The 72089-nt window shown below is 34.9% G+C and overlaps 3 protein-coding genes and 1 long non-coding RNA gene across 4 annotated transcripts; 3 read left to right on the top strand and 1 right to left on the bottom strand.

Annotated features, from left to right (window-relative positions):
• Positions 1-17110: 17110 nt before the first annotated feature.
• Positions 17111-25037, bottom strand: LOC112018062 (cuscuta receptor 1). Its single transcript, XM_065777951.1, has 4 exons — positions 25022-25037; positions 22775-24789; positions 17372-17600; positions 17111-17283 (listed from the first exon to the last, which is right to left on the bottom strand). The coding sequence occupies exons 1-4, from the start codon at positions 25035-25037 to the stop codon at positions 17111-17113; spliced, it is 2433 nt and encodes an 810-aa protein (XP_065634023.1).
• Positions 25038-29412: 4375 nt separating this feature from the next.
• On the top strand, positions 29413-30759 carry LOC136069419 (uncharacterized). Its single transcript, XR_010630659.1, has 3 exons — positions 29413-29632; positions 30057-30128; positions 30632-30759. It is a non-coding gene; the product is annotated as an uncharacterized LOC136069419 (long non-coding RNA).
• A 552-nt stretch (positions 30760-31311) lies between these two features.
• On the top strand, positions 31312-35630 carry LOC136069429 (cuscuta receptor 1-like). The gene is made up of 2 exons (XM_065777950.1): positions 31312-32606; positions 35600-35630. Exons 1-2 carry the CDS (start codon positions 31312-31314, stop codon positions 35628-35630), a joined length of 1326 nt encoding a protein of 441 aa, XP_065634022.1.
• A 22004-nt stretch (positions 35631-57634) lies between these two features.
• LOC112016520 (protein FAR1-RELATED SEQUENCE 5-like) lies at positions 57635-58228 on the top strand. Its single transcript, XM_024049076.1, has one exon. The coding sequence runs from the start codon at positions 57635-57637 to the stop codon at positions 58226-58228; it is 594 nt and encodes a 197-aa protein (XP_023904844.1).
• Positions 58229-72089: the final 13861 nt, after the last annotated feature.

The following is a 72089-nucleotide window of genomic DNA, read 5'->3' as shown; positions in this document are numbered from 1 at the left end:
GAGTCGCCAGAATGCCCTGTTTGGATGAAAATTGACTTTTTGCATTCCTCATACACATTACTATAAATACCCTTATACCCACGAAATGTAGAGAGTTTCTAGAGAGAAAAACAAGATTGACTCATTCACAATCTTTTTCATTTAATTCTCCAAATTTCTCTACTCTCACCTTCTCCTTTGACATATCCTTAAGAGCTACATTTGCCAAATCCTTATCTCACCATACCTATATCAGTAAGGAGGTGTTTTGGTGCTTGGGAAGCAGTTCAGAGAGGACCAATTCATTTGGTTGATGCAATGGGCTTATTGCTGGATCTAGTAAGCTAAAGAAGATAAGGTTTAGTGTAACCCTGTTTGAGCAAGAAGCTTGAAGGGCTTAGGTGCACTGGGTAGATTAGGCTTGGAGGGTCTTCTATTATTCATGTATCCTAACTATATTCTTTAGTGGATCATTTACCGCTTGGAGGGCAGCGAAGAGGTTTTTCGCCAAGTACTTCGGTTTCCTCTTTGATAACACATCGCTGTGTTATATTTGTGTTTGCATCTCTCTTTCCTTTCTCTTTACTTTTTAATTGCTGATATGTTTGTAATTAATTATGGTTTAGAGTGTGTTACCAATTTGGATATAGCTTATATTTCATATTCCGCACATATACTGTTTGTTTATAAGCTTGTGTTGGTATTTTTGTAATTGGGGGTCTAAACATTCATTAGTGTTTTATACGCTATTTGAACTTTCAAATTCTCTTATAGTGGATTTGTTTTACTATGAGGATAGTTAGGTCAAATCCTCTCTAAGGTTTTACCTTGAGACGGTTGATTTCATTGGTTTTCTTGAGTGAATATATCATTATGTTCTTTATTTTTCAGTTTCTGTGCATGATATGATCTCTTCTTATTTAACCTAGATCTCATAATTAACCTAGATAATTACTTGGCTAATATATTAGGTTAAACAATCTGTTTTAAGGGGTCTAAACAAACAAACATCTATTTAAACTATTAATAACTAAGTGATGATGAAACTTGCACATTTATTTCATGTGTATTTTTTTAAAAAAAAAAAATTTATAACTAATTTCAAGTCTGTGCTGGCAAAGATTAAGAACCCCCATGTATATAAAGCCATGCCAGGAATGAATACAAGCATTCAGATAAAAGAATTCTTCTTTTTCTTCTTTTTATTTATGATTTCGGTTTAAAAAAATTTGCTTCTCCAAGCATGCCAAACATAAATACAAGCATTCAAAGAAAAGAATTCTTCTTCTTCTTTTTATTTATAATTTTGGTTTTAAAAAACTGCTCTTCCACGCATAAATAGCTAGAGGTTAATATACTACAATAAAAAATTAAAATTATATGGATTATAACAAAAAGATCCCAAAAAAAGAAAAGAATTATTCCAAATAGAAAATTATGTGTAAATTAAAACATACTAATCCATGCCAATGCGGAAACTAATGCACTATCTACTCTATCTTTACCGCATAAAATTAATGTTTTCATCCCAAAAAAATAAAGGTCTAATCAAAATATGAATGCAGATCGGTGTTTTTGAGCGATTACCTCAATGTGGAAAATTAAGGCACTGACTGACTCATATTAACTATTTAGGTTGTTGTTTGCAAGTTGAAGGAAATAATAAGGATGTTGGCCCCTACTCAGTGTTTGTCTTTGCAAAAATTAGAGTCCTTAATTTGAAAGTTTATTTACGTTTCAATTTTCGAACATGGTCACTTTCAAGCTCTTGTAATATTACACACTAATGATAGTATATTCTAATAATATTTTCAAACTCTTAAAGATTTTAATTTAAGTAAGAAAACACATTCTATTGGCACTAGGGGATTGAGAGGTTCAACTTCTTAGGTTATCTGGTACACTTGTTCCTCAATTTATAGTTCAACTTCTAGGTTTTAACAATTCTATTACTAAGAGGAAACTGTTTGAGAGGTAAAATTTCAAGTCAATTATGTCAATTAGGTACCGCACTGCTTTGACCACACTAATTCTTTTGGTTTTCTTTATTCAGTTGATATTTCAATGATGCCTTAAGAATATAGAATTTTCCAGAAAAAAATAATAATGTACCTTTTTTTGGGATTTTGTTATTTTGACAGCACCCTTAGCAGAGTTGGACATGCATATGTATATGGAATACCAGTTGAAAATAATTTCGTTACAAAATATAGGCGTAACTCTTACAAGGGAGAAATTCTTGATTACATATCTCATTTGGATATCTCTTGCAACAACTGAACAGGTGAAATATATTGTGTGGATGATAGGCTAGTTTTCAAGAAATCGAAGAGCTTTACAAGATTTATACAATGATACAATATCAATCAAAGTAAAGCATTTGAGTTGAACAAATAAATTAATCGAAGAAGAAGATGAAAACAGAGAGTGAGAAAGTGAGAGGAAGAGAAACTATGAGCTTTAGAAGCAAAATTAATTACACTGTGATTGATTATTTATATGAGTTTTTTTTTTTTTTTTTTAATACAAGATAGAAATTTTATTCTAGATTAATCTAAGCGTATATGTGTGTGAAACTCTCTCCTGGAGACTTAAACTCCGGCCCTTGACTCTCCATACCCACAAGATATTTGTGAAGTGATTATTGCACCAAGAGTGTGCAGTGATATTTATATGAGGCTTGGATGACTACAGATTGGTTTTAACCCTAAACTGATTCTATTACAGTCCAATGGCAATAATTGAAACCGTTATGCTTTGTTAATAAGATCGATTATAAAATGGTGTCACATTGGGCTGCAAGCTTTAATAGGCTAATGTGTAACAGAGTCACGTTAGTTTCAAAGATCTATAATTAGATTTTAGAAAAGGCAAACAAATGACGAATAAAAAAGACTCAGTCATAGAAACCACAAAAAACAAAGATCGCAATCCAATCAGATTGCGAGACCTGTAAGGAAGAAACCGTATTCTGAATTATAAAATTATAGTAAGGACTCCTTCACAATTAGGGATAGTTCAACAGTTAAATGGATGAACTGTAAAACTATTCAATTACATAGTAAAAAACTAACAGTTCTTTGGAAAATTTACCGAATCGTACCATTTTTTCTTTAATGGTCTGATTTTTTTTTATATTAAGTTATTTTAATCAAATAATCATATTTTAAACTTGAAATAAATATTTTTAGTCATTTTTATGATTTACAACACCATGAACTAATTGTTTCATCACAATTGTTATTTTGATTATCCTTATAATTTATCTTTAACATGTTATATTTGACAATTAATTTTGAATATCTCTTTCTTTTAATATATATATATATATATTTGTATGAATTATATCAAAATATAATTGCATGTTGGTTCTATTATTGGTAGCAGGAAAATGTTTGTCTCCAATTACAAATAAGATGACATGTGTTCCATTACATATGATGCACATAACTCATTTAGTTCGTTGGGTTAAGTGAGTCAAGCACTAATATTATCGTCTTATTGGTAGTTGGAGCCCAAAGTTCCTAACATGTTTTGAGCCAAATTTTGTCTTGTCACAGTTGACTCTATCGTCTATTTCCCTTGAATTGTAGCTATGGTACCAATAATGATTATGATGAAGATAATATGATGGGATAAATAAATATCAACAGGCCCTCTTGGTAAAAAGACATTACTCTTAAATAGATAGTTGCTTGAACCTGAAAATTCAAATATGTCTACAACATAAACAAACAATTTTAACCCGCAATCATTCATTCACAATTAGTTTGTTAGACATACGCATCACAACTTTTAATGTCTTAAATATGCAGGTAGACATTTTGTAAAATCATTAACTACAATTTGAAAAATCAAATATCTCCTTGTCAGATTTCTATTTATAATTTAGTTAACAAAATTGATGGCTCGTTCGTGGGCCTTCCCTTTCACACCATAGGCTTACATTGTTTCTGTCGGAGTATTTTTATAAATTTATTAAATGGCTTTTTAATAAATGAAAATTTGTTGTAAATATGGTTTCACCTAATGGACTCAGATCTTCTAGAGTTCCTAGGTTACTCTACCATATAAAGTTCTTTTAATCCTAATATTTTGTTTTGAAACAAATGGTTTAGATTATACTACGTCTATAATGCATTAACAAAAACCTTAAAATAAACTCCACGTCAGCTATTGAAATGGACCTGTCAAAATTAAATGTATTTTTTTTTAAATTTTTCTTTTTCTAAAAGATCTGAACCTTAATTTCAACTCGGATGGCACCTAACATGTTCCGATGAGATCTTGGCACTGAAACGATAGAGAACTTTGCAGTGGTTATTAGCGGAAATTAAAAAAAAAAAAAAAAAAAAAAAAAAAAAAGAAAGACTGATTTCGTAGAAGCGTGGGTGCTTGTGTGGTGCAAATCTAAGAGAGAAGGAGTCTATGGATTCAGAGCTTTCACATGGTTGTGTCAGTAAATTACTACTAAATGTAGCAATAGATTTAGGGTTAAATCTTATTGTAAAAACTTAAATTCTCTTATAGTGGATTTGTTTTACTTTGAGGATAGTAAGGTCAAATCCTTCCCAGGTTTTTACCTTGAGACGGTTCGTTTCATTGGTTTTCCTGGGTAATTATATCATTGTGTTCTTTATCTTTCCACTGCTGTGCATGATATGATCTCACCATGAACTAATTGTTTCATATTGTTATTTTCATTATCCTTATTATTTATCTTTAACATGTTATATTTGACAATTAAATTTGAATATATCTCTTTCTCAAAAAAAAAAAAAAAAATTTGAATATATCTTTCTTTTAATATATATATATATTTGTATGAATTATATCAAAATATAATTGCATGTTGGTTCTATTATTGGCATCAGGAAAATATTTGTCTCCAATTACGGATAAGAAGATAACACGTATTCCATTATGTATAATGCACATAACTCATTTGGTTCATTGGGTTAAGTGAGTCAAGCACTAATATTATCGTCCTATTGGTAGTTGGAGCTCAAAGTTCCTTACATGTTTTGAGCCAAATTTTGTCCTACCACAATTGACTCTATCGTCTATTTCCCTCGAAATGTAGCTATGATACCAATAATGATTATGATGAAGATAATATGATGGGATAAATAAATATCAACAGGCCCTGTTAGTAAAAAGACTTGTTACTCGTAAATAGATGTTTATGGAAATCATAGTTGCTTGAATCTGAAAATTTAGATATGTCTACAACATAAACAAACAGTTTTAACACACAATCATACATTCACAATTATTTTGTTAGACATATGCATCACAACTTTTAATGTCTTAAATGTGCAGGTAGACATTTTGTAAAATCATTAACTACAATTTGAAAAATCAAATATCTTCTTGTCAGATTTCTATTTATAATTTAAGTAACAAAATTGATGGCTAGTTCATGGGCCTTCCCTTTCACACCATAGACTTACATCGTTTCTGTTGGAGTACTTTTATAAATTTATTAAATGGCTTTTTAATAAATGAAAATTTGTTGTAAATATGGTTTAAAATCATTAACTACAATTTGGAAAATCAAATATCTCCTTGTCAGATTTCTATTTATAATTGAAGTAACAAAATTGATGGCTAGTTCATGGGCCTTCCCTTTCACACCATAGGCTTACATCGTTTCTGTTGGAGTACTTTTATAAATTTATTAAATGGCTTTTTAATAAATGAAAATTTGTTGTAAAAATGGTTTCACCGTTTCACCTGGTAGACTCAGATATTCTAGAGTCCCTAGGCTACTTTACCACGTAGAGTTCTTTTAATCTTAACATTTCATTTTGAAATACATGGGTTAGATTATACAACGTCTATAATGCATTAACAAAAACCTTAAAATAAACTCCACGTCAGCTATTGAAATGGACCTGCCAAAATTTAAATGTATTTTATTTTAAGAAAAAAAATTTTAAAAAAGATCTGAGCCCTAATTTCAACACGGATGACACCTAACTTGTTTCAGTGAGATCTTGGCGCTAGAATGATAGAGAACTTTGCAGTGGTTGTCAGCGGAAATTAAAACAAAAAATATATATACATATATATATATATATATATATATATATATAAAGAAGACTGATTTGGTAGAAGCATGGGTGCTTGTGTGGTGCAAATCCAAAAGAGAAGGAATCAGTGAATTCAGAGCTTTTACTTGGTCGTGTCAATAAATTACTACTAAAGGTAACAATAGATTTGTTTTATTGTAAAAACTTCAGTTCTCTTATAGCGGATTTGTTTTACCTTAATGATAGTTAGGTCAAATCCTTTCCAAGTTTTTACCTTGAGACGGTTCGTTTCATTGGTCTTCCTAGGTGATTATATCGTTTTGTTCTTTATTTTTCCGTTGCTATGCATGATATGATCTCACCTTGAACTAATTGTTACATATTGTTATTTTGATTATCCTTATTATTTATCTTTAACATGTTATATTTGACAATTAAATTTGAATATCTCTTTCTTTATATATATATATATATATATTTGTATGAATTATATCAAAATATAATTGCATGTTGGTTCTATTATTGGTATCAGGAAAATATTTGTCTCCAATTACGAAACCTTAAAATTTTAATTCTACCATATAGAGTTCTTTTAATCCTAAAATTTTCATTTTAAGATAAATGGTTTAGATTATACCACATCATAATATATTAAAACAAAAACCTTAAAATAAACTCCACGTCTGCTATTGAAATGGACATGTCAAAATTTATATGTATTTTATTTTTTAAGAAAAAAAAACCAAAACAAATGATCTAAACCCTAATTTCAACATGACACGGATGGCACCTAACTTGTTCTGGTGAGATCTTGGCGCTGGAACGATAGAGAACTTTGCAGTGGTTACTAGTGGAAATTAAAAAAAAAATAATAATAATAATGATTTGGCGGAAGTAGAACTATTACTTAATTTACCTCTCCTCAAGCAAAATCGTCCATCATGTTCCACAAAATACATCTAAAGATAGTACACTAATTTTTTTTTTAATTATTTTATGTTACTTCACTTCTCATTCATATTTGTTGAGATTCAGTCCTTTTTCATTGAATTATTACTCGAGACTTGAAAAATGCAATTCAAAGTACACTAAACGGCATGTCTCCATCAAGTTTAAATTACGCCAATTCATGTGAATGTGGAAATTTAGAAATTTTAGTATTTACCTTTAATAATGCATTGGTTGCTTTTAGCAAGGAAATGAAAATGATATAAGCTCTAATCAATCCATATCATGTCAATGTGGAATTAGAGTCCTAACGTTATATTCATGCATCAAATGCTAAGTCTAGTCTTGCATTTACCTTTTAAGTCTTTCATGCACATTAGCTCTCCAAAATGCAATTATTCCATTGTGGGATAGGAGATAGGAGATTTTTACTCTGTACATCTCTATTGGAAACAACATGTCAATTGTTTTAAAATGATGGATTAAATGATTAAATTGACAATTTTTTAATAGGTTAAGTTCTTGAGATAGTTGATAATTTATCAAATTGAGCGACAAGACTCTTGATAAGGTACAGCCCAAGATAGAAGATTAAAAGAACAAGAAGTGACTTATGCTTCAGCATCTTCTAAAATTCTTATGAAATTATATTATAATGTTTTACAAAGATCACCCCATTATACATTATAATTTATCAAATTTTGGAACTGTTGATAATTTATCAAATTAAGCGACAAAACTCTTGATGAGGTACTGTCCATGATAGAAGATTAAAAGAACAAGAAGTGACTTATGCTTCAACATCCTCTAAAATTCTTATGAAATTAAATCATAACGTTTTACAAAGATCATTCCATTATACAATGTATAAGGACACATTATCCAAGATGCGATGGCGCTGTTTCTCTCATATTTTACTTCAAGGAAATAATGTTGTAGCTCACACTCTTGCAAGACTAGCCTAGTTTTCTTCTATTTTAACAGTTTGAATGGAAGAAATTCCACTAGACAATGAAATGGTAGTTCTTGTTGATTTGGTAGTTTAAGCTTTAACAAAAGGTTTGAATATTTATTTTCAAAAAGAATAATGCTAAAGATACAAATTATTTTACAAAAAATTATATTAATGGTGGGCATAGATGAAAACCAATAAGAAATTGGTCACATCAACATTTTGTAAAATGTTGTAAAATAGTTTGTAGTTGTAGCATTACTCTCTTAAAAATATTCTTAATAATGATCTAACCTTTAAAAACTTAATAATTTATTATTAAATTAGTAATTTAGATTTTCAAATATCATTAGCTTTTAAGTAAATCTTATTAATCTTGTTATATATAGTGTTGTACGGCACCAGACCCCCAGGACCATCTGGACCTTGGGCCCAAACTCCGTTTAATGGCCCATGGTTTCTAATTCCCCTGTCAGAAGCTGGGCTTAAGGCCCACTAGGGACACAGATGCATGCCCTATGACCTCATGTTTAGCCTAGAACTTGTTGGCCGATTGTTGAAATATTCGCTCATTACTCCATGACGAGGGAACCTGCTCGGCAAGTCTCATTTCCAACAAAGAACAACTGTTCGATAAAACCGTATCTCAAATGCCCGGTAACGCCCTGAGTGATATCGCCGTTGAGCATCCTCCCCCAACAGGAACTAGTTCTAAAGCCACTCCCACCAAACTTCTACCTAAGGATAACAGTATTGGACCCTTCAAACCACTAACTACAAAAGTAATCATAGCACCCCACTAATCATAAGGCTATAAATAAGAGAAGCTAGAGAAGAAGAGGGGGTTGTTGAGAGGGTTCTAAAGAAAGTTGAGAGTAGAAAGTGAGTCATAAGAGAGAGAGGGAAACAATATTGAGGTTGGGGAGGTTTAGTTGGGTCTCTTGACAAGAATCGCCCAAGGTAGGAAACTCAAAACCCACATTACAAATATTTTGTGAGCCTATGAGTGAGTTAGTTCGATAAGCTCGTTCTAGGTGCCCACAAATTGGTGCTGTCTGTGGGGATCTCCTACAACGCTGTGGTTTTATCGAGACTCAATCTTGGGAGGATGTCTAATAAACGTTCGAAGAGTAATGCTGCGAGTGGTTCCGTGGGGTCTTCTCAAGGATCTTCCTGGCGAGAGAGGAGGCAAAAATGGCGTGAAGATAGGGAACACGAACAAGAAGGAGAGCATTCCGACCTCGAGGAGGGGTCATACCAAACACAACGGACAGTATTGGGTGCCTCGAGGCATAGACAATTTGACCAGAGAGATGAGGAGCTTGAACGGCTACGTAGATTGGTGAGAGATCTGAAGCTAGGGATAGACGCCAGAGAAGGGACCGAGACAACTGAGAGAGAAGATCTGATACAGGGGGAGATCGCTATAGGATAGGGTCCAATCAATTTGGTTCCCGTCGAAGCCGGGACCATTCACATTCGCAGGGATCTGGCCATTGCAGGGACCGTTCGCATTCACGAGAATATGCAGACCGGGTTTCAGATTTCCCCGAAGAGCGGCGGCCCCATAATGCCGCCATGGATGCCAATGAGTCTTGCCTTACGCAGAGCTACTCGGTCACCATTCTTGGATGATATTGAAAGAGCCCAAATGCCGAGTAGATTTACACGCCTACAATTCAATATCTACGACGGGAAAACGGACCCGGTTGAGCACGTCAGCCATTATATCCACATGATGTCTCTGCATTCTCACAATGATGCACTGATGTGCAAGGTATTTCCCTCGAGCCTCAGCCCGACTGATCTGAGCTGGTTTAATGGGTTGTGCAAGGGTTCTATCCACACTTTCGCCGAGTTGATCCAAGAGTTTAGTGTCTGATTTGTAACTTGTAGTCGGGTGCCACAACCATTGGATGCTTTACTGTCTATGAAGATGAAGGTTGGGGAAACCCTTCGAAGTTACGCCAGTCAGTATTGGGAGTTTTATAACAAAATAGATGGGGGCAACGAGAAAATTGCAGTGAGCACCTCCAAAATGGGGTTGCCCAAGGATTCTGAACTATGGGAGTCGCTGACGAAGAAGCCTCTTGAGGACATGAGGCAACTCATGAGGTGCATAGAGGGGTACAAGCGCCTGGAGGATGATAGGTTGTAGAGTAAGGGTAAGGCGCCATTGATAAATCGTCCTCAGTAGGGCGGTTTTCAGCCGAGGTATCAGAAGGATTTAAAGATACAAGAGTTGGAGTGGCAGTCGGGGGAGGTGAACGTGGCATTTAAGGAACCAATACACAAAATTATAGAACGAATTAAAAACGAGCCGTACTTCAGGTGGACGAACAAGATGGGGGGTGATCTATCTCGGAGAAATCAGAATCTGTATTGCACCTATCACAAAGATAAAGGGCATACCACCGAGCAATGCCGAGTATTTAAAAACCATCTAGGGCAGTTGGGAAAAGCAGGACATTTGAAGGAGTTCGTAGTGAATCTTGGCGACCGGGGCACCAGGCAAGGTGCTTAGTAGAGGGGAAACCCTCTTCCACCATCGTTGGGAGTGATTGAAGTGATCAATGCCGCCCCAAGGGGTACAGCTGTGATAAAAAAGGGGGTTGTGGACGACTAAATTTCTCGGTTCGAAATAAGTCAAACAAGTAAAATAGTGTCACAAATGCGAATTTGTATTGATGAATGTGTGGTACAATTCTCTGTAATTACAAAAGAGTTATCCTCTGATTCGATCTCCTTGAAAGATTTGTTAATTGGATTTGTGGTAATGTGATTTTCACTTGAACACAAAGTATCCTTCAATTTGGTTGAAGGATGGATCGAAGATTGTTAAAACAAAATTACAATGAATCTCTGGCTATGAGCTTGTTAGAAATCCTTCGTTCTTCACGTTCTTCGTGTTCTTCGTGTGTTCTTGGTGCGTTCTTCATCTTCGAAGGTTTGTGGTGGAAGTTCTTCGGGGCTTTAGAGGCTTGAATCCGTAGAGCTTCGCTGATTTGTGGTTTGTGATGTTTCTGGAGGCTTTTGAGCTTGATTCCAGTGAACTTTGAGATCTAGGAATATGATTTGGATGATTCCTCTTCGAATGTTCTTGGTATTCGAAGGATTGTGGTGGAAGTTCTTCGGGGCTTTAGAGGCTTGAATCCGTAGAGCTTCGCTGATTTGTGGTTTGTGATGTTTCTGGAGGCTTTTGAGCTTGATTCCAATGAACTTTGAGATCTAGGAATATGATTTGGATGATTCCTCTTCGAATGTTCTTGGTATTCGAAGGATTGTGGTGGAAGTTCTTCGGGGCTTTAGAGGCTTGATCCGTAGAGCTTCACTAATTTGTGATTCGTTGATGTTTCTGGAGGCTTTTGAGCTTGATTCCAGCAAACTTTTGGATCTAGGTGGATGATTTGGATAATTTCTTTTCGAATGTTCTTCGTATTCGAAGTTGAAGTTCTTGAAGTTCTTGGAGGCTTTAGAGCTTGATTCCGGCAGAGCTTCTGGACTTCTGAGTGCTTCCAATGGCCTGGTCCTCCCTAAATGGCTTAGGAAGGCTTCTATTTATAGGAGTTTTGGGGTAGGTAAGTGACACATGGCGGAGCTTGATTGGTGACACATGGCAGAGTTTGATTGGTCCGCTTATGTCATCGCTTGCACGTGCTGACTGATTGTGTCATTGCTTACACGTGCGAGACTGCTTATGTCATCGCTTACACGTGCGATGATGTGTGATTGGTCTTTGCATGACACTTGGCAAATTTCTATTGGTTTCTGAATAGCAATAGTAAAACCTAGCAGTAGCATGTGGCGCTTTGTAATTGGCCGTATTTTGTGGACTTGATAGTGTGACGTGTCAGCTTGTGATAGGTTGGGAATTTTCCCTGTCTACAGGGGTGTTGACTGTTGTGCTCGTAGAAGATCTCCTGGACAAGAGACCATTGGAAAAGAAAGCAAAGTTTGTTCGGGAGACTCTGGCTTTTGATGACGACGACTTAGAACAATTCAGCCGTATGACGACGCATTGGTTGTCGCGGCCCGGGTAAGCAGTTTCATGGTGGAAAGGGTGATGATAGACCAGGGGAGCGGGGCTGACATAATGTATCCAGACCTATTCAAAGGGCTTAGGTTAAAGAAGCAGGATCTGTCAAAGAACGACACACCAATGGTTGGATTTGATGGTAGGGTGGTGATCCCCGAGAGACAAATTTCCCTTCTCGTGAACATGGAGGGTAAAGAAGTGGTGGTAACGTTCATAGTAGTCAATACTTTTTCACCATACACGGCGATTCTCGGTAGGCCGTGGATCCATGCAATGGGGGCTGTTTGGTCCACCTTACATGTGAAGGTCAAATTCGCCATCGAGTAGGGTGTTGCAGTAGTGAGGGGAAGCCAGCAAGCGGCTAGGCAATGCTTAGTGGCTGCAGTAGGCCAGAAGAATAAGCAGGATAAGCAGAAAGAAACTGACGAGGAAGCCTCTTCATAGCAATTACAGGGTCCCTGAGTGGGAATAGAGGCTAGTTGTGCCAAGGAGTTAATTAGAGTAAGGATATTGTTGAACTCTGACCAGTATTTTCAGGTAGGAACAAGCATGGAGGACAAGGACAAGGTAGAAACGTTGTTATTTTTTATACAAAATGTAGATGTGTTCGCATGGAGCTTAATGTAGACCCGTTGTTTCCATTGAAGAAGCAGAGGCCGAGAAGGTTGGCTAGGGAACACGTGGAGGCAGTAAGGCAGGAGGTTGGGAAGTTAAAGGAGGTTGGGGCGATAAGGGAAATTTTCTTCTCTGAGTGGTTAGCGAATACCGTGGTGATAAAAAAGAAGAGTGGAAAATGGAGAGTTTGCATAGATTTCACAAACTTGAACCAAGTATGCCCAAAGGACCCATTCCTTCTGCCAAAAATAGATCAATTAGTAGATGCAACCTATAGGCACCCGAGGATGAGTTTTCTAGATGTCTTTCAGGGTTATCATCAGATTGCTTTGGCTATCGAGGACTAGGAAAAGACGACATTCATCTCGCTAAATGCAAATTATCATTACACCGTGATTCCCTTCGGATTGAAGAATGCCAGGGCAACATATCAATGAATGATGACCAGAATGTTTCGGGACAAGATCGGGCGAACAGTTGAGGTGTACATCGACGACATGGTGGTGAAAAGCAAACAAGAAACACGGCATTTAGAGGATCTGTGGGGGGTGTTTGAGGTGCTTCGGCAACACAAGCTGCGCCTAAATGCGGACAAGTGTGCCTTCAGAGTGGGGGCTGGCAAGTTTCTAGGTTAGTTGATCTCCTACCATGGGATCGAGGTCAAGCCAATCATATCGATGCAGTACAGCATCTTAAGTTGCCGAACAATCCAAAGGAGGTACAGATCTTGACCAGAATGTTGGCTGCCCTTAATTAGTTCATTTCTAAATTCGCCAATCACTGTCGTCCATTCTACCAACTGCTGAAGAAATGGAGGGGATTCCAATGGAATGAGGAGTGTGAAAAGGCTTTCCAAGACTTGAAGGGATACTTGACGCAAGCATCCCTGTTAGCAGCCCCAAAGCCCGGGGAGGACTTGTTTATGTATCTCTCGGTGTCTGACCATGCCGTGAGTGCTGTGCTTTTAAGGGACTAGGGGATACAGCAGCCCGTGTATTACATTAGCAAGACCAAGGTCAATGCCAAGACAAGGTGCTTGCCCCTGGAGAAGTTGGTACTAGCGTTAGTGCATGCTACGAGGAAGTTACCCCAATATTTTCAAGCTCCTACTATCTACGTTTTGACCGAGCATCCCCTGCAGTCATTATTGAAGAGATCAAATTTCATGGGCTGGATAGCTAAATGGGGAACCCAGCTAGGGTCCTTTGATATAAGATACAAGCCAAGGAGCTCGGTGAAGGGCCAAATCCTTGCTGACTTTGTTGCAGAGTTTTCGCCAAAGAACGAGGGGGAAATGGTCTGCCATGTAGAATGTCGCTCATGGAGGGTATTTGAGGACGGTGCATCAAGCGCTGTGGGGACTGGAGCCAAGATTGTCATCATTACTCCAAAATGAGTATGATTGGAGCACTCTTTTAGATTGGGGTTTAGAGCCTTCAACAATGAAGCCGAGTATGAGGCCTTGCTTGTTGGATTGAGAACCGTCTTAGGTATAGGTGCTCACGATGTTGAAATTTATTCGGATTCCCGACTGGTCGTGAACCAAGTGCAAGTCAGTTTTGAGGCCCGGGATTCCTGAATGAAAGCTTATTTATAAGTGGTAAAGCAAGTTATGAACAAGTTTTGTATAGCAAAGGTGGCCCAAGTATCCCGGGCACAGAATCGACATGCTGATTCACTGGCTACGTTGGCATCATCAATGATTGGGGAGGTGCCTCGATTGATTAAGGTAGAACTTATTGAAGAACTGAGTATTAATGCAACAACTAGTGTTGATAATGCCGGGGTTGAGGTGGCCATGATTTCAAAAAGCCGATACATGTTGGATGGACCCGATCATTGTGTTCTTAGCCAAAGATCGAGTTCCAGATGATGAAAAGGAGGCTAGCAAGGTTTGTTGAATGGCTGCTCATTACTGGTTGTCAGCAGATCGCAAGTTATATCGAAGGTCTTTCGGGGGGCCATATCTTCTGTGTTTGTATCCTGAGAAGGTGGGTGAGCTCTTCGCCGAGCTGCATGATGGAGTTTGTGGCAATCATGTAGGGGGACGTTCGTTGGCACACCAAGCAATGACTCAGGGATTTTGGTGGCCTCAAATGCAAAAAAATGCCGCTGAGTATGTATGTAAGTGCGAACAATGCCAAAAGCATGCCCCTTTGATCCATCAACAAGCAGGTCTTCTAAATCTGGTGAGTAGTCCATGGCCCTTTGCACAATGGGGGCTGGATATTTTTGGCCCATTCCCCCATGCAAAGGGCAATACGAGGTTTGTATTAGTGGCTGTTAATTATTTCACCAAGTGGGCAAAAGCAGAGGCTTTAGCTAATATTCGAGACGTGGACATCAAAAAGTTTGTGTGGAAGAATATAGTCACGAGGTTTAGGGTGTTGAACTCACTGATATCTGATAATGGATTGCAGTTTGACAGTAGGGCTTTTCGTGAATTCTGCAGTGATCTCGGCATCAAAAATAGGTACTCCACCCCAGCATATCCATAGAGCAATGGCCAAGCCGAAGCCATTAACAAAGTGATTGTAAATGGATTGAAGAAAAGGCTAGATGGTGCAAAAGGGAAATAGGCCAAAGAGCTACCGAATGTTTTGTGGGCGTACCGGACAACGCTGAGAATGTCTACGGAGAAACTCCATTCTTTCTCACATACGGGGCAGAAGCCATAATACCAGCTGAGATCAATCTATGCAGTGCACGGGTTACTGAATTTGACCCTGCTCGGAATGACAAACTGCTGGTACAACAGTTAGATTTATTGGAAGAATACCGAGAATTTGCGACTATACGGTTAGCCGAGAACCAACAAAAGCTAGCTCAACGCTACAACAGGGACGTAAAGACCAGGGTATTCAGCGCTGGGGATCTAGTTCTACGAAGAGCAGTAGGAAATATGTGGGACACCAATGTCGAGAAATTGGCCCAGTCCTGGGAAGGCCCTTATAGGATAACCGCAATTGCAGGCACAGAAGCATATTACTTGGAAGATTTGGATGAAAGGCCACTTTCTCGACCGTGGAATGTTCATAACTTAAAGAAGTTTTATCATTGATTAAGTGTATGCCGAGATGCCAATTTAATGTAATTATGTATGTACGTTTCACTAATCAGTATGATGGTAGCTATTTGTGCAGGTCCATTTAATCCCATCATTATTATCACCAGTTAACATATACATAAAGAACCATAAAGGATAAAGGGTCTTGTTCTACCCTAAGGGCAGAAACCTGTCCCCGATTCAATCTTCATCACCGGGCAGGTAGAAACCCTAGTTCAAAATTGCCTAAGGACAAAAGCTTGTCCCCAGTTCAATCTTCATAATCGGGCAGGTAGAAACCTTAGCCTAAAATTGCCTAAGGACAGAAACTTGTCCCCGGTTCGATCTCATCACCAGGCATGTGGAAACCTTAGCCTAAAAATTTCCCAAGGACAGAAACCTATCCCCGATTCTATATTCATCATCGGACAGGTGGAAACCTTAGTCTAAGATTGCCGAAGGACAGAAACCTGTCCCCAGTTCAATCTTCATCACCGGGCAGGTAGAACCCTTAGCCTAAAATTTCCTAAGGACAGAAACCTATCTCTGGTTCTATATTCATCACCGGACAGGTGGAAACCTTAGTCTAAGATTGCTTAAGGACAGAAACCTGTCCCCAGTTCAATCTTCATCACTGGGCAGGAAGAAACCTTAGCCTAAAATTTCCTAAGGACAGAAACCTGTCCCTAGTTCTATATTCATCACCGGATAGGTGAAAACCTTAGTCTAAGATTGCCTAAGGACAAAAACCTGTCCCTGGTTCGATCTTCATCACCGGGCAGGTAGAAACCAAGAATCTGCTCCAGGCTTAATCTTTATCGCTAAGTGTTCCTAACAACGTTCTAACAAAACTCCCAGCAGTAGAAGCCTTCGTGGCCAATTAGCTTCACACTAGGTAAGGAGTTGCTTTTACATTTAAGAAATTTCCTTGGGCTTTTTCCAACCACTACATTATGTGAAATAACGCCTGCTTGGGATACCTGGCTAGTTTTAATGATGAGTAAGGGGCGAAAAAAAACGATCATACCAATGAAACAATAAATTATAGGACGCTTGCCCTTCATAACCAAGTAATAAAACATTTAAAACAAATAAAGGACGAATAAAATTTAGTAAATTGTCTTCGTTACCATAACCCGGTAACCTTAGGAAGGATAAACTTAATGTCAAAGTTAAAGGACGAAAAGTAAGAAAATTGTTCGGTCACCACAACCCGGTGACTAGGCAATACTAGGAAAATGAAAGGTAAGTGCAGAAGAAAAAGAGAAACTAAGGTTAAAAAGCATTAAAAAGCTGGGTTGGTCTGGAAAAGTTGAACCATATTATTTGTGATTTGTCTCGCAGCATCCTCGGTGGTTGGTCTTTGGGTCTCAGGGTCTCATCATGGCCTAGGGCATTGAGGTTGCTGGTAACCTCCATATCGGATTCTCTACGTGAGTATCAATAGCTTCTACCAGTGCCCTCATATTGGGGGTATCCTCGTCATCGGCGGCTTCAGCCTAACTCTGGATTGGGAGAGTAACAACAGGGCAGGGGATCTTTTCCGAATTCCACAATTGTGAATCCCCAGGAACCCCTGCTGCTTGAAGGGCAGCCAACCAGCCCTCCTCAAACCCTTCAGCCCGAGCTTGGAAAACGACAGGCTCCACGGAGTTCTTAGCGTCCGCGAACCCTTCGTCATACCACTTGGTCTCACAGGCCTCCAAAGCTACCCTAAGGTTAGCAACTTCTTCAGCACGGGCCAAGTTCAAACTTTTAACCTTCGCCAACCTCAGCTCGGCTTCCCCTAGTCTCGCCTCCATATGCCAGCCTTTTCTCAACTAGTTGCCGAGCCATCTCTGAAGATTGTGCCTTCTGTTTCGCCATCTTAGCTTCCTTAACCTTTTCCCGGGCCAGGTCAATGGCAACATCCTTAAGCACCTTCTCCCGTTTAGCATCTTCAGTAAGCTCGCTTGCCCTCTCGCCGAGTGTATGAGTAAGCTGTACGGCCTGACAATGTCACCAAATCCAAGTTAGGAAAATGTAAGGAAAAGAAAGAAGAAGAGGGGAATTATTCATACAACAAAATAAATGACAAGCGAATTAGAAGAGCTAACCGCAATGGAATGCCATTGTAGCCGCCGTACAATGGAGCCCTCGGAGCCTTTAGACCAAAACCGCATATCCTCGGGCAACAGCAAGCCACTCACCAAACTTTCAGCCACTTTCCCCCTCCCCCCCCCCCTCTCACCTTGAGCCCACATCTTCACACTTGCTGTGGCCGACAAAGGCTCACCACTAAGCATGAAAGTAGGCTGCTAGTTAGATGCAGCCCGTGAAGAAGAGGTGACTTCAATGCCACCTAAAGCTGTGGGTTGGTTGCCACTTACTGGTTCTCGAATTACAATCCCACTAGAGGGATGGGGGGGGAGTCTTAGTGGGTGTCTCACTCGTAGTTCTGACTGGTGGATCATCTAAACGTTGCTTCTTTTTCTGCTGGCTAGAGGGAGGAGGAGGAGGAGGGGTACGATCCGTTGGGTGGGCTTACTGAGGCTGGGTCGAAGGCCGTGAGCCAGATAGAAACCAATCAGTGGTTAGCTTCTTTCTGGTTACCATTTCTGCTTCTTCTTCGTTTGTAGCTACTCCTTGCTCGGCTGCTTGTTCTTCGGCTGCTTCTGCCTAGCCCTTAACAAGAGCATGTGCTTATTCTCGCAAAGCCCAAGAAACACGTTTAGTTGACTCGTCCCTAACTGAGGCGAGATCTTCCGCAGTTATATAATTGAGACCACGATCTCGGGCTTCCCCGGTAGTCAATTTAGGGGGGAGGAAGTTGGCGTACCGAACGTCGATATAAGACAGCAGCGGGCTGTCAATTGTAAGGGCTTGGCTAAAGGGTTGCCAAGTCTTATAAACGGGGTGCAATCAAGTATGAGGTGGGAAGCTCGGAGTTGCCCGTCCGTATGAACAAAAACTTCGGACCTAAATATGAAGTTCAAGTCCCTGACTTGAACAACCCTAATATCCAGGGTAAACAGTTTCCCGTCTGCAAACATAACTACAGTAAGTCAGTGTTCAGATAAGTAAAATAGCCATAAGAAAAGATTACAAACGCGTTAGAGAGTGGTACGAACCCATTTCGCTCCGTGAAAGGGAGCAGGGGATTTCACTGGCAAACTAATTGCCGCGCACCCAGACAAACTCCTCGGTAGAATTCCTATTGGAGTCAGGTAGGCATGAAATGAGTCGTAGCCTCAAATCTCTAACCTTTAAGTAGTAGTTAGAGTTCTTATTCCCACACAGACTATACATTTGGTTTATGTCATGGTGGTCTAATTGTTAATCGAACACTTGATTTAACCTACTGACACAACTAACTACTCGGTAAAAATTGGGAAGAAGTTGGTCGGGGCACAGCCCATAGTATCTAAGGGTATTGAGTAGAAGCGGGTCCACGGGAAACCTAACCCCGCCCTTCAGGATTGACATTAAAGGGAAGAAAGCAATATGGGCCCCTCTGTGGAGATCAAATTCACTCTCGTGGTAGTACGCCACTTCCACATCATTGGGGATACTGAAGTTTTGCCTAAAAGTGGCTAAGGACGCCTCAGTATTCAAAAGGTAAGTGTAACCTATCTCAAAACTCTAAATGAGAAGGAAGAAATTTGAAGAAAGAAACTGAAGTAACAAAAGGAGGTAGAGAACTTACTTTGGGGCTAAAGGGAAGGGAGAGACTCTGGGTTGATGAATAAGTGCGCAGACGGATGCACGGCAGAAGAGAAAACTTAGAAAGTGAAGAATGAAAAAGTGGAGAAGTGATTCAGAATGGAGTATTTATAGAAGGCAGAGGGGAGAGACTAAATGCCACCCAATAAATGAGGCACGGGAAACTCTACGAGTCCCATCATAACCGTCACACGCGCACCACCTCGGTTCGCGAAACGTCAAGTGATGATGACGGCAGAACCAACCATCAGGCACAACGCATTTTTTGAGGGCGCATTAATTAGCCTCTCAACCACCCAATGCATATCGATTGGGTTTCCCAAATAGAAACTATATCTTCGGTTCCTTGATTCATCCTCAGGCACCATGCACGAATCAAGGGGTGGTTAATATACGGCACCAGGCCTCTGGGACCATCTGGACCTTGGGCCCAAACTCCGCAGAATGGCCTGTGGTTACTAATTCCCCTGTCAGAAGCTGGGCTTAAGGCCCACTAGGGACACGGATGCATGCCCTATGACCTTATGTTTAGACCAGAACCTGTTGGCCGGTTGTTGAAATATTCGCTCATTACTCCACGACGAGGGAATGTGCCCGGTAAGTCTCATTTCCAACAAAGTACAACTGCTTGGTAAAACCGTATCTCGGATGCCCAGTAACGCCCTGAGTGATACCGCCATTGAGCATCCTCCTCCAACAGGAACTAGTTCCAAAGCCACTCCCACCAAACATCCACTTAAGGATAACAGTATTGGACCCTTCAAACCACTAACTACAAAAGTAATCATAGCACCCCACTAATCATAAGGCTATAAATAAGAGAAGCTGGAGAAGAAGAGGGGGTTGTTGAGAGGGTTCTAAAGAAAGTTGAGAGTAGAAAGTTAGTCATAAGAGAGAGAGGGAAACAATACTGAGGTTGGGGAGGTTTAGTCGGGTCTCTTGACAAGAATCGCCTAAGGTAGGAAACTCAAAGCCCACATTACAAATATTTTGTGAGTCCACGAGTGAGTTAGTCCTATAAGCTCGTTCTGGGTGCCCATAAGTGTTAATAACAAGATTTCCTGTTTGGTTTTCAACATTTTGTATATTAAAATACCCTCACACAAATTCTTAATTTCTCTAAAATACTCCTATCTTTTATTTAAATAATCTTAAATTAAAAAACACAAACTGGGTAAAAGAGTAATCTATTATTCCTAAGTTTTAGGTTTTTTTCTTAATTTTCTCCATTCGGCCTAAAACTTAATCAGGACATTATTTCTATCTCATTTTTAATATTACATTAACTCTTTCTTAAAAAAAAAAAAAAATACACTATGTTATTTATATATCTCTTTTAAACATTATAACACTAAATAGGGGGAAAAAAAAATGAATTAAAAAGAGCATTATTGCACACGCAAAGCGCGTGTTATGAGTCTAGTTTATTAATGATGTGATAATATCTAAACCACTTAATATCAGTAGATAATTAAGATTTTAAATAATTTTTTTTATACAAGATAGAATTCCTACTCTAGCCTAATCTAACTGTATATGTGTGTGAAGCTCTATCTTGAAGACTTGAACCTTAGCCCTTACCCCCCACACCCTATAAAGACTTATACTTGTGAAGTGATCATTGCACCAAGTGTGTGCGGTGGTAACTCTACATGATCTTAATTTCTTATCTCTACAATCATAGAAATTATACATTAGACAAGTAAATGGCTCGTAGAGACTAGAGAACAATAAAGAGATGAAGCGGAGAATGTTTGGAAGTCCATATTTACACTCTCAAATAAACTAATGCCATATTAGAAAATTGTTTTTGATCAAATAAAAAATTATTTACTAATATTCACAATCCCAATCTCATTAAAATCTTATTCAACTAGAACGCTTTTGATTGGGACAACCACTCTTAAGTGTAGTTAATGAATACAAATCTTTTGTATTATTATTTTGTGGTTTAATTTTATACTAGTGGAACATAAAAGTGGGACAATAGATTTGAATTCTCTTTGTTGTGCTGAAACAATAGTTTTCCAAATATTGTATGTGGGTGATAGGCTAGTTTTTAAGAAAACGAAGAGCATTACAAGATTTACACAATGATAGAATATCAATCAAAGCAAAGCTTGTGAGTAAAACAAAGAAATTAATTGAAGAAGAAGATGAAAACAAAGAGTGAGAAAGTGAGAGAAAGAGAGAAACTAAGAGCTTTAGAATCAGAATTAATTACACTGTGATTGATTATTTTTATTTATATGAGGCTTGGATGACTACCATCTCTTTCACAAACTCATAACCGCCTAAACTGATTCTGTTACAGTCCAGCGAGTATAAGCGAAACTGTTTTTTTTTTTTTTTTTTTTTTTTTTTTTTTTTTTTTTTTTTTTTTTTTTTTTTTTTNTTGTCAAGCCAAACACAACCTTAGTAAATGCAGTCATTTTATGTTGAAGTCTCACATGTAATCCTTAACTGATACGCGTGCCTATTGTATGCCCTTTTTTTGAAAGGAGATCATTCATTCATTAAATTATAATAACAAAGCATCCTGAATCAAGGCCTCTACAGCCCTTTTTAAACACCAGTCAAACATTTTTCCAAATATTTTAACAATATTCATAATTAGAAATTCTTCGGTCTTTTTTTTTTTTTCTTCAACATTTTCTAAAGTCTTAATGACCAAACAATCCATAAAAATTCAATATTTCAAAATTTGGGTTAAAAAAAGAAATCTGCTACGTCTACAATAGTTTCACATCACTTTCACAACAAATTCTAAGTAATAGGTTATTATTGGTTTTAAACTGAACTCACCATTGAAATTACCTTCTTGCCCACTAGTAACATCAAGTAACAACGAATTTATCGTGAAAGTATTATGAAAATATTACAGAAATAACATTTCCCTATATAAAAAAAACTACAAAATATTTACCATCCATTAAAACCGTACCTGAATAAAGGTTTTGTACTTTTGTGGAAGGTTTTATTTCTTTTCCAAAAGTTGTTTCACACATCAAAGAGAATTCACATTCATGAGATTGCCTTGGTTTCATTTCCATTACCTTTTAGGCTCGATACTATTTTTGGGATCAATATTTCTCCTAGTAGAGATTTTAGAACAACCAAGAGAAAAAAAAAATAAAAATAAAAATAAAAACTAAATTTATAGTGAATAAGTGAGATTTTAATGAGAAGAAAACAGGGAGAAAAAACTTATTGAGAATTTGAAGTCACAATCCACTATATATATATATATATATTTAGTTTGCTACAATAAGAGTTCCCAAATATTGAGAAAGCAACCATACCTATTTATACATACGGCCTAATAATTTACATAGGGGATTGGCAACACAAAAATAACAAGAATATATGAAATCCTCGGCCAAATTGAAACACCACAGTCGCCAATGAGGGTTGATATAAAGAACAGTAATAACTCCCAAAAAGAACATGATGTAAGTTACCAAAAAGCTATTGAAGAAAACCACTTGATCTATTTTGTACCATTTCTCATCACTTACATTTGAGGATTGTGTTGGCGTTGGAGGTGAAGCATCCTTATTATTGCTGCAGCTTTTCTCCAATGGCACTCCACAAAGAAATGGATTTCCATCATAGCTGCTTGCTTGAAAAGTTCCAAATTGGGCTTTCATATCTGGGGTCCTACCTGATAAGTTGTTATAAGCAACACTGAACACCGCCAAAAAGGTAAGCTCAATCAATTGTGGAGGAATTTCTCTGCTCAATCTATTGTGAGAAAGATCCAAGCTCTCTAATTCAGTCAAGTTTGAGAAAGATTTTGGAATGGAACCTATCAACTGATTGTGAGACAAGTTAAGTGCATGAATTTCTTGTAGCTGTCCAAGTTCAGGTGGGATTTCACCTATTAGATTGTTACAAGATAAATCCAAACCTGACATGTAAGTAAGAATGCCACCCTTGTAAGAGCTAAGCCTATATTTGGTAACAAAGTTAACTTCAACATCTAGTTCATACACATTAATTCCATCAGGATCAAGAAAGGAATTAACAAATTCAAGAGAAAAGTCCACCAAATTTTCTGCTTTAAAAAAACCAAAAGACATTGTGTCCCCAAAACAGTGAGGTATTGTCCCGGAAAAGAAGTTTCTAGAAAGATCCATTAAGCTTATATTGGTCAGTTGACATAACTGTGTTGAAATATTGCCACTCAAATGATTTCCTCCCAACAACAAAATTCTTAAGTTGGAAGTTTTACTGATTGCACTAGGAATGCTGCCTGACAATTTATTATCACTGATATCCAATGTCAAAAGCTCCGACATATTCAGAAAAGGTTCTGGTATTGATCCTGAGAAGATGTTCCCTTCCAAATGTAAATGTTTTAACTGAGTGCTTGACCACAAAGGTAAAGCTCCATGAAGGAGGTTATGAGAAAAGTCCAAAATCTCAACTGTAATTATTTCACATGGAATTTGACCTTCAAAATAATTATTTTGCATGAGAATACCTCTAAATTCTGTTTGGTTGCATATCCAAGTAGGAATCTTACCCGACAATTTGTTGTTGCTAACATCCAAGAAAGAAATAAGCACGAATTTGGGTAATTCATTTGGCATAGCTCCGAAGAACTGATTATGATTTATTTTCAAACAAGATAGCATAGTTAAGTTATATAAAGGTACCCAATCTAAATGGCCATCAAAATTATTATTGGATAATTCCAAGATCGACAACATTGTGCAACCTACAGGTAATTCCTTTGGTACTTCTCCAGAGAAGTTGTTAAAGGACACGTCGAATACAGACAAGAGACTCATATTACCAATTGAGGATGGGAGAGAACCTGAGAAAGAATTATTGGATAAGATTAGATACCGTATATTTGGTAGGATCTCTCCAATATTTCGTTGAAGCTTTCCAATGAGCTGATTGTTTGACACATCTATCCCATGAGTAGAGTTAAGAAAGAGCGGCAAATGAAAATGACCCGAGAAAGAGTTATCATGAAGAATGGCATATTTTAGCCTCGTATTGTTTCTAAACAACCAATCAGGAAACGGTCCTTTCAACCCAGTGTGTTCAAGACCAAGGCTTCTCAAGCTATGCTGGTGAAAGAGAAATGTTGGAAGTCGATGGGATAGCTTATTTAGAGAACAGTTAGATATCACTAAAGACTCCAGCTGAAATAAGGGTACCCAATCTGAATTTTCCGTTTCTATCTCAACCTTCTTGTTATCACATCTAAATTTAAATAACTCAAGCTTAGAATGATTAGCCAATAAGCTGAATGATAAACCCTCAAAAAGGTTATAACTGAGATCAATATACTTAAGGGAGGTAAGGCCAGCTATCAAAGATGAAATGTTTCCTCTGAATTGATTGCATTTGAGATCTAACCGTTGAAGAGATGTCAAATTGTATAGGCAAGAAGGAAGGGTCCCTTCAAAAGAATTCCCCTGAAGATCTAACTCTTGAAGTTTTTTGAGTCCACATAAACCTGTAAAAAATGACTAAATGTTTGTAATTTTCAACTTTATTATATCTTATTCATAAGAATACATCAAATTTTAGATTAAATGCATGGAAAGGAGCCATCAAAATAATTTCGGCCCAAATTAAGATAAAGATTTGAGAGAAGATAATTCTCCTATGGAAGGAGGAATAATTCCAGTGAAGTGACTGTTACTAGGATCTAAAAGCTCCAACCTACCCAAAGTTGCCCAATCTACAGAAAAAGAAAATCATTTGTGTTGTGGAAGAATAGCTGGTCAAATTGTGTGTGCGAGAATTACATCTAATATTACTCTTTGTTTTATGTACTAGCTTGTAACTCTGTGCATATGCATAGATACACTTAAAAATATACAATAAGATGCATAATATAATTCATATATATGTAATTTAAATACTATGTATATAATTTAAATATTATATAGACATGCAACCAAAGCTATTCAACCATAGAATTTAGGAGAGAGAGAAGAAGAAGAAGTCCATTACATTTTGGCAAGGAACCGTTGAAAGAATTGTTTGCTAAATTGAGAACCTCCAAGCTTCTTAGACTAGCAAGATCTGCAACAATATGAATATAATATATTTAGTGTGCGTTTGGCATTGGCTTAAAAATGTAGTTTTTGTTACTATTCGGCTTATTTTGCTACTATTCATGGATCTCATCGCACTTGTTAGTACTATTCATGGGTCCTACTGTATTATTTTAGCTATCTTTTAACTTTATCTATAGTACTTTCAGCCAAAAAATTTCAATTTCAACTAAATAAGATATTCTTAAACAGACACTTAGAAGAAACAGAGCATTATGTATTACACTGTTAAATAATATATATATATATATATACATATTTCCGAATTTATTCTTTTATTTTCTTTGCGCTTACAAGCTAGATCAGATCTTAATAAACATTATACGGATAAGATTTTATTTGTTTATTAATTCTTTATTTTGAGTGAAAGAGCCAAAACAACCTTGCATTACCTTGGTCATAAAGGGGGCCTTCCATTTGATTAGAATCCAATTTCAAGGATGTAAGCGCTGACAGTGCACCCAAAGATCTTAAAATCCCTTTGTCGAAATGATTGCCACCAAGGTCTAGGTGCTTCAACTTGCTTAGATTCGACAAACTTTTGAATTCTGAGTGTACACAATGAAAATAATAACCCTTTATTGTATGCAATTAAATCAATTACACTTTTATATGATAATAAGCAGGGCAAAACACCATCTTCACTAAAATTAAAGTAATTACTTAGGTGATGTTATGCTATTAAATCAAGTATAATGCAAAAGAATTGTTTCTCAAAAAAAAAAAATTATAATACAAAAGAATATTTAAAAAAAAAAAATAAATGGATGCAACGTGCTCAGTGGCAGAGCCACACACAAGGGAGGGGGGGCCAAGGCCCCCCAAAGTTAAAAAAAAAAAAATTATTTTTAGTATTTATATTATTTACATTTTAAAAAATGTAGCATGTAAAAATTGAAGTTGGCCTCCCTCAAATTTTGAGTCATTTCAATGGTGCTCTTAAAAGAAAGAGAAATTATATTAAAATTATATAATTTAAGAGGTTTAACAAATTAAACTATGTAAAAAATGATAATTTTTTGTACATGTCTAATAGAAGAAATACATGACTTTTGTATGCTCATTAAAATTTAGATGATGATAAATTCTCTTAGTAAATTAATTTTTATATGTGTGTGTGTAGAGTTTTGTCTTAAATAATATATTACCATTACAACTTGGCCCCCCCAAACCAAAATTTCCAGCTTCGCCCCTGAACGTGCTCTACGGCTCTACCCTATAATGTGTTTCCAACAAATATGAATATCAATAGAGACCATCACGCTCACTCAAAGATAATCAAACCTCAGAGAAAATTTAACTAAATTTTAATTAAATTCTCAGTTTGTGTCAAGTGTCTTATTTAATTTTTAGTTTTGTGCCAACAATATATATATATCTCTCTCTCTCTCTCTCTCTCTCTCATATATATATATATAATTAAAGCCAAATCTGAGAGAAAATCTAATTTAAATTCTAAACTAGATAGCTAATTTTTCGCCATGTGTCTTATCTAAAATTTTAAATTTTAAAATTTTGTGCATGCATTAACACCAAATAGAGAAGTTAAGAAAACCTCAATAATTGTGACAAGCATGAGAACCAAAGAGATTTTTGTGGCAAGCTTAAAAACCAAAGAGACCGTAATAAAAATACTCATAATTCATTGAACCTGGATTGGCATTTGTAGATGGATCAAATAAACCGTCTCACTGTGTTTCAAAAAATATATATTGAAATCGAGAGATGGAGAAAGATTCCCAAGGCATTGGGAAAAGAGAGTAGTAGGTGAAGCAAAAATGAAGAGAATGATTTTCTTGAGGTGTCGGTGGTGGCTCGAAGAGGTTGAGGTTGAGGTGGGCTTCTATGATTGTGATGATACAAGGCATGGTTGTGGTGGCTTTCAGGTATGCTTCATAGAGTATTATACTTGAGTATGTATGTGCACAGTGACCAAACACTGATTGTTAAAGGTGTTTAGTTTTGCTTTTAGAAGGCCGAAGCCAGCTTTGAAAATTACAAAAATGAATCAAAGTTAATGTTTGCCGTTGGATGAGAGAGTGAAGTGGGAATGGAAGGTGATAATTAAGGCTTTCAAAAATTAGAAAGGAATCAAAGTCATTGTGTTTTTACCATTCGATGAAAGTGTAGCGGAAATGGAAGGTGAGACTAAGATAATAAGTGTGTACATATAGTCAATGGCTTTATGTTAACCGTTTGATCATAATGAAGTGGGAGTGGAGGGTTAGGATTATGATGGTAAGTGTGTGAATATAAAGCTTTATGGTTTGCTATTTTAGTTTTGTATTGTACTTTGTTTAACCATTTGGAATATATCTTTTATTTGATACGTTGATAAGTTGAAAGTAAAAACTTAAAAGGAGTTTTATTATGTATATACTTTTCTTTTTTTCGTTATTAGAAACGATCATAGCAATGTGAAAGAAATTTTGTAATTAGTCCTTTGGTGGTTCATTCTCAAGAATTGAAGTGCCAAAATTGTATTACTTTATAAGTAATGTAGCATAAAATTTTGTGGCTGGAACTGATTCCATGTAATAGTTATTTCCAAGTATAATTTACCTTACCTTACAGAATTTTGTGGATGGAATTTTTTTATTTATTTTTTAATTCCCCCATTATCAGCAAAATTCTATAGAAACTTTGTGGTTGAATGATTTTTCAAAGTTTTTAATTTCTTGGAGAATGGTGCTTGTTTATGTGTGTGTGAATATATTATATACCATTTTACAACCCTTGACAATAATTTTCTTAATTTTAGTACCAAGTAACCTATTCATCTACTTACCACAAAAAGAAAAAGTGATCACTTTATTTCACTTAGATAAGATCATCTCATCATCACTATCGTTAAGGGCTAAGCTATGTAATAGAGGAGGGGGGGGGGGGGGGGGCATGGCCCTCCCAGAATTTTGAAATCTTTTTTAATATATATAGTTATTTTAATGTTTTTAAAATTTAGTCTACAAAAATAAGAGTTGGCCACCCAAATATTTGAATTAGTCCAATGATGCTCTTAAAAAAAATCATTGGTCTAATTATTATAGAGATATAACTTTATTTTTCGTAATTCTATTATTTATTATAAAATGTGTTCTTATATCTGTTAAATATTTGATAAAGTTTGTCACCAAACATGTTTGAATCTATTTTTTTCCAACCTGTTATGTGGCGACTAACAAGTTATTGACTCATTAAAAAAAATTTGTCACTAAAACTACATATGAAATGTCTCTTTATTTACCACATAATGGATTAGAGTAAGACAGTTTCAAATGTATTTGAAGCTTAACTTATTCCTCCAAGTTTTGGATTAGTTTTTGAAAATTTCATTAGTTCAATTGAAATATATATTTTTTTTTATACTTTAGTATAAAATTTGATCATTTGTATTGAAAAGAAACTTTTTAAAAAATTCACTATGAAAATAGTAAAAATGAATTTTATTTTATGAAAGATCGCCATCAAACATAATTTTGATTAAAAGTACTATGCTTTTTTTTTTGTTAAGTGTGTGTATATATATAACTTATCAAATAAAAATGTGTGTGTATCTAAATTTTAATGAGCATACAAAAGTCATGTATTTCTTCTATTAGACATGTACAAAAAATTATCATTTTTTACATAGTTTAATTTGTTAAACCTCTTAAATTATATAATTTTAATATAATTTCTCTTTCTTTTAAGAGCACCATTGAAATGACTCAAAATTTGAGGGAGGCCAACTTCAATTTTTACATGCTACATTTTTTAAAATGTAAATAATATAAATACTAAAAATAATTTTTTTTTTTTTAACTTTGGGGGGCCTTGGCCCCCCCTCCCTTGTGTGTGGCTCTGCCACTGAGCACGTTGCATCCATTTATTTTTTTTTTTTAAATATTCTTTTGTATTATAATTTTTTTTTTTTGAGAAACAATTCTTTTGCATTATACTTGATTTAATAGCATAACATCACCTAAGTAATTACTTTAATTTTAGTGAAGATGGTGTTTTGCCCTGCTTATTATCATATAAAAGTGTAATTGATTTAATTGCATACAATAAAGGGTTATTATTTTCATTGTGTACACTCAGAATTCAAAAGTTTGTCGAATCTAAGCAAGTTGAAGCACCTAGACCTTGGTGGCAATCATTTCGACAAAGGGATTTTAAGATCTTTGGGTGCACTGTCAGCGCTTACATCCTTGAAATTGGATTCTAATCAAATGGAAGGCCCCCTTTATGACCAAGGTAATGCAAGGTTGTTTTGGCTCTTTCACTCAAAATAAAGAATTAATAAACAAATAAAATCTTATCCGTATAATGTTTATTAAGATCTGATCTAGCTTGTAAGCGCAAAGAAAATAAAAGAATAAATTCGGAAATATGTATATATATATATATATATTATTTAACAGTGTAATACATAATGCTCTGTTTCTTCTAAGTGTCTGTTTAAGAATATCTTATTTAGTTGAAATTGAAATTTTTTGGCTGAAAGTACTATAGATAAAGTTAAAAGATAGCTAAAATAATACAGTAGGACCCATGAATAGTACTAACAAGTGCGATGAGATCCATGAATAGTAGCAAAATAAGCCGAATAGTAACAAAAACTACATTTTTAAGCCAATGCCAAACGCACACTAAATATATTATATTCATATTGTTGCAGATCTTGCTAGTCTAAGAAGCTTGGAGGTTCTCAATTTAGCAAACAATTCTTTCAACGGTTCCTTGCCAAAATGTAATGGACTTCTTCTTCTTCTCTCTCTCCTAAATTCTATGGTTGAATAGCTTTGGTTGCATGTCTATATAATATTTAAATTATATACATAGTATTTAAATTACATATATATGAATTATATTATGCATCTTATTGTATATTTTTAAGTGTATCTATGCATATGCACAGAGTTACAAGCTAGTACATAAAACAAAGAGTAATATTAGATGTAATTCTCGCACACACAATTTGACCAGCTATTCTTCCACAACACAAATGATTTTCTTTTTCTGTAGATTGGGCAACTTTGGGTAGGTTGGAGCTTTTAGATCCTAGTAACAGTCACTTCACTGGAATTATTCCTCCTTCCATAGGAGAATTATCTTCTCTCAAATCTTTATCTTAATTTGGGCCGAAATTATTTTGATGGCTCCTTTCCATGCATTTAATCTAAAATTTGATGTATTCTTATGAATAAGATATAATAAAGTTGAAAATTACAAACATTTAGTCATTTTTTACAGGTTTATGTGGACTCAAAAAACTTCAAGAGTTAGATCTTCAGGGGAATTCTTTTGAAGGGACCCTTCCTTCTTGCCTATACAATTTGACATCTCTTCAACGGTTAGATCTCAAATGCAATCAATTCAGAGGAAACATTTCATCTTTGATAGCTGGCCTTACCTCCCTTAAGTATATTGATCTCAGTTATAACCTTTTTGAGGGTTTATCATTCAGCTTATTGGCTAATCATTCTAAGCTTGAGTTATTTAAATTTAGATGTGATAACAAGAAGGTTGAGATAGAAACGGAAAATTCAGATTGGGTACCCTTATTTCAGCTGGAGTCTTTAGTGATATCTAACTGTTCTCTAAATAAGCTATCCCATCGACTTCCAACATTTCTCTTTCACCAGCATAGCTTGAGAAGCCTTGGTCTTGAACACACTGGGTTGAAAGGACCGTTTCCTGATTGGTTGTTTAGAAACAATACGAGGCTAAAATATGCCATTCTTCATGATAACTCTTTCTCGGGTCATTTTCATTTGCCGCTCTTTCTTAACTCTACTCATGGGATAGATGTGTCAAACAATCAGCTCATTGGAAAGCTTCAACGAAATATTGGAGAGATCCTACCAAATATACGGTATCTAATCTTATCCAATAATTCTTTCTCAGGTTCTCTCCCATCCTCAATTGGTAATATGAGTCTCTTGTCTGTATTCGACGTGTCCTTTAACAACTTCTCTGGAGAAGTACCAAAGGAATTACCTGTAGGTTGCACAATGTTGTCGATCTTGGAATTATCCAATAATAATTTTGATGGCCATTTAGATTGGGTACCTTTATATAACTTAACTATGCTATCTTGTTTGAAAATAAATCATAATCAGTTCTTCGGAGCTATGCCAAATGAATTACCCAAATTCGTGCTTATTTCTTTCTTGGATGTTAGCAACAACAAATTGTCGGGTAAGATTCCTACTTGGATATGCAACCAAACAGAATTTAGAGGTATTCTCATGCAAAATAATTATTTTGAAGGTCAAATTCCATGTGAAATAATTACAGTTGAGATTTTGGACTTTTCTCATAACCTCCTTCATGGAGCTTTACCTTTGTGGTCAAGCACTCAGTTAAAACATTTACATTTGGAAGGGAACATCTTCTCAGGATCAATACCAGAACCTTTTCTGAATATGTCGGAGCTTTTGACATTGGATATCAGTGATAATAAATTGTCAGGCAGCATTCCTAGTGCAATCAGTAAAACTTCCAACTTAAGAATTTTGTTGTTGGGAGGAAATCATTTGAGTGGCAATATTTCAACACAGTTATGTCAACTGACCAATATAAGCTTAATGGATCTTTCTAGAAACTTCTTTTCCGGGACAATACCTCACTGTTTTGGGGACACAATGTCTTTTGGTTTTTTTAAAGCAGAAAATTTGGTGGACTTTTCTCTTGAATTTGTTAATTCCTTTCTTGATCCTGATGGAATTAATGTGTATGAACTAGATGTTGAAGTTAACTTTGTTACCAAATATAGGCTTAGCTCTTACAAGGGTGGCATTCTTACTTACATGTCAGGTTTGGATTTATCTTGTAACAATCTAATAGGTGAAATCCCACCTGAACTTGGACAGCTACAAGAAATTCATGCACTTAACTTGTCTCACAATCAGTTGATAGGTTCCATTCCAAAATCTTTCTCAAACTTGACTGAATTAGAGAGCTTGGATCTTTCTCACAATAGATTGAGCAGAGAAATTCCTCCACAATTGATTGAGCTTACCTTTTTGGCGGTGTTCAGTGTTGCTTATAACAACTTATCAGGTAGGACCCCAGATATGAAAGCCCAATTTGGAACTTTTCAAGCAAGCAGCTATGATGGAAATCCATTTCTTTGTGGAGTGCCATTGGAGAAAAGCTGCAGCAATAATAAGGATGCTTCACCTCCAACGCCAACACAATCCTCAAATGTAAGTGATGAGAAATGGTACAAAATAGATCAAGTGGTTTTCTTCAATAGCTTTTTGGTAACTTACATCATGTTCTTTTTGGGAGTTATTACTGTTCTTTATATCAACCCTCATTGGCGACTGTGGTGTTTCAATTTGGCCGAGGATTTCATATATTCTTGTTATTTTTGTGTTGCCAATCCCCTATGTAAATTATTAGGCCGTATGTATAAATAGGTATGGTTGCTTTCTCAATATTTGGGAACTCTTATTGTAGCAAACTAAATATATATATATATATATAGTGGATTGTGACTTCAAATTCTCAATAAGTTTTTTCTCCCTGTTTTCTTCTCATTAAAATCTCACTTATTCACTATAAATTTAGTTTTTATTTTTATTTTTATTTTTTTTTTCTCTTGGTTGTTCTAAAATCTCTACTAGGAGAAATATTGATCCCAAAAATAGTATCGAGCCTAAAAGGTAATGGAAATGAAACCAAGGCAATCTCATGAATGTGAATTCTCTTTGATGTGTGAAACAACTTTTGGAAAAGAAATAAAACCTTCCACAAAAGTACAAAACCTTTATTCAGGTACGGTTTTAATGGATGGTAAATATTTTGTAGTTTTTTTTATATAGGGAAATGTTATTTCTGTAATATTTTCATAATACTTTCACGATAAATTCGTTGTTACTTGATGTTACTAGTGGGCAAGAAGGTAATTTCAATGGTGAGTTCAGTTTAAAACCAATAATAACCTATTACTTAGAATTTGTTGTGAAAGTGATGTGAAACTATTGTAGACGTAGCAGATTTCTTTTTTTAACCCAAATTTTGAAATATTGAATTTTTATGGATTGTTTGGTCATTAAGACTTTAGAAAATGTTGAAGAAAAAAAAAAAAAGACCGAAGAATTTCTAATTATGAATATTGTTAAAATATTTGGAAAAATGTTTGACTGGTGTTTAAAAAGGGCTGTAGAGGCCTTGATTCAGGATGCTTTGTTATTATAATTTAATGAATGAATGATCTCCTTTCAAAAAAAGGGCATACAATAGGCACGCGTATCAGTTAAGGATTACATGTGAGACTTCAACATAAAATGACTGCATTTACTAAGGTTGTGTTTGGCTTGACAAAAACGTTTTTCAAGTGTAAAATATTTTCAAGTTTTAGGCATTTGATTTTGTTCTTGAAAATGCTCTGAAAAACACATTATCTACTAGTTTCTCACATTTTCCCACTTCCAAACAAATATTATAAATAGAAATTCTCAATAAATAAACCCGACGAAACAAAAACAAAAACAAAAACAAAACATTCATCAAACTCGGTCAAATTGTGAGAGAGAGAGAGAGAGAGAGAGAGAGATCATTGGTGGGTCTGTGGTTTGATCTAGAGGCAGGGGAGATGAGATCGAGAGGCTGAGGTGACAGGGTCATGGTGGGTCGCTCGACGAGATTAAGAGGCGGCTGATTCAACAGTGGGTCGGTCAGTGAAATGGGTGGTTGGTTTAATAGTGGGTCACGGTGATCAGATTAGCTCTCTTTCATCTGGTTCAAGCTTTCCTCTCTGCTCTCCCTCTCTCTTTGGTTTAGGTGTGCAAAAGGAATGTGAGTGTGAGTCTTGGGCTGAAAATGAATTGTTGTAAAATGAAACCAAAAGCAGGTCTATTTCACAATATAAAAGAAAATGTTTTTAGGTTTACCAAATTTTCAGTCAAAGCAAACACCTATAAATATGTAAAATGCTTTCCATAAATCCTTTTCAGTTGAAACAAACACAGACTAAAATTCATTTATTAAAAAACTGTTGGTCCTTTAATTGAGCAATTGATATTGTGGTCAATGAAACGACACCGTCTTTGCTTAATTCAAGCCGGCATAAGTTAATGGTTCTTTTCCCTTTTTCTTTTTTTTGGCGAAATGGTTCTTTTCCATTTGTGAATCAATCTTTTGAGTAAATTTAGTGAAATCAATTCAAACAAGTTGTAGTTTCTTCTCCTTAATCCCCTTCCCACTTGTGGAAGATGCACAAGAGTTCATTTATCAACGCCAAACACAGCAATGACAAAAGACCCACGTATTTGAATTTCAAAGGAGCTAAAAGGTTTTGACTTATCATGGAATTTGATTAATTGAGAATAAAGGTATGTTAATTTTGCCTCCTACTTGTGTTTTCTATTCTCAACCCAACCACCAATTCAATTCCAAGATAGATCAAGATTTTTAGCTCCTTGAAAGTCTTAAGCCACATCCATAATATAATTTTTTTGTATACCACTTAATATTAGTGGAACACAAGAAGTGGAGGCAGATTTGTAATTGTAGTCAACTTATCATGTCTTTTTCCAAAAAAAAAAAAAAAAAAAAAAACTTATAATGTCTTTAACAATTTTAACGTAACTAAGAAATTTCATTCAACATTTAAGGAACAGGTAGGAAATCTGAATTTCGCAATTCTTGATAGATACATCTGTCAAGTAGCTATCGAGACCTCGATAGATAGTATCTATCGAGAGTTGTTGAGACTTATTAAACCTCAATAGATATTATCTGTCGAGAGCTATCGGGAATTTGTCCAGCTTTAATGAATAGCCCTTCTTCACTTGTTTCTTGGTCCAATCTTCATGGCTTTAATACTTGATTTGAATAACATGTTTCTTGAAGTATTAAACACATTCTAGATCTACCCAATTACAAGTAAAGTGCGTTTTGTCAAAGGATTAGCCAATTACATAAAATATGTCCTTAACAAAAAGAACAGAGAGAGACAAGAGAGTGAGACTAGATAGGAAGAGAGACAAGAGTTTGTCTCAATTCCCACATCATTCCAAACACATTTGGGCTTGTCTAAGGGTCATATCACATATTCATACCAACTCAATTCATTCTTAGAAATCTATATTTTTGGGCTGGGCTAAGGTCATATCAATTTTTTATTTTTTAATATTTGTAAAGAATAGCTTGTTAGTTGTTATGTTAAGTGTTTGGTATTGGTGCTAATAGGGTCTATTCTATTTATAGGCTTATTGGTCCTCCCAAGTCCCAAGTGTAATGGACCCCAATTAATAAAACGTTGGTTCAGTTTCTTATGTTTAATGAGGCCCCTGACTTTAAGTAGTGGGAGTTTCAAGAGAGTTCATAGGCCCAATATATAGTCCATTTAGTATGACGGATCATTTCTTTATTTCATACCATCTCCACTACATCTTCTCCTACCCTAGCCGCGTTACTTGCTGTACACATTTCTCATGCATTAGACACTCTATCACCTACCTAATAATAATTTTAAATAACTTATAAATTAATAAAGACTCTTTCTCCTTGTCAATTCGTGATTCTTTTTTTTTTTTTTTTATTATTATTATACTAAAACACTAACTTCTCTCACTGTAAGACTCATTTAGCCACAACAAACTTTCACTTCTTCTCATTCTCAAAAAAAAAAAAAAAAAGATCACTTCTTCTCATTNAATTTCATTCAACATTTAAGGAACAGGTTACAGGTGTAAAACTAAAATATAAATTATCCACTTCTACAATCTTGAAAGTAACAAACTAAAACATACTAATCCATGCAAATGTTGAAAGTAACAAACTATCTACTACATCTTTACACGTCTATTAAAAATAAAAGCCTAATCAAAATATGAACGTGGATTCTTGAATGATCATGTCAATGTAGAAATCTAAGGCACTGAGTGAGTGACCAATATTAATATTAATTATTTAGGACATATTTTGCAGGTTGAAGGAAATTAATAAAATGGATGTAGGCCTGCTTTGTCTTTTTCATTGCAGAAATTAGAGTCCCAATTTTGATAGTATATTTATCTACGTTTCAATTATCAAACAAGATCATTTTCATGCGTTATCTATCAAAGAATATATATGATCCTTTTGTTTTTTTTCTTGACAGATTTATTCACCTCTCTCTCTAATGTGAGGAAATAAAATATGAACTTAAACAATAAGCACAACAATGGTAAATGATGTTGAATTATCGATTGTTCCAAAAGTTTAAGCTATTAGAATATAATAAATTTAATCATTTAACCAATACTTCTAACACTCTCTCTCACATGTGGGCTGAAACTACCTCTTAATAGGTGAGACCCAACACCTGGGAATTTAAATGGGAGGAAACAATGATCGAACTCAGGATCTCATGCTCTGATATGATGTTAATTGTCCTAAAAGCTTAAACTATTAGGATATAGTAAATTTAATTATTTAACCAATACCTCTAACAAATGACTTGACAATAAATGACGAGGGTGCCATGACTTGACTCAATTATCCTACCTACTTCCTTCACAGATTTACTATCGATAATCTCATTGCCCCTTCCTTGTGGAAATAATACCTTGGGGCGTTTTTAATTGAATAGTACGTAAATATATAATATATAAGAAAACCATCTAACCCAAAAGACTTTAAACATATGAGTTTGAGGCCAACTATGTTATATTAACTAGTTATTCTTCTCATTCTTGTTTAATGTGGAAATTCACTCACACACACGTGTATTCCTAAGACTTCCACCATTGACTTGACTCAATTGTCATACTTTGTAGTATGTATAAAACTGTCACAATAATGAATAGAGGAGTAATACTATTACTACATTTTCGCAAAGCGATGGTCCTCAATGAATAGCTTATTGTGGGCTTTGATCGTTGTAGTTTAACTTCATAGGCCAAAGGTTTGTATTGAAGAAGAGTGGATGAGTGATACTGATAAAAATCAAGGAGATTTGTGAGGTCCACCTGTGCTTGATTATATGTTCACATTTTATCAGTTTTCTTTGTGGGTTGGTGTTAGAGATTCTTAAGTTTAATTATTATGTGATCTGTAGTCTCTGATGTGTCGGAAATGAAAGAACTTGAATTTTGCTTACCCCTTTTTCTTCTTAATGTATGTGAGTGCTTAATCCAAGTCAAATTTTTTTTTTTTTTTTATAAGGATTAATCCAAGTCAAATTTCTGTATATGATTCTAGTTGAGTTGGGTTTTAGTTGTTTATTTATTTTTTGAAGAAACCCATTTGGATAAATCATTTGAAGTTTCAGAATTTTGGGTTTTTTTTTTCACTCCTTAGTTAAGTTTGATTTTAGTTTTCTGAAGGAACCCATGTGGAAAAATCAATTAAAGTTTCAGAATTTTGGGTTGTTTTTGTTTCCTGCTTAACCAAACAGAATGAATGGGTTATTTTCCCTGATTTGACATACTCTGACCGCATCTTGATTCTGTTTTCTGTGTTTTTTAAGTTCTTGGAGTAGATAAGATTGCTGTTTGGAAAAGGAATATCTGAGCAGGAAGCGATTTTGAAGCTGATCCATCGCCTGGATTGGCTGTATATTAAGTACTTAGAGAGAAGAGTCAGATCCAAGGCAATGGCTATGTCTTTCACTGGCACCCAACAAAAATGCAAGGTCTGTGAGAAGACAGTTTATCCAGTAGAGCAGCTATCTGCTGATGGTTTGTACCACAAGTCTTGCTTCAAGTGCTCCCACTGCAAAGGGACCCTAAAGGTATATCTATCATCCTTGAAGACTCAATTTTTAATTTTTGGCTGGTGTAGCTTCAAATGTAGTACGTAGGCAGATGGAATGCATTTAATTTGGTGTGCTTTAGTTATGATTTAGGCTGAAATTACATGTTGACTGTAGATACAATGTGCAATTATCAGTATATAGAAGTATTAATGTTATCAACTGCCGTGTATGAATCAACCTTGAGTGAATTTTATACCATTCATACAGCATTATAAGGTTTGATATGAAATCTAGTGAGATTGTTTGCATTAAGCCAGATTCTATTACTAAAGATAAGAAACTTCTGGCCTTTTGGATCGAGTTCTATGCAGGCTATTATCTGTGTATTTACATGTTTTCAGCTCAGTAACTATTCTTCAATGGAAGGTGTTCTGTACTGTAAGCCTCACTTTGAAGCAGCTCTTCAAGGAGACGGGTAGTTTTCAACAAGATTTTCAGTCACGTATGTCTTTTCTTTTTGCCAAGATGAAGTTTTATATTTGATCTGTCAACAGTTTATTTTCTGCCTATTTTAATTTTCCTGTAATTTTTCAATTTATTTTTATATAATTAATTCATTTAAATAATTTTTTATTATAAAATGCTCCAAAAGATGCCTTTGTCTTTCAAAAAAATAAAAAATAAATAAAAAAATAAAAAGAAACAGAACAAAACAAAAGATGCCTTTAAATTATGCTTAAGCGACAAGCATAACTTGTACAAAGAGTATATTATTATCAAATGTTGTCTGAAAATTTTGTCAAAAGATTCTAAAAAAGAAATGATATGTTTATAACATTTTTACAACAAATCGTAAATGACAAAATTGTGTTCATAATACTGGTGAATAAAAAAATAATTTTAGTATTGAGTTTGAATTAGAGCCCATAATAATTTACTACTTAAATTTTATTACGAAAGTGTTATAAATATACCACTTCTCATAAAAAAAAAAAAAAAAGAATATTTTCTATAAAAAAAATAATTACGGTTTATACCAAGTAAATACTAGATGGACCAAGTAAATACTAGATGCTCCAACACAATGGCTTTGAATTATAATTTTCTTTTCAGCCATTGACTTGACTCAATTTTACACCCTTTTTCAACCATTGAGTTGACGCAATTTTCCAACTTTGTATAAAACTGGTCATGGCCAATGAATAGAGGAGTATTACTATTACTACATTTTCAAAATGGGATGGTCCTCGGTGAACAGCTTACTGTAGGGTTTGATAGTTCTAGTTCAAATTCACAGGCGTAGAGGTTGCTTTGAAGAAGAGAGGATGGGTATTTTAAAAATCAAAGAGTTTGTGAGGTTCAATAAATATGTTGATAAAGATTATCTTCTACCTTCATGAGTTGATGACCATGAAGGCGAGTGTAGTGAGTGGGAGCGAGTCACCTGCAACTTCACCATGGGTCATGTGACTCAACTCTCTCTCCCAACATTAGGAATTAATATAAAATCTGGTTTCTAAACGCTTCTCTATTTGATACTTTTAAAGAGCTAAGAAGTCTTAATATATCCTCAAATTGGATTGGTGATTGGATTGTAATGGTGGTGTCTCCTATTTATTTGTTTCTTATTATATTTTCCAATGATTAAAGAAAAAACGGTTTTGATACTGAATTGGTGTTATATACTTATATTACCGTTTTCACTATCTATTGTGAGAGTTAAAAGTTTTTATTTTATCATATGAAATATACCCGCTTTAATATATATTTAAGTTTTTTCTTATTATTTAACCATTTTTAATTAATTAACTTGTGCATCATATAAGTGCATATAGGTCATAATATTTAGTAGTTTTTATCATTTTCTCCATAAAACAGTTGAATTTCGCTTACCTGTTAACTTCACATTTCTTCAAGCAAGGTGTTTTTTTTTTTTTTCATTTAATTTGAGAAAAAGCAGACACAATATACTAAAAATTGGTCTTTGAGTTCTCTCCAATTGACTCTATCAAAACTACTTATTGCACTATATTATTTCCCATGCTATAACCATATATCTCATTAGATGCACTACAAATGTTTAATTATCACCGTGTCTTCAAAAAAGAGAAAAAAATCCATCACTGTAACATAGTTTACTATAATTTTGTTTCTCATTTTCTTTTTTCTTCTTGAAATTCATGCATGTATACATACCATAGAATCTCTCTTCAAATATGAATTAAATGTTTCACGTATGTTATCAAAATAATAATAATAATAATAATAAATGTTTCAACTATTAATTTTTTTTTTCTTTGTGAAACTCTATTACTAAAAGTTTCCAATTAATTTGAAAAGCTATTTTGGATTCATTCAACTTAAAGTTATTGAAGAAATTCAATAGATGTTTCATTATTATTTTTGTAAAGCAATTTTTTTTAACATATTATAATTTTTAGTATTAATAAATATCTTGTGTTAGTTGTGGGCTGCTAAACATTATTCTTTTACAATGTGATTTACAGTAGTTTTTTTACTTTTTTTTTCATTGTCTATTATTTTGTGAATAATTTTAATGATATTGCCTTTATCTTTCTATAGTGTAAAAAAAGTACCCTTTTAATAATTAACTCATGCCTCTCACGGACATGTTACAAGTTACTTTTATATTTCATTCAACCTTTTTCTAGTTTCTTGTTGTTATTGTGAATATAAAATATAATTACTCTATTTCTTACAATCTCATTATAGGTTCTGAAAGTTTGTTGAGGTCGAACAAGTTGGAGAGGTTGGATCTTGGTGATAACTTGTTCAATCAAAGTATCATACAATCATTAAGGTTACTTAAATCACTCAAAACTATGAGTACTACTTTCAGTCAATTGGAAGGAACATTTCCTGTCAAAGGTATGCCTATTCTCCATAATAACTATAAAAATTCTCAAAAATTCCTAATTTTCACATCTATTTTTGTTTTTTTAGAACTTTTGATTTTCGAAGACTTGGAGATGTTGGACTTAGGAGGCAATCAGCTCAATGGCTCCCTAACACTTCAAGGTACAGAGACAAAGATGATTTTATTTTGATATTAAAGTAGTGGTCGAATTAAATCAATTGCTTTAAGATCAATATTTGCAGCAATTAATGAAGCATCTTCATCACCTCTGTATTTATCAAATGCTGTCTGAATACGAACTAAATGCTAAGAGTAAGAACTTTCTCTCTCTCCAAAAAAAAATATATATATATATACTAAGAGTAAATTGGCGTAAAATAATAAAATGCTCCAACAGGATGCCTTTGAATTATAATTTTATTTTTTACTATTTTTTTATACAAGATAGAAATTTTACTCTAACCTAATTTAATTGTATATGTATGTGAAGCTTTCTTTTGAAGACTTAAACCACAGCCCTTGCCTCCCACACCTCACAGACATTTATATTTGTAAAGTGACCATTGCGCTAAGGGTGCATGGTAGTTTTAATTTCTACCATTGACCTGATTAAAATCGTTTTTATTTTTTGGTACTATATATTATTTAATTGCGTACTATTGCATTTATATCATTTCTGTCAGTAACTGTTTCTTTAATTTCAACGAAGATGATCGTCAAAAAATTTTATAAAAATAAAAATAGTGAAGATGGTCTTTTACTTTGATTATTATTTATTCCCTGCAAAAGTGTGATTGAGAATTTTTTTTTTTTTGGAGAATCCAGCCGAAGCTTTATATTAATTTGACAGTAAACTTTTGTCAATTATTACAAGACTGTTAGCCTCACAGTGAATGTCTTTGATCCAAATCTGAGGATCAAAAGAATTCTTGGCTAATTTGGCAAGCTTATCTGCTACAGCATTACCGCTACATTTTACATGGGAAAAAGAAGCAAATAGCATATTTGAAGCTAAAACTTGGGTCTCATCAGTTATGTGACCAAAGGAAGCCATGCTTGACGAGGTAGCTGAGAGATGCTTATACACTACTTTGGAGTCTCCCTCAAAAATGACATCCTGGAGACCAATTTCGATCACAAAAGTGACTGATCTTCGCCAAGCCATAGCCTCTAAATCATCCACTGATGGAGGCAGAGGTACCCTTTCTAACAGTGCTGCAATCACCAAGCCTTCAATGTTTCAGATTACAACTCCCAGCCCTGCACAGTTTAAGCCGTGGAAGATTGCTCCATCACAGTTGGATTTAAGCTGGAGAGGTGGAGGTGAAAGCCAATGCGTTGGGTGAAATTCTGCAGGTGTGTGAAGTGGTGGAAGTGTGGCTACCTGAAACTCGCCGAGCCGCTCCAGAGCATCCTGGTGAATCTGCAATAATGGCAGCGATGGTCTGCCCACTCTAGCTGCGTTTCGATTAAACCAAATGCTCCATGCAATGTATGCCCCAGTTTCAGGAAGGTTTGACACTTTTGAGGAGCAAAATGCCGTGAAACAAGTCCCTAAAGTTTGCGAATCGTTCCAACAAAAAACCTCGGCATGCCACAATTTCCCACCAAATTTCCTTCAGTAGTTGGCAGCCCCATAAAGCATGCGCTGAGTCTTCAACCTCACTGCAACAAATGTTGTAAAATAGTATGTGCCAGTATCATTACTCATGTAAGATAATTAGAACTAAACTCTACTTTAACTTGTTCTCCAAAATAAACTCTATTCACATATACGCAGAGTCTTTTCTCATCCCACCATGCTGCCAATTCGCGAAAGCATCTCTGCTGTAGCTCTTTCCGAACTTTCTCTTACTCTGGAGCTCTCTTTTTCTTGAGCTCTCTCTTCCGGATCTTTCTCTTCTTCTCGAGCTTTCCCTGCCCAATAATTCTCAAGTTCTCTCTTCTGGAAACTCTCTCCTCTCTTCTCCTCGAACTTTATCTCAAATGACTTCTCTCGGAACTCTGCCAATTCGCGAAAGCATTTCCGAGATTTTTCTTTTGGATCTTCCTCTTTTTTCTTTCTCTTTAGGCACTTCCTCACGTATCCAGTCTTTCAAAGCCCCCCTTTTCCTCCATCCACCGCCACAAATAAAAACAAGAACAAAGCTCTACATTGGAATCTTTTTTTTTGGTAAAGTACATTGGAATCTATTTTACTATATTAGATATGTTGGAACATTGTAATTTGAGAAATTTATTGTACTACTGCCAAAGTTCACCCCCGTTGTACTTTGGTTTGTTTTATATCAATAAAGTTTTTCGTTACCTATAAAAAAAAAAAAGGTAAAATATCATTTTCGTCCCTAAACTATCACAAAAGTTCGTTTTTCGTCCCTAAATTTTCAAAAGTTCTATTTTCGTCCCTAAATTTTCAAAAGTTCTATTTTCGTCCCTAAACTATCACAAAAGTTCATTTTTCGTCCTTAAACTTTCAAAAGTTTTATTTTCGTCCCTAAATTTTCAAAAGTTCTGACGGAGTGCTGACGTGGCTTGACAGAGTGCTGATGTGGGAGGGACGAAAATCAATACGTTTAGAAAAGTTTAGGGACGAAAATAGAACTTTTGAAAGTTTAGGGACGAAAAACGAACTTTTGTGATAGTTTAGGGACGAAAATAGAACTTTTGAAAGTTTAGGGATGAAAAACGAACTTTTGTGATAGTTTAGGGACGAAAATGATATTTTACCCAAAAAAAAAAAAAAGGATGAATAATTAGGCATAATGGTAAAATCAAGAGCAACCAAAGATTACATTAGATTCCTGAAAACCAACAACAATCAGAGAGTAACAAAGAAGAGAATTAAGTAATTTACCAATGAAGAACGAAAACGTAGAAATTGAATTTGTTAGAGTTGGTTTCCATTATAAAATGCTCATAAGCCTTCACAAAGTATTTTGTGGGCTTATTTTCACTTAATTCTTCTTCTGCTTTTGCTGCTTCCAAGGTAATAAGATACTTGCTACGGAACGAACAGCGCCAACCACCCTCACTAGTTTGTGAGACAAACCAAACTACAAAACAAAATTTTAAAAATAAATAAAAAATAAAAATCAAACACATTTGGGCTGGTCTAAGGGTCATATCACACATTCAAACCAACCGATTTCATTCTTAGAAATCCTGATTTTTGGGCTGGGCTAAGGTCATATCAATTTTAATTTTTTTTTTTTTAATTTGAAAAGAATAGCTTGTTATGTTAAGTGTGTTGGTGTTAATAGGGCCTATTTATAGGCTTATTGGGCCTCCAAGTCCCAAGTGTAATGGCCCTCAAATTAATAAAATGTTGTTTAATTTCTTATGGTTAATGAGGCCTATGATTCTAAGTTGCGGGAGTTTCTATAATAACTGTTGCTGGTATTTAATCAAAAGGGCTGGAGTTTCATGTACTATTGGATTAGTGAAGAGTTTTAAAGTGAGTTCATGGGCCTAATATCAAGTCCAGTTCTCCATTTCTTTTTCTTTTTTGGGTAAACTACATTTAGTCATTGGCTTTTTAAATTTGTCAATTTAATTCTTTAACATTTTAGTATTATGTCAAAATGGACCGTGTTGTTAAGTAGTGAATAGAAAATATTAATTTAGCTAATTGCTAAAACAAAAAATTAGTAATTTTTATGACACTAAGGATGACACAAGGAAACACAAACTCGGCCATTACCACTCAGTTTGGTTGATAACTTGATATGCACACGCAGGTCACAAACAAAATGAAGGTTAATTCCATTTGGCCAAAATCGTCTGTGCTCATCCCCCATCATCGATGCTATTCCTGATCTGTAGGATCATCAGAATGGCACCACATAGTCTACCAATGAAAAAAAAAAAAAGGCAAAAATTTTGAAAAGCAGGAATAGTCATTGCCACCTGGACATTGCTTTCTTCCATTAGTATCTACTAGGCCTTCTCACCTGCACGAAGCCAAAATAGATTTATAATCTTAAGTGGCATAAAAATCAATTTTTTATTTTACATGTTAGCAATGTCAGTATTTTCCATTCATTACTTAACGACATGGATCATTTTGACACAATACTAAAATATTAAGAACTAAATTGACACATTTAAAAGGTTATGGATTAAATTGAAATATAATGTAAAGGTTAGGGAAAAAAAATTATTTATATTTAATTTTTTTAAAAATTGATAATTAGGGAAGGAGAATTTGAACAATTGAACGTCTTCTTAAAAAAAAAAAAAATCAAAAAGTGCCATTAAAAAGTGCTTGTTGAACTATAATGTTCTTGACATTTAAAAAAAGAAATTAAAAAACTAGATGCCCAAAAAGTGGCCTATGAGTTATCCCTAATTGATATGAATAACTTGTACAACTAAGTGTATTATCAAAAGTTGTGTGAAATGCGCGCGTGCGCGCGCACACACACACACAAAAAGTTACCAGAACATTCGGTCTAAAATGAAAGGGAAGTAATACTCGTGGGGCAGCCACCTTTACTCCCAAATCTTCATTCTCCATCCTTCCGCCGCCATTGACTTGACTCAATGTCACTTGGTTTTCTAGAATTTAATTCAATTTAGACAATGTAATTTAGACTTTTGGCTAATACTTAATTTTGCATAAGAATTAGCAATTAGTAGGTTGGATATTTACTTAAATCCACCAAAAATTGTTGCAAATCATTACTCAAACGCCACAACTCTTATTAGTCTATCTAAGTAATTATTCAATATTCACGAATTACAGAGATGTAATAGGGCACCGAGCGTATTATAGGTTGCTTTCGGGAAAAACTTGTTTTCTAATCACTGCCTCCAATAGGCAAAAAAGAGAGAAAAGTAAAGGAAAAAAAAGAGGCATAATTGCTAGAGGTGACTCACCTTTTCCACAATATAAGGTACTAAGAATATAAATGTGACACAGTAAATGGAAATTTTATAAATTAGTCTCTATTACTTATGAAATAACTAGCACTCTATACATGTGTGAGGTGCCTGTGAATAATTTTTATCATTGACATTTATTTGTTAAAAAAATTCACAACATTCATTTTCTTTTTCTGAAGCTTTATAAAGAATAATTTGATAACTTAGTTTACTCTCTCTCTCTCTTTTAATCTTAATTCTTGCAGAAGAAAATATTCACAACATTCATTTTATTTTTTATAATTCAATTGTTGAGTGAGAGTGTGTTTGAATACTAGACGCTTTCGTTAGAAACAACAGAAAGTGCTAATGGTACAAAATAGATCAAGTGGTTTTCTTCACTAGTTTTTTGGTAACTTATATCATTTTCCTCTTGGGAGTTATTACTGTTCTTTATATCAATCCTCATTGGCGATTGTGGTGCTTCAATTTGGCCAAGGATTTCATATATTCTAGTTATTTTTGTGTTGCCAATACCCTATGTAAGTTATTAGTCCGTATGCATAAATAGCTATGGTTGCTTTCTCAATATTTGGGAACTCTTAATTGTAGCGAACTTAATTTATATCTATAATGGATTGTGACTTCAAATTCTTAATAAGTTTTTTCTCCCTGCTTTCTTCTCATTGAAGTCTCATTTATTCACTATAAATTTATGAACATGGATTCTTGAATGATCACGTCAATGTAGAAATCTAAGACACTGAGTGAGTGACCCATATTAATATTAATTATTTAGGACGTATTTTGTAAGTTGAAGGAAATTAATAAAATGGATGTAGGCCCACTCTGTCTCTTTCATTGCAGAAATTAGGGTCCCTAATTTGATAGTATATTTCTATACGTTTCAATTTTCAAACAAGATCACTTTCACGTGTTATCGATTAAAGAATATATGTGATCCTTTTGGTTTTTTTCTTGAATATATATGAACTTAAACAATAAGCACAACAGTAGTAAATGCCTATACAATAAACGACGAGGGTGCCATGACTTGACTCAATTATCTTATCTACTGCCTTCACAGATTTACTGTCCTTAATTTCGTTCCCCCTTCCTTGAGAAAATAATACCTTGGGGAGTCTTCAACTAAATAATACATAAATATAATAATATATAAGAAAACCATCGAACCCAAAAGACTTAAACATATGAGTTTGAGGCCAACTATATTATATTAACTACTTACTCTTCACATTCTTGTTCAATGTGGAAATTCACTCACACATGTGTTCCCAAGACTTCCACCATTGACTTGACTCAAGTTGTTATGTTGAGTGGTGGTATTGGTGTTAATAGGGTCTATTCTATTTATAGGCTTATTGGGCCTCCCAAGTTCCAAGTGTAATGGCCCCAATTAATAAAATGTTGGTTCAGTTTCTTATGGTTAATAAGGCACATGATTCTAAGTTGGGGAGTTTCTAATAACTATTGCTGGTAATTAATCAAATGGGTTGGAGTTACATGTACTATTGGTTTAGATGAAGGGTTTCAAAGATAGTTCATGGGCCCAATATCTAGTCTATATAGTAGGTCAATGACGGATCATTTCTTTATTTCATACTATCTCCACTACATCTTCTCCTACCCATTTTTCATTCATTACACTCGCTCTCCTACCTACCTACTAATAACTTAAAATAATTTATAAATTAATAAGAACTCTTTCTCCTTGTCAATTCGTGATTCAATTTTTTTTATTAAAACACTAACTTCTCACTCTAAGACTCATTAGCCAAGAGAAATTTTCACTTCTTATCATTTATTTTTTCAATTTATTTTTTTATAATTAATACATTTGAATAATTTTTTAATTATAAAATTCTCCAAAAATGCCTTTGTCTTTCAAAAATAAAAAAAGAAATAGAACAAAACAAAAGATGCCTTTAAATTATGCTTAAGCGACAAGCATAAGTTGTACAAAGAGTGTATTATCAAATGCCCTCTAAATATAATCTTATTACAACCTAACAGGTAAAATACCACTTGAACTTGGATAGCTACAAGGAATTCATTCACTAAACTTGTCTCACAATCAGTTAACAGGTCCATTCCAAAGATATTGTCAAACTTGGCTGAATTAGAGAGCTTGGATCTTCTCACTATAGTTTGAGTGGAGAATTCCCTCCACAATTGCTTGAGCTTACCTTTCTGGTGGTGTTTAGTGTCGCTTATAGCAACTTATTAGGTAAGACCCCGGGTGTTAAAGCACAATTTGGAACTTTTGACGTAAGCAGCTATGAAAGAAATCCATTTCTTTGTGGACTCCCATTGGAGAAAAAATGCACCAGGAGAGATGATTCATCTCCAACACTAATGCAATCCTCAGATGTAAGTGATGAGAAATGGTACGAAGTAGATCAAACAATCTTCATCACTTGCTTTTCAATAACTTACATCATGCACTCCTAGGCATAAATGGTCATAGTATAATACTACAAAAGCATTTTAAATTACAACAATGTTTCTAAATAGAACGTTATATTTAAAGAAAATATGCATTTTCTTTTTAATTTTTGGAAAAAGTGCAAATTACATAGCTAAACTTTGGAGGTTTTTGAATTTTATACCCTGAAAATTTTAGAATTTAGATTTTATCCCCTAAAGTTATATTCTATTTGCATCAGTAGCTTATCCATCCATATTTTCACTTAAGTGACACATAAGCTAGCTTGTTATGAGTGTTTAATTCATCTAATAAAATAATGCCATGTTACATAATAGAAATGATGAAAAATTATTTTATTGGATAAACTAAATACGTGTAACAAGCTTATGTGGCACTTAACAAAAAAATATAGATGATACAACTACTGATGCAAACTAAATGTAACTTTAGAAGCTAAAATCCAAATTTTGAAACTCCAAGATGTAAAATTTAAAAAGCCCTAAACTTTAGAGGTGTAGTTAGCACTTTAGTCTCTCTCTCTCTCTCTTTTCTTTTTTCTTTTTTTCTTTTTTTTTTTTTTTTTTGAATCTTGATCATTGGGATTTTAAGAGTATGGTGACATACTGATGTTGGTGAAATTTGAGAACAACTAAATGATCAGATTGAGAGAACACAAAGATAATATATGTCCATCACGCGCCATCCCTAGATTTGAAATCTAAACGTCGGATTCAAAGAGTGCAATAAAAGGATAATTCTAGTAAATTATGGTCACAATCAATCGGATGGATTTAGAGAAAAGCGTGGTCTTTTGTTCAGGTCGGTAAAGTCTACGCACATTCTCCACTTTCCGCTGGCTTTCTTGACCATTACCACATTCACTAGCCAGTCAGGGTAATACACCTCTCTAATGAAGCTTGCCTCTTGTAGGTTATTGACTTCTTCCGCTATCGCTCGGTCTCGTTCTTGGGCAAAAACTCTCTTCTTCTGTCGGATGGGTGGACAGGATAGCGATACATTCAGCCTACGTACCATGACTAAAGGGTCAATTCTTGGCATATCCTTATGGTTGCAGGTGAACACGTCCTAATTTTCCTTAAGGAAAGTTACGAGTGCTAAGCGAACCGTCGGGCTGGCAAAAGTATCAAGCCTAGTGGTCCTGTTCGTCCTGGAGCTATCAAGGGGTATCTCCTAGAGCCTCTCTATGGGTTTTGCCCTCGTCCGCTATTCTTCTATGCTCATAGTTTGCAAATGGTCGTCCATTTCCAGCATCACAATATAGCATTTGTGCGTAACTATTTGGTCCCCTCACAATTCCCCTACTCCGTATTCAGTGGGGAATTTAATCATCAAGTGATAGGTCGAAACTATAGCCTTCTAGGAGTTAAGGGTAGGTCGCCCTATAATGGCATTATAAGCAGAGGAGCAATCGACCACAAGGAACGTAACATCCCTAGTGATTTGTTAAGGGTAATCTCCAATGGTGACTGGCAATGTTACCATGCCTAGTGGGTGCACCTTGGTTCCTTCAAACCTGACAAGTAGAGCATTGGCCGGGGCTAGTCACTCTCTGCTGATCTGCATCTGTTGGAATGCTGGGGAGTAGAGAATATCCGCAGAGCTCCCGTTATCGACTAAGACCCTGTACATGTTATAGTCTCCTACCTGGATGCTAACAACAAGTGCATCGCCATGCGAATGATGGAGACGTCAAGTATCTTCTTCCGAGAAGCCAATAAGGGGGTTGTCGACTCGCAGCATCTTCGGGATGACGCTTGTGAGCTGGACGTTCTAGACCATCCTAAGATAAGTCTTTCGAGCCCTTTTTGATAAGTCGTTGGTGGCTACGCCCCCTACAATCATCCTTAAGTCTCCTAAGGGCTGTCTCAGACGCTTGTTGTCTCGTCGGGGAGCTTGCTCTTGAGGGAGCGGATCTGTCCTTTCCATGCTAACAAACTTTTGCAACTTCCCTTGCCTAATAAGAGCTTCAATCTACTATTTCAAGTCATAGTAGTCAGCTGTGTCATGTTCGTGGTTGCGGTGGAAGCGACAATATTTGTCTCTGGACCGCTTGTTGGGATCTCCCTTTAGCTTTCTAGGGAAAGTCAATGCCCCCTCATCCTTGATTTGCATTAGGACTTAGTCGATTGGGGTGGTTAGTGGAGTGAAGCTTGTGAACCTCCTCGTAGGGGGCTTGGAACGCCTATCATCCCTTCGCTCTCTAGTTCTCGCCATCTTCCGCCCTCTTTCCTATCGGGTATCTTCCTGCCTTTCTCTCTTCTTGGGTTTTTCTTCGCAAGCTAGTAGAGCGTCTTCGGCATTCATGTACTTGGTGGCCCTGTAAAGCACGTCCGACATAGTTTTTGGGTCATTCTTATATAGTGAAAATAAGAACTTACCTTTTCTCAGTCCATTCGTAAATGCTGCCACGAGTATTTTGTCGTCGGCCTCGTCAATCGAGAGTGCTTCCTTATTAAAGGCGACTATATAAGATCTCAGCGTTTCATACTCTCGTTGCTTGATACTTATCAAGCATGCAGTAGACTTCTTATACCGGTGCCTTCCAATAAAGTGCGAAGTGAATTGGGTGTTCAACTCTTTGAAGGTGCTAATGGAGTTGGGTGTCAGCCGATTGAACCAAATTCTCGCAGGGCCCTTCAGCATTGTAGGAAAGGCCCGACACATGATCTCGTCCGCTACTCCTTGAAGATGCATCAAGGTCTTGAAGGTTTCTAAGTGATCAAGTGGGTCCTTAGCTCCATCATAGCTCTCAATCTATGGCATGCGAAACTTATCAAGCATGCAGTAGACTTCTTATACCGGTGCCTTCCAATAAAGTACGAAGTGAATTGGGTGTTTAGCTTTTTGAAAGTGCTGATGGAGTTGGGTGTCAGCCGACTGAACCAAATTCTCGCAGGGCCCTTCAGCGTTGTAGGAAAGGCCCTACACATGATCTCGTCCACTACTCCTTGAAGATGCATCAAGGTCTTAAAGGTTTCTAAGTGATCAAGCGGGTCCTTATCTCCATCGTAGCTCTCAATCTGTGGCATGTGAAACTTATCAAGCATGCAGTAGACTTCTTATATCGGTGCCTTCCAATAAAGTGCGAAGTGAATTGGGTGTTCAGCTCTTTGAAGGTGCTGATGGAGTTGGGTGTCAGCCGACTGAACCAAATTCTCGCTGGGCCCTTCAGCGTTGTAGGAAAGGCCCGACACATGATCTCATCCGCTACTCCTTGAAGATGCATCAAGGTCTTGAAGGTTTCTAAGTGATCAAGCGGGTCCTTAGCTCCATCATATCTCTCAATCTATGGCATGCGAAACTTCTATGGCGGGGGAAGGAGTTGATAGAGGTAGTGAATGGCGAATCGGTTCGGTGGACCAAATCGTCAAGGTTGCTAGACACCCGTCCTTTAAGGGCGTTCATCATAAGATCCATCCTTTCTTTCATTAATTGCATCTCCATGACCATGTAAGGGGGGGCCATATCAAAACCGAAGGGACGGCTGGTTTCCTGTCGTTCTTGTTGGTTCAAAGCATTGCTGCCTTCGGGTCCCTCCTAGTTCCTTCTTTCAGCACTAGTCCCTTGTTGGTCATCTCCCTGGTTGTTCGATGTTGCATTCTTCTGGCGCAGCTGCTCTTCCAGGTCATGGTTTTGTTTGGTGAGACGTTCCACAGCAACGACGAGAGTTTGAACTTATCTCTCAAGGGTGGTCGTGGGTGGTTCCTCTTCTCGAACGTCGTTTGTGGTTGCCATCAAGTGAGTGAGCACCATGCAACTCTTTTGTTTGGGAAACTATAGTATGGCTTGTAGATCGCAACAAAATATGTTTCCCACAAACGGCGCCAACTAGTGATGCTAAAAATATCACCAGTGAGCTACACAATACTTGCACACTTAAAATGTCACCTGCAAAACAAAAAAAGAGAAGACCTAATAGAGAGCACCGGTGTGGTGTCGGCCAAATACTCTCTGAATGTCAAGTTAGAACTTCTTACAACTCTAGAGTGCTAGAAAGTGGTTAATTATGAGTACCTTGATTTGTGAGGATATTGGGGCTTTTATAGTAGTAGAGGGTTGATCATCTTTTCCTTGAACTAGAAGTCTTTTCCTTATAGGAAACCTTATGAGCGTATATTACGGAATCCTTTCCTTGTAGGAGACCAACATCAAGTGTGAGATACAAGTCATTTCCTTATATACTCATGCATGGTAGCCAAGCCAAGATTTCATTAGAATCGTCAGCTTATCTTATTCCCTTCAGCCATATCGGCGTCAGCTTTTTGATGGCGTCAGCCCCTTGGGTGTGCTTCGCGGACCCCTATCAAATCTCTGCCCCCCAGCTTTAGGGTCTTCAGCTTTTCCCCATAACTTATCCCGTCAACTTAAACTGTAGACTCCATTCCACGAGCAAAGCCAACGGGCTAAATCTGGAGCGCCTTGTATGCTATAATTTTACTTATCACTTACCATATGTTTTTGGCCACATATCTGTGACGAAACATAAGGTCATCACTAAAGATGATTATTAGCGACGTAAATGTCGTCGCAAAAAAATTTATTGTCATTGCTAAAAGTTTCTCTCCATTTTTCAAAAGTAAATAAAATTCCCTCCATGGCATTAGCGACTACCTTAGTGTTGTCACTACAATACACTTATTAGCGATGGCCATTTATTATCGTCGCTAATGTATGCCTAATAGTGACGACTTTTTGGTCGTCGCTAAAATATTGGTCACAAAAGACCAAAATTCTTGTAGCATAGGATCTTTAGTATCATCATAGGATCAGAATCCTATAAAATCCAAAGATCTAGAAAGGCATCCCAGTCAAATTTCACTTTAGTAGAAATCCTAGTAAGAATCAGGACATTTTAAGGATTTATAATTTTAGGATCTTAAGATTCTAAGATCCGGATCGGGATACAAAAAACCATGGTTAGGACAACTAGTTCTTAGCTTCTTCCTTCTTAAACCATCATTGTTTGAAATATATATAGAAATGATCGGTTGTTAATTAGATCTTACCTTCGCCATTATCATTGGCCCGTAAGACAATGAACACATACTTGATGAGAGGGATTTAGGTGAGTTTATAGTAAATCATGGAAAGTACTCCCAGGATGTCGTCGTTCTGCTTAATACCATCAGTGAATGTGCTCGCATACACATATAGTGGGGATGTGCCAATGTCTCCATACGCCACTCCAATACTTTGGAATGCTAGGTTCAATATCACCGGCCACTTAAGATCCTAACAAAACCAAAATCTAAAATTTCAAGTTATAATCATGCAATAAACGTTGTTGATTGTGCAAACAAAATTAAGTTAGCAGTGTCTCCATAAGTATATATATATGAATTATGTGTAAATTCCTGTGGGAAAGTCCTTGGAGTTATGGCCATTATGGTAATCAGAAATGTCGTCAGATTCTTCCATGTCCGACTCATATACACGGAGCTTCTGGCTTGAATCCTTCTTCTCTTTGAGCTCTTTAATAACTTCCTGCTGCCTTACTTTATTAATAACGTCTTCTTCTTCTTCGTTCCCAGACATTTCTACAGTCCCAGATCTTCTGATGATATGCACAGTACACTTTCTCTTCCTCTGGCCTTAATTTCAGAGAGGGATGTTATATTCAAGGGAAAATGGGAGAGTTCACACTTCTATTGTCAGTGGCAACTCTAAGATTTTTTTCTAGAGGGGTCAATAGTGGTGGAGTTAAAAATTTATCATGGGGCAAGTAAAAGAATAAAATAAATAAATTTTTATATATGTGCAACTTCCATATTATATACATTATACAATAATCTAAAATAGTATTCTAAATATAATTTAATATAAACATCAGTAAGAAAATAACCATTAAATACATAAAAAATATATATATAATTAAATAACTAATAATACATGTGGTCAGTCTCTTGGAGTCAGACTAACAATAAATGCGAAAATAAGAAGAAGAAAAAAGTAATTGATATAAGTTTTAACTTTTAAAGTATATGACTTTTTAACCATACACGTGGTCAGTCTCTTGAAATTGGAGCAAGCACTAAAATACTTTTTGGATTTGGAAATCTATAGAGCATTTATCAAGCTACTTGATCAAATAAAGAGAAAAACTAAGAAAATATAGAAAGGAAAAAGAAAGATAGAGAGAATGAGGAAAAAATCACAAAAATAAATACAAATCTGTTGGTTGTAATAGTGGTGTACTTTTTTGTTGATGAAAAAGAAAAGTGCAACAACTTTATTCTACTATCGATGGAAAAGTAAGCCAAAGTCTTGGAAATTTTTATTTTTTTATTTTTTTAACGAATGAGCAAAAATTTGAAACATTTTTTTTTTCTTATAAATTAAATATTTTAGGAGTAGTGCTATTGACACAACACTTTCATAACAAAACCAAAGTGGCAAGTTGTTAAAGGTAGGAAAAAAGTGATGTTAGTTGTGAATCTTGATAAAAACTAGTTACAGCTTGCCACTTAACTTTTATTATTAAATTATTGTGAAAATATTGTGAATGTCGCATTAAAATGATCATATTCAAACTTATATCAGCTGAGTTTAAACAAAATTTAGGGTTAGGGGTTCAAAATTTTATTTTAAGGGCTAAAAAAAATTTATTAAAAACTAAAAAATATATATATATATATATATATAGTTATGGCTAGGTCAGGGGGTTCATTTGAACCCCCTGGCCTTAAGGTAAAGCCGCCCTTGTCTATGGTCTGTTCATATCACGAAAAAGGTGATCAAAAAGTTATCCTCAATCCTGATACTTGGGTGCCTCCTTTGAAGGACACTTATTTCAAGTGAAAATGTAAAAAGTCAACTTCATCACCGCGTTGATTTTTTTTTTTTTTTTTTTTTTTTCCATGGACCAGGCGTCGTAGATGACCTCATTTGAAATTTTAAAGTGTGTAAGTTGCACTAGCCAAATACTAGGTGCTGTTTTTCTAGACTCTCCAATTTTAGTTACCCCTTAATTAATTTTAAGAAATGCTACTTGTACAACATTTTAATAAAACTTAAAAAAAAAAATTAATAGTAAATTGTTATTGATTTTAATTTGAAACTACTATTGAAATTACTTTTTTACCCATTAGTAATATAACCAATAACACCCTATCACTTAGAATTTATTGTAAAAGTATTATAAAAATAATATTTATCATTAATTTTAGACTGAACACAATTAAAGCAGAATTTACGTAATTAGCCAATTAATTAACCAAAGCATCCAACAATTGCATGGATAAACATAATTGAACAATGCAATATGTAAAAAATAGTAAGTAAAGAGGGTGCAAACCAAAGATAACACCAAATGTGTTATCAAAGAGGAAAACTAGAGAATCTGGAGGAAAACCTCTTCGCAACTAGACAAATCGGAAATGATACATTAGTGAATGAGTTGAAGTACAAGAATACACAAAGATCTCCAAACCTAAGCTACTCAATGTACTTGAGCCCTTTAAATTCTAACTACCAACGGCCTTCACGAGTTTTGTCTTTGCTAGCTTTCTAGATCCTACAACATCACCCAATTGCACCACCAAGCCTCCATGGTTGAAAATGTGGTCAAACTTTAATGCTTCCCAAATGTCCAAACAAAAATCAATACTCAATATGGTGAAGAAGGTGAAGGATAGAATCTCCTCTCATTCGTATGGAAATTGTGAGAGGGAAGAGTTGTAGAGAAACTAAGGCATTTGACTTTTTAATGAAAGGCACAATTCTCACACTCTCAAGGTGTGTTTTTCTGATTTATAAAACCCTATATCTCTAGGTTAAAATCTATGGGAAAGAGATGTATAGTAGAGAAAAAATAAAGCACAGCTAAACATCTAGGGGATGAGATGTCTAGGGGCCCTCGTAAGTCACTCGCAAGTAGGCCCACTCTCAACTTCTCCAGCTCTAACCGACTTTCAAAATTCCTCACACTCTCCCCACATGCAAACCTGCAAGTGCTGCTAGTCATGAACCACTCATTAGTCAATCTTGAATTCCACTGATCTTGCAATTCTTCATCAAAATCCCTAAACCAACCCAAGTACATTAAACCCACAAATATATATATATATATATATATATAGAGAGAGAGAGAGAGAGAGAGAGAGAGAGAGAGAGAGAGAGAGAGAGAGAGAGAGAGAGAGAGAGAGAGAGAGAGAGGTTCAAAAGAGTTACACATTTTTTAAACAATTGGATTTAAGTAGATCAACGGTTAAAAAAATACCCTCATTATTACAAATATTTTTAATAGAATCTCATTAATTACCATCATTTATTACATGCTAAACCTATCTCTAAACCCAAAAAAAAATACACGTCTGACTCTCTCTCTCTCTCTCTCTCTTCGTTAGTCTCTCTCTCCATTAGTCTCTCTCTATTTTCTAAACTTGCGTTTCTCTCTCTCGATCTCCTCCTCCATTGCTACTCCACCATTGTTCCACCTCCACAGGTTGCCGGCAGCAAAAAAAATAACCAAGCTGAATTGTTTCTATTTATGAGTACTCTGTTTCTATTTTTCCTTTCTTTTTTGTTGTGAGTGCTCTGTTTTTTTTTTTTTTTCTTTTCTGGTCTGGCTCTATGTGCTCTATGTGAATGTGTTTAGAAGTTCTGACTCTATGTGTTCTATGTGAAGCCGAACTGAATGGTCTTGAATGTGTTCTATGTGAAGCCAAACTGTTGTGAGTGTTTTTTTTTTCCCCCTTTCTTTTCTGTTGGGAGTGATCTGTTTCTGTTTCTTTTCTGGTTTGTGAGTGCTCTGTTTCATTTGCAGGCAACCTTTTGTCGATGCTGTTGTAACCAAGTGCGAGCACTATTTCTCTGAGTATTGCGCGTTAAAGGTGTACCTTTTATTTCTGTGAGTAAGCACTACTTCAGTCAACTGTTTGTGGATTTTTAGGATGAAATTTTTTTTACATTCATTTATAGAAGAAAATCAGATCACACATTTAAAAAATTAACCCTTTTCAATTTTAAAAAAGAAGCTGGCAACTGAGTTATAGAAAATCAGATCACACATTCATTTATAGAAGTAATTCTTATGGGACAAGCTAGAATTCTTATAGCCGTGCTAAGTTAGTAAATCCTACTTTCTGAATTAACTTAATCCCCTCACCCCTCCTTTTTCCCTAATATTTTCTATTTATCCAAATACTTTAGATACTATTGATGAGATGTTCTTGGGTATTGGTGAATAGGACATTATGTTTGAAGTCTTATTTATTAGAGAATTGAGTTATGCTTGTTTTTTTTTTTTTTTTCTTTGTTGTTTCAATTTGGAGCCTAATATTGGTAAAATGTTTGCATATTTTTTATTTGTGTTCATTATTTGTATTGGTTCTTATAGTTACTAAATCGCAAATGGAACGTGAAGAGTTATATGATGCCCCAAACAATTTAGGACCATCAGAGCAAGAGTTACCGCTTGAAGATATTGGTGATTGTGAGTTGAAATCCAAGCCATATGTCGGAATGCAATTTGACTCCCTTGATGATGTTGAAACTTTTTACAAAGAATTTGCCAAAAAAGAAGGTTTTGGAATCCATACGCGTACGAGTAAAAAAGCACCCAAAAGTGATAATGTAACAAGTCGTATTTATGTATGTTGTAGTGAAGGGCAGCGCAAAACAAAAAATGCATTAGACAGTGGTTTGAGTAGAGATGATGAAAACAAGGCCCGTAGAAGTTGCTCAAGTCTTAGAACTGGATGTGAAGCAATGCTTAGGATTATGAAGAATAAGAAGTTACAGAAATGGGTTGTGAAGGGATTTGACAACAACCACAATCATGGTATTATTAGTCCAAAAAGTGTGTCATACCTCCGATGCCACAAAAAAATGTCTACTGCTGCTAAGAGTCTAGTTGAAAATTTTGGTGAAGAAGGTCTTCCAACAAGAAAAGTTGCCATGATGTTCAATGTAGGTGGCCAGACATTTACAAGTAGAGATTGCTAGAATCACTTGAGAGATGTTAGAGGAAAAAATCTAGATGTTGGAGATGCCTTAGCTATCCTTAATTATTGCCAAAAACAACAAGCACAAGACTTCAATTTCTTTTATGCAATTCAATGTGATGATGTTGGCCATATGGATAATTTTTTTGGGTGGATGCGCGATCAAGAATGGCTTATCAATACTTTGGGGATGTAGTGACATTTGACACAACTTACAAAACAAACAAGTATGATATGCTATTTGCTCCTTTTACGAGCTTAAACCATCATTGTCAATCAATTTTATTTGGTTGTGCATTGTTGCAAGATGAGACAGAACAAACTTGTGTGTGGCTGTTTGAAACTTGGCTTCAAGCAATGTGGGGGAAGGAACCAAAATCTATTATTACTGATCAAGATTTAGCCTCCATCATGGGAAGGAGCCTACAAGCTTGGCTCTTACAAGTTTTAGGGTTCATTTGAGGGAGATTTCATTTTCAAAAAAGTTTCAAACCATCTCTTTGTTAATTATGCTCTTGCTTAAATTGCCTTCATATTCATATCTTTTTTTTTAATTATGTTCCTGCTTATAAATTGCCTTTATTTTCAAGTCCTTTAAATTATGTTATTGTTTATAAATTGTCTTTATTTTCAAGTCTTTTAAATTATGTTATTGTTTATAAATTGCCTTTATTTTCAAGTCTTTGAAATTATGTTCTTGCTTATAAATTGCAAATTTCCTTTATTTTCAAGTCTTTTAAATTATGTTCTTGCTTATAAATTGCATTTATTTTCAAGTTTTTAAATTATGTTCTTGCCCATAAATTGTTGTTACATTTTAAGTCCTTTAAATTATGTTATTCATTGCTTTTAATTCATTTATGATACCTTTAAGTTCTCTTTATTTTCCTTATTATCATTCTCATGGGTACTAGCTCTCTAGCTAGCACCATGACCCCAGATTACCAAATAATGAGAAGTTTGGGTAAACAATCCTCTAAAAATTTGTTTTCCAAAAGATTAAAAAATGGGCACCAATGGCCATCCACTTTTTCTGAAATTGATCTTTTCAAGGAATAAAATGCGACTTTCTTTTGAGTTCCTTTTTAGCAAAATACCTTCCAAAGGGGTATGTTTTTAAAAAACCCGTTCAATGCCCATTTCAAAATCCTTTTCCAAAAAAAGAGGTTAAGTTTGATTCTTTATTTTTACACAAAAATGAATAAAAACCATGGAACCCTTTCTTCTTAAAAACCGTTCTTTTTAAAAAATAATTTTGACCTAAGTTTTAGGTTTTTTCTTTCAAAAAGACGTGGAAATTCTTTTTCCGTAAAATAAGATGATTTTAATTTTAAACCTTTTATTCTTTCAAAATTATTTTTTCAACTAAGCTCTTTTTTAGTTTTTTATTTTTTATTTTTTATTTTACCTTAAAAGATGAACAAAAACTATGGTTTTCACCAAAACCATGGAACCCCCTTTTTCTTAAAAACCTTTCTTCTTCTTTTAGGCCTTGTTTGGGAGAAGGGAATGGAATGGAAAGGAATGAAATGAATCATTTTAAAATATTCTTCCATTCCCTTGTTTGGGAGTTTTAATGGGAGGGAATGGAATGAGTAGGAGGGAACACTCATTCTTCTCTATTCCCTTAAAACCTCAAATTTTCATTTCCCCCAAAATTGGGAGGAATGGGAGGGAATAGAATTAGATTTAATGATTTTTTTAAACTAAAACTCTCAAAATACTCCTATATATTCAACTCTTTATTTTAAAATAGGGGGCTATTAGTAATATTTTCATAAAATGATTCCATTACATTCTCTCCATGTTACTCCCAAACAAGATTACTGACATTCCATTCATTTTCATTCCTTTATTTTGAAACATCCAATCAAGGTTACTTAATTCCATTTCATTCCATTCTTTTCCATTCCTTTCCCTTACTTAAATACATTCAATTCAATTCCATTCCATTCTCTTATAAACTCCCAAACAGAGCCGTAATGTTTTTAAATCCAAATCTAAATTTTAGGTTTTTTCTTCCCAAAAATTTTGGAAACCCCTTTTCTTTCCCTAAAAAACAAGTTTTTAAAAAGATTTTGAGTCTTAAAGTTTTGTTCATAAAAGTTCTTTTTACTTTCCCAAAATCCATTTTTCTTAAAATTAGCACATTTTTATGTTTTCAATTTTCTCATAAAAAATATAAATAAATAAATAAACCCTTTTTTCATGTAAAACCAAGAGAATCTTTTTTTTTTTTTTTAAGGATCTCTTCCAATAAAGCGTTAGTTTTAAAGTAAACCTTTTTCTCCAAAAGTCATGAGATTTTCTCAAAAGAAAACACTCATCATTCTAAAAGAAAACTATAGGCTTCCTTTTATATAGAGTTGCTTTTAAATCTTTCCTTTAAAAATTGCATCATTTTTAAGAGGTTTGGTATGTGTCTATGATTCACTTCCATTGAATCATTAGACTTCCATCAAGCTAACATATCCCCCTCCCCCTTTGCACTAATAATTTTTGGTTCATTTTGTTTATGCATGAGAATGAAATTTGGACAATAAAATGGGCTTTATAAATGCATAAGTGACATCATTTTTAAGAGTTTTTTTTATGTGTCTATGATTCACTTCCATTAATCATTAGATTCCCATCAAGCTAACATATCCCCCCTCCCCTTTGCACTAATAATTTTTGGTTTGTTGTGTTTATGCATGAGAATGAAACTTGGGCAATAAAATGGGCTTAAATGCATAAAGTGACATCATTCCTCTCTTCTCCTTTTTATGTTATGGAATAAGCATATTCACATGATAAATACATAGTAAGTCTAATATTCACTTGTTTATTATAATACATTTAAATTCTTGCAATTTTGTAATAGTTTTCACATGATATGTATATATATAATTTTTTTTTTCTGTATATACTTCTTGCCATAAATATTAACATGATGATGCTTTATACATAAACAAAATACTCACATGATATGTATATGTATTGTTTGATGAAAACTCTTTCAAAAATCAAATGTCAAGTGTTTAATTTATTTTCCTACAATGTGAATGTTGAAATTAAATTAAAATGAGGTATTATCCTTTGGATAGGTGGTGTGGAATGCCTAATATCTTTCACACCCGTAATCAAACTTCCGAGTCTAAAATTTTTAGTTCGAGACGTTGTTTACCTTAATTAATTAATACCCTTGAATCAGTTTTTAGTTAATTAAGTAAAACAAATTAGATAAATAAGTGATCAATCACACCTAATACAAAACCAACAGTTGGTGATGACTACTTAAAATTAAAAAAATAATAATAATAAAAAAAAGACTCACACATCTCACCGTAGAAACACATGCCCCATAAATCACATTACCAAAGCACCTAATGTGAAAACCAAAAACCCAAGAGGGAATTAATTTCCAAGCGTCCACAGGTTGCTAAGTACCTCAAAAACTTTCCTGAGATGAATGATGTGCTCCTCCCACATTTTGTTGTATATCAATATGTCGCCAAAGAAAACCAGCAAGAATTTTCGTAAATACGGTTGAAATATGGCGTTCATTGCTGCTTGGAAAGTGGATGGGGGTGTTGCAAAGCCCAAAAGGCATCACAAGATATTCAAAGTGGCCGCTGAGTGTGGAAAGCTGTTTTGTGAATGTCATCAGGGTGGACACGAATTTGATGGTATTCTACTCGGAGGTCCAACTTGGTGAAGTAAGTCGCTCCATGAAGCTCATCTAGTATATCATCCACTGTTGGAATTGGAAAACGGTCCTCAATGGTCACCGTATTTAGAGCACTATAATCAGTACAAAACCACCATGATTCGTCTTTCTTTTCTTTTTTTTACTAACAGGGCAGGTGAGGAAAAAGGACTTCAACTCGGACGAATTGCCATAGACAACATCTCCTTCACTTGTTCAATTTCATCTTTTTGAAAACAAGCGTAAAGGTAAGGTCTCACATTAATGGGTAAGCTGCCTTCTTTTAATGGAATCTGGTGATCAAATCCTCTAGAAGGAGGCAGAGTTTTTGGTCCTTCCAATACATGCTGAAATTCTTGGAGCAATGGTTGCAATCAAGCCGGTACCAGAGCCATCCCCATGTTGTCCTCTCCCTTCTACATGATGGTAAATAGTTCCCCACCACCTTGCATTTCATGTTCCAGCCTTTATAGGGCCACCTCTTGAGTGGGTTTGATTGAGGAAGCCATGATTACATATAGTTTTCCCTCCCATTGAAACTTTATTGTCATAATCTTCCAATCACACTTCACCGGTCCTAACAATTCCAACCATTGTATGCCTAACACCAAATCTAGCCCATTGAGGGGTAAGGAATAGGAAGTAGTGCAAAATGTAAATCCTTAGACAGTAATTGAGACATGTTCATACCTCTCTTGACAAACCAAACTCTCTCCATTTGCTACCTTCACCATGAACTCCTTAATAGCCGTGACTGCTAATTGTAGTGATTGGGCCAACTTCTTATCCAGAAAGTAGTGGGTTGATCCACTGTCAATAAGAACAACGAGTTCTCTTTTACCTATATCCACGCTTTTACTTGCATGATTCAGGGCGATTGCATGAAGGGAAATCAATGGAGCATCTTCTTTGTAGATTTCATTCTCTTATGGTTCGTTTGGATTGAAGGAGAAGAAGGGGGAATAGAATAAAGTAGAGTAAATTTAGCACAAAATTAACTTATTTTTAGCTAACTTTACTCTACTCCCTTTCACTCCCACTTCTTCCTTCCTCTATCCAAACAGGCCATTAGAGATTATCTTCTTCCCATTTGCTGTCAGTGACTTCCAATAGGTCTTGCTGTGAGTAAGCTTCTACCAAAAAGGCTTGTGGTGTGGCACAACGATGCCTCGGTGTAAACTTCTCGTTGCGGCTAAAGCATAGCCCTTTTTCATTCCCCCTTTGCATTTTCTCCCAAGAAATCTTCCCTGTGCTTCCCGTTGCTTGATTCGTTGTACCAAGAGTGCTACGTGAACTTGACTTCCGCATGGACTTGGTCATGGAATTGGATTGCTGGAAAACCATCTTGCCTTGACGCCGTCTATTTAGACTCTCATCTTTGATTCTAGCCAACTCAATAGCTTCCGAGAGAATTTTTGGTTTGAACATTCGGATTTCCGAGGCAATCTCTTCTTTTAATCCACCCATGAAAGCTCCCACCAATGCCTTTTGAGGCCACCCATCAACTTGATTAGCTAACCTTTCGAACTCTCGCTGATACTCCCGGAGTGTTCCCTTCTGACATATCTTAGACAAAGCTTCATCAAAATCCTCATCCTCCGTTGGCCCAAATCGAACCAGTAACTCTTTTTTGAATTTCTTCCATGTGATCTTTGTCTTCTCCTCTTGAAACACCTTCTTCATCCACAGCCACCATTGGTTTGCTTCTCCTTCCAAATGAAAGGCAGCTAACGTGACTTTACGATCTTCAGGTGTCCCTTGGTAGTCAAAATATTGACTTACAAGGTCAAGCCAAACCATTGGATCATCACCCGAGTACTTTGGAAAATCCAGCTTGGCAGGTTGAGGTTGATCATGTGTTGTAGTTTTGAATCTAATTGACTGATCATCTGATTTCGGGGTTGAAAGAGAATCTAATTTGTCACCGGAATTGGACAACATCTCTTTGATTTCACGCATGGATGAACCAAGAAATTGGGATTCTGTGGTCAACTTTTGCACACTCTCTTTTAGCTCCTGCATTTCACTCTCTAATTTCTCAATTTGGTCCTTCATGGTGGCCATGCTCTAATACCAAGTTGATAAAACAAAGATGAGAAATTGATAAAAGACTTTCTTCACAATAAAAGAGAAAATCCACCAACCTCCTCCTAATGGCTTACATCCTAATATTTAAAGCTAAACAATTATCTCCCAATTGGAGACCTATTCAACAACTAACCAACAGGTCCTAAGATAATGTGATAACAACGACGAGAACTAACAACAATTATCAAAATAATGATAAGATGATAATATTATTAAAGACGATGATAAGGATCATCAAGCTCCTAAGGTTTTGGCGGCAACTTCTCATGTTAGTAGCAGAGTTCTTTTCATCCTTATCTTCCAAGCTAGCCAAGTATTTATAATTGGGCTTAGGAATTCTAGAACTCCTACGTGGCACACTATCATAGAGGTTGTTGGAATATAGTACTGCTGGAGAATAATTCAATTGTGGATTATCATTATTTTTTATTTTTTTAGTTTTTGAATAATGAGGGAAATTATCCTTAGCAGTTATGAAGTCTTTTGAATAGCAGCTGATAAGCATTGTGCTATTCTTATCTGTTGTTTATGTTAATTAGTTGTTTCTTTCAATTTGGAGTTTGTAAGTCTATAAATAACTTAACACTTTGTACAATGATATAAATGAGAAAATTATAACAGACGTTAATCTTTTGGGAGGCCTAGTTTTTACTCAAATTAAAACCAAAGCACGTTGCTTTGCTAAAAGAAGGTTACATCACGTAACACATAATCAAGAATTCATAATGTCCATGGAGTGTGCGAAAAGCTGTTTTATGAACATCAGCATGTAGGAAACGAATCTAATGTTACCCAAATCATAGATCTAATTTTGAGAAAACCTTGCCCCATTCAACTCATCTAATAGCTCATCGGTAGCCGAAATGGGAAATTTGTCGTTGATTGTAATTTGGTTGAGGGACTTGTAACTAAGCACATGCACCAAGACCTATATTGTTTTTAACAAAATTATTGAAGTAAATTTCAGTCAAACTTAGATTGTGCAATTTACATTTTAGCCTTGATATGATATATAAGGATACCACTTAAAACCAAAAACTTAGACTTATAAGTTTGGAATCAACTATATTATATTAACCGTCCACTCTTATTATTATTATTTAATGTGAGTTTGAACCCTAGATGGAGGGAAGGCTCAAGGCCTAAGCCTAAGGCCCCCAATATTTTAATGATTTCACCCTTTATATAAAGGCTCTATCTCATTATAAAAAGGTCCAAAATTGTAGAGTGATGATGGGGATATTACATTCATTGCTACATCAATTTATGTGCCTTATGTGGTAAAATTTATAATACCTTTAGCATTTTTCAAGATTATATGATAATAAGTGTTTAAAAATAAATAAATAAATAAAGGTTGTACAATGTTGATTTTTATCTCACCTCCAAAAAGGTCTCCAAAATATTATACCAACAAAAACTAAACCCAGTTGAAAACCATAAACTATTTTGGGAAAAATTTTGTTTTGATGTTGCAACATGTTGTCAACACTACTTACCTAATCTTTCATATGGCTACACATCAAACAATCTCTATCTCTATATGAAATTAAAATTTTCTTTAAAAAAAAAAATATGAAATTAACTTTATGATCCGTTTGGATTGAGGGGAAGGAAGGGAGAGTATAGTAGAGTTAGTATAACCTATTTTCAGCCAATTCTACTTTATTCTCCTCCACTCTCCCTCCCTCCTCCCTCAATCCAAACAAACCCTTAGTTTGGTTAGTATTAATTCATCAAATTAAGATTGGTTATTTCATTAGTATTAAATAAATTTTTTTAATTGATATTTAAATATAAAGGTCCCACTTAAAGTTATCACCTTAAATGTCTCTGTTAAAAGGACCAAGAAATAAGAACAATTTAAGTTACAAATCTTTTGACTATTCATACAAGGCATCAAAATGAGATCTTTTGAGATGAAGTTTCATCCATAAAATTATGAGAAAGTCTGTAGACACAAAAATAAATTCTTGTCCACTCAACTATTGTGATTTTTTTTTTTTTTTTCCCTCTATAGCATTGCTATGAAATTATTAAGTATCAATATTTGATGACAAAAGAAAAAAAATGATTTTTTAACAAATTTTTATATTTTCCATAAAAGTGATGTTAAAATTTTTTCTAAAATTATCCGTTGATCTGACCCTCTTTAATATGACTTATATCTCAAACTTATATAATAATTTAATTATAATAAGGGAAATGATAACAATAGCCCTAAGGGAATTCGTTTAGAAATCATTTTTAGAAACATAACCTTTTTGTTTTTAATAGTTATGTTTTTAGTAGGTATACATCATAGATACCATATATATTTTTATAAAGGAAAAAGTAACAAATTTAGTTAGAAACTTTTTATAAGAAAATAATTAAATTTTTTACAACTTTTTATATTTCTCACAAAAGTAATATCAATATTCTCTTTTATTTAACTAATGTTATAAGAATATACCTATTAACCGAACACTTTTTTTATTAAAAAAAATAAAAGAATAAAAACAAAAAATAGTCTCCCAACTTTTAGTTAAACTATTCTATTTCATACCTATGAAACATTTTTAAAACCCTATGAGTTTTTTTTTTTTTTTTTTTTTTTTGGTGTGGGGGGTTGTTAAAAGCCTCTTGCATTTCAAACAAATTTTCAAAGCAAAGATTCAACTTCTTGGTGGTCAATTTGATAGGCTACTAAAAAACATGTGCTAGGACTCCAAGTGCCATCAAGCCTCGATATTTGATCGTGCTTCTGGGTCAACGTTGTTTTGTATTCCCAGTGTGATTGACATCATGTGATCTATTAAAAAAAAACCACTAGTGCAAAATCTGCCGTATAAAGAATTTCAAGTCTTTTTGTGTGTTTTTCTTTTTAGCTGAATATTCACTGTGAAACTAGAGTCTTTTCACTAAATATTACTAAATTTAAAATATATTTGCGTTATAGGTACTGTTTTAAGTTATTTATGGGGAATGAAGAAAGAGATTGAATTTCGGTAACACTGTTACTGAAATTCAACAAAAAGTAGGAGAGAAAATGAGAAAAAGGAGGAAAGAGAAAATCTTAATTTCGGCAACAGTAAACCTTGAATTTTGACAACACTGTTGCCGAAATTCATTTGCCCAATTTTCCTATGTCTGCCCGAATGTGTGAGTGTGAGAAGTGCAATAATGAGTGAGTGCCCAAAAAAAAAGTAATTGTAGCAATGGTATTGCCGAAAATAGTAGGAAAAAAAAAAGTGAATGTCAAAATCTGAGGAAGAATTAAAGAAAAATATAAAATTTTTTTTCCCCACAATTTCGGCAATACCATTGCCACAATTGGGAAAAAAAGTTTTTATTTTTTTTTTCCCATTTTTGGCAAATCCATTACACTTTTTTTTTTTTAAGAAATGATAAGTGCATACAATTTTTACAACATTTTTACAACAAATTCTAAGTATCAGGTTGTTACTTATTGTTATTATTAGATTAAAATAGTAATCTCAATGTTAAATTTAAATTCAAACTAATAATAACTAGTTACCTGTAATTTATTGTGAAAATATTGTAAAAATATTATGTACGTAGCACATTATATTTTTCTTTAATTCTTCCCCAGATTTTGGCATTCATTTATTTTTTTCCCTACCATTTTCGGCAATACCATTGCCACAATTACTTTTTTTTTTTTTGGCACTCACTCATTATTGCACTTCTCACACTCACACATCCGGCATGCTTGAGTGTAACTACAGTAGCACTCTAACCACTCACATAATACAAATATTTATAATTTCCTATTTTAAGAGAATTCTGAAAAAGTGTGACAATGGATTTTTAAATTATACTCATAACTAAATAAAAACTTCTACAAATATAGTATGTAATTCATCTTTTCAATATATCTTCATAATATAAAGTTCTTGTAAATATGGTCAAAACTGAGGTTTAAGTGTGTAAATTGAATTTCATATACAATTTAGATTAGGTTGGGGTCGGATTTATTATAAAAAAAATTTAAATTTTAAATTAAAAAATATATATCTTTGACTGGGCTCCTGAGGGCCAACTACCTTGTTGTTAGCTCTATGGGCTGGGCTTAAGCTATAAAGTGAAAGAATTCAACGTAAAAACAATTGGATTTTCCACACTCATTCAATCCCAATCACAATCCCATAGTTCGTTCTTTGCTTTATACTTTTTCTGATTAGAAAAACTGAAAGCACGCAGCCATCACCCACGTGTCTCTTAAACAATGACAACCTTTACTAATTTTAAAAGCATTTTCTTCTAACTACGACAGTGACATTATCTTCCAATAAATTAGGTCATATCATATCATGATATTTCGTGCATGACAATTTTGACAATATATCTTGTTAGTTACGTTCTTAATCGAAAGAAAGTGTGAAGTCTCTTTCTTTGAAAGAGGACAAATAGAAAGTGGTGCACCATACAAAACACAACCACAAATGAGTGGACGTGGAAAATGGGCTATGCTAGACAAGAGCGTCCTTTTCTTTTCGTTTTTTTTCTTTTCTTGATCAATGCTGGACTAGACAAATTTCTAGTTTAGTTTAATTTAATCACCCATTAATTCCGTGATTTCAGGCTCTCATTTCTTCCTTTCTTTTAATAAACAGTAAAAAGTCAGTGATTACTTGCATAAACTGCACACAAAAATACAAATACACCACGTATGCATAAGATAATAATTAATGACGCCCAGCAACATTTGGGTGGCATAATTGGTAAGATACCAGCCAACAAATCTCAAGATTTTAAATCAAATTTCAACAACTAATTGTGTGATAATGCTCTTTATATTTCATCTATATTTCAGACAGTTCAAAAACTAATAAATGAGTTTTTCACAAATAAGAATATAGGGTCTCGCTCGAGAGTGGGTAAGGTAATACTATAGTTACATCCAGGTAGCAAAGTCACACTAGTTGCCACTCTCAACCCATTTTTTCTTTACCCAAAAAAAAAAAAAAAAATTTAATGACAGCCAAATTGGTCTAACTTCTTGTGAGAGGTTTGTAACTTTGAATACAAAGTACAAACCTTTTGTACTAGTATTATTTAAATTTCGTTAAACTCTAGAAGTTACTTTTAACCAGAACCCATGATAGTTAAACTCCCTCTATAATATTCTCATATTAGATTTGAAAAATTAAAAAGGGGTTTGGTAATTGTTTGTGTGGCAATTAAAGGGGCTTGTTTAATTTTATCTTATATTTTGTATTGGTCTTGTTTATAATTAAAAGAGATTTTTTTTTCTTCTTTCAATTTATCTCTATCTCAATTTGTAGTTTGTTAAATCTCTTTCAAAACTTTAAAATAAAATAACAATAAAAAATCTTTAAAAACTAACAGTTAATAATTTGTCATCTAAGATTATAGATTTTTTTATAAATAAATGTACAAAATTCATATTTTGTCATTATATATGATATATGGCTTGTCAATTTTTAAATATTAAACCACTTAATTATAATGTTATAGTTACAAAAATGTCGAATTCACATAACTTTAACAACTGCTTCTTACCTTCTTCTATTTTTTCAACAAATATCAACAAAGTGAGTCTTTTTTTTCTTTTCTTTTTTTCCTGAATTACGAATGAAATATTTATAACAATGTTATTAATTACCTATATTTTATTTAAGTCAATGCTTGATTGCTTTTTAGTGAGACATACAACCTAATACAATATTTTTTACTTTCCCATTTATACTATATATATAAAGTATAGTCAAATTAGAATCTGAATTTTATTGTCATGTCAATGTAGAATGAATTATAATATATATATATATATATATATATCTCAAGATATATTATTATTCATATAAGTTTGTTGAGGTCCAAAATTTCACAAAGCCCATTCCATAAAAAAATAAAGAAGGCCCAATTCGTGCAGTAAGAAGAATCGACATTAAGGCCCTATGTATGTTCAAATTTCCAGCAAAAAAAACCATTAAAAAGTCCAGCAAATTCCAGTGAAAGAATTGGGCCAGGATCCCCAGAGGCTCGGGATCCTCGGGACACACAACATGCTCTAAGTAAGATTGAAATGGCTCAAAGCATAAACGATGCAGGACAAACAGGTCTTAAGCACCTAGTCATGCGTCAGAAAGTGTAAAGCAAACATTCATGAACAAAGAAGTTGCACCTCATGAAACCAAGCATGAGAAAACCATAAGTAGAAGTGGTTGGAGGGAGCTTTCAACCCAGCAGTAAAAGATCCCGATTGTTTGGGAAAAATGACAAGGATGGAGGGCAGACAAAAATTAAAAAGTTGAAGAGGGCCAAATAGCTAAGATTAGCAACCTGAGTGGATCTTGGAATAGAAAGTTAGCTAGGGGCTTTCAGCTTGGTCGGACCAAAAGGAAGAAATTATGAGGAAAAAGGAAAGGACAAGCCTCTGGTTAGCTGACACAGTACGAGCTCTGAGGGGTAAAAGAGAGAAATCGCTCATGCCCCGAAACCCTAGAGTCGCATTATAAAAGGAAGAGAAAACCCATGCTGAGGGACATTCATTCATCACCATTTTTTATTTGAAAAAAGATATCACAACAGAGCCATAGGAAAAGCTCTGTAAAATCAAAAGAAAACAGAGGAACCGCTCTCGGTATCCCAGAGACAGCCACTATAGCACATGCTCGGATTCAACAAATTCAAACTTTGCAAGTCTTGGAAGCTTGAATAGCTATCAAAGTCTGTAATTTTTTAACTTAGTTGAACCTTGTATCACATGAATATAGAACTATAGGAAAAGATCTGTAAAATCAAAAGAAAATAGAGGAACCGCTCCCGGTATCCCAGAGACAGCTACTATAGTACATACTCGGATTCAACAAATTCAAATTTTGCAAGTCTTAGAAGCTTGAATAGCTATCAAAGTCTGTAATTTTTAAACTTAGTTGAACCTTGTATCACGTGAATATAGAACTATAGGAAAAGCTTTGTAAAATCAAAAGAAAACAGAGGAACTGCTCCTGGTATCCCACAGACAGCCACTATAGCACATACTCGAATTCAACAAATTCAAATTTTGTAAGTCTTGGAAGCTTGAATAGTTATCAAAGTCTGTAATTTTTGAACTTAGTTGAACCTTGTATCATGTCTTAGTGAGCATATTGTAATCCACAATCAAGAAAAATAATGAAATACCTCATATTGATTTGAGGATCTCTAACAATTATTTCATGTATTTCTTTATTACATTGTCTTCCTTTACTGTTTCTCACTAAAATCCTTCTCACCTAACTATCTTGGAAGGCAAAGCCCAAGCAAAGCAACTTGGACTTGAGTTCTAAATCCCTCAAGTCTTGTGCAAAAGCACCAAGTCTATGAGAATTGAGGCCAGGATCCTCGTGTCAGAATCATTCTCATGAAACTCATTTGCATATATGTATATGTATTAATATGTATATCCTAATCTAAGAAACTAACAATTATTTGAAGATATGTGTAGTGTGTTTTTTATGTAGCACCCATGGAGGTTAAGGGAAAGGACAAAACTCTATTACATAATAAACATGGAAAAGATCATATAGTTCAGAGAACCAAAGCATTCTGGGTTCTTACGGCCTAATACACCTCAGAATCCCATGACAAGATACCCAGGATCCCATGACAGTACGCCCTGAGGTACCAAAAGGAATTGCATTTTTCATCTTGAGGAGCTTTATGTGACTTGCGCACAACTTGGTTCATAATCAGCCCCATTTAGCTGCGGTGAACCAAACCCAGTCCACCAAAACAACAAGTATTTGGGGTCGAGATCCTTGTCTCTACTTGGGCCTGTGTGCTAAGAAAAAAAGCACTCTCACAAAGTTAATAACTCTAAAAATATACATATCACTTTTTTTAAAAATCTAGTTTCACCACTGTGGTTTTCCAATTAGAGGATTTGAAGTTTAATCAATTGCAAGTAAGAAAAGTGTGGTATCAAGAGAATCAAAATCCTCGATCCCATAGGTATGCTTCACTCCATGTCCCATCAATTAGAACCATTCATATGTCATTTTTTCTTCTAAGTAAATAGAAGCATCTAAACCAAAAACATAAAGCACCTTTGTTTTCAATACGTGCGATCGAT

This window comes from Quercus suber, unplaced genomic scaffold, assembly GCF_002906115.3.
Source record: "Quercus suber isolate HL8 unplaced genomic scaffold, Cork oak 2.0 scaffold_169, whole genome shotgun sequence".
Lineage (NCBI taxonomy): Eukaryota > Viridiplantae > Streptophyta > Magnoliopsida > Fagales > Fagaceae > Quercus > Quercus suber.
Note: the sequence above shows the minus strand (reverse complement) of the source record. Positions and strands in the feature narration are given on the sequence as shown.

Coding starts and splice junctions, on each gene's coding strand:
- LOC112016520 (XM_024049076.1), top strand. CDS start 57,635: ATGGAACGTGAAGAGTTATATGATGCCCCAAACAATTTAGGACCATCA.
- LOC136069429 (XM_065777950.1), top strand. CDS start 31,312: ATGAGTCTCTTGTCTGTATTCGACGTGTCCTTTAACAACTTCTCTGGA. Junction 32,607..35,599: donor AATGTAAGTGATGAGAAATG/GTACAAAATAGA, acceptor TTCTATTTATAG/GCTTATTGGTCCTCCCAAGT.
- LOC112018062 (XM_065777951.1), bottom strand. Junction 17,601..22,774: donor TTTTCTTCAATAGCTTTTTG/GTAACTTACATC, acceptor TGACATTGTCAG/GCCGTACAGCTTACTCATAC. Junction 17,284..17,371: donor CCGAGCTGAGGTTGGCGAAG/GTTAAAAGTTTG, acceptor GGTATGACGAAG/GGTTCGCGGACGCTAAGAAC.